Consider the following 72089-nt stretch of genomic DNA (forward strand, 5'->3'; position numbering starts at 1 on the left):
TCCAGCTTTACAATCATTTGCTCAAGATGGCTCCCACCAACCAACAGAGGCTCATGTCAGCATATGACATTGCAGAAGGGAAGATGACTATGAGCCATTTCATGCCTGCCTTGCTGCAGCCACAGTCAGCTGCAGATTACATCAGAACCAACCTAGAAGTGTTTGCAAAGGACATCCACCCAATGGACCAAATAGAGCTACATAAGCAAACGAGTGAGATGCTCTACTCTACTCTTGTAGATAAAACACTTCTAGCACACAAACTGCAAAATTCTCTCCATAATACTACTGCCCAACTAGAATTGGAGAAAGCTTCTTCTCAAGCCAAAGACAACAGGATTAGGTCTTTGGAAGATATCATTATAGAGCTTGGGCATGACCCAAGTGATCCCAAAGCTGTGCAGGCACTAATGAAGAAAAAAAATGAAGATATATTAGCTTTGAGGAAGATGGTGAAACTTCCATCAACCCTTCACCCCCAAACAGAAGATGTTTCCCAACAAAGAAAGGATCAAGATGTAGCAGCCATGCTGCTGACATTACACAAGCAATTAGTAGAAACAGAAGGACGATTGGTAGCAACAGAGGGTGCATTAGAGGCAGCCCTGAAACAGAAACAAGGAGAGCAGGTACCTCAGCCCTCTCAACCAGTAATAAATCTTGAGGAGCCTCCCCAAATTATAAGTCCTCCCCTGGTACAAACAACAGGAGCAAGTACCTCAACTGCTGGCCCTCAACCCACAGAAAAAGAAGCAGCAGCAGAGCAAGCCCCAGGCCTCGGTATGAGAGATATGATGAAGGAGCTGCAAGCTCTTGAAACCCAAATGAATGAGCTGAAGGATGCCAAAGAAAAGCTGGCCCAGCTAGATGAGAAATATGATAAATCTAAGTAGCAAGTGGCAGAAAAGACCAGGGAAGTTAGGACACTAGAAAGAAGGATAAAAGAGCTTGAAAAGGAGCTCACCATGAGCAAGGTCTTAAATGAGGTCAAGAAGATCCTGTGGGCTAAGATTGGCCAGTCAATCACAGATCAGTGGCAATACATAGAGACAATTCATGAGCAAATGGATCTGCTGAACAAGGCTCATGCTGAAAGCCAAAGGGCCAGAGCCTCTCTGGGAAGTATGCCTGATATTGCTACTAGGATGATCAATGTCTTGAATAATAAAACTGGCCTTCAATTGGCATCAACGGGTATCAGGGATAGGATTGATACAATTTTGTTAATCAAAAGGGTGCACACCCTTAGAAGCTATGTGCAAACATTAGAAAGAAAGTGCCAAGATATTCAAGCAGAAATCAATGCTTTTGCCACCAAAATCACAACATTGCATGGCAGAGGGCTTCCCAGCCTAGTGACTAGTGCAGGAAGAATGTTGTCCCATGAACAATATGCTAAAAGGGTCAACAATTATGCAACTAATCTGTTGACAGCTACAGCAAGCAGTCCAGAAGCAGTTGGCCCACCTTCAGGGCAAGAGACTTATGATAAATTAGAGAATTTATTCTTCATTGAAAATGAAATTAAACATCTTTTTGAAGTGCCCCCTAATTATTATAATTATAGAGAGGCAGACGAGACCCTAATCAAGATGCAGAGACATCAAATGCCCACTGATGAATGGTGGACGAATATGATAAAGACTCTGCTTTAAATCAAGTCTAAATTTTGTTCTAAAAAGTTTTCACAGCAACAAGAAAGCAATTGAATGAGGTGGACAGTGACCATGCACAGCTAGAGCATCACAGATGACCTGTCCGAATACAACATTGCCCTAAAACGGCAGCATAAAGGCAAAAGCAATCGAAATCACCGCGAGGAGCTCAGATGGCCCATAGAGCCAAAAGTCAAGAATCTCTGACAAATAGCAAACAACTGTTGTATGTGTATTTAAGTGGCTTTTAATTTTGTAAAAAATATCTTAGAAAGTTGGTAAGAGCAGTTATTGTGCAATAACTCAGTGCTGAGATATTTTTGTGATATTTTGTAGATATGTACCCCCGCATAGCTTATTGGGGGTTTTTGTTACTCATTTGTTCAAGAGAACTCGGCTGTATATCCTCTGAAAGATATAATACAAAGGAGCTGTTGGTTTCCAAAGGAATGAGTTTGCCTTGGACCTGATGTGATGAAATTATTGACTACTGCAGGATTCTCATGTTATGGCGTGATACAATAAGTGTTCTCTAACCGTATTTGTATTTCATTTCTTACTTAATCTGTCTGTGATGTATGGTGATTAATCTTGGTAGAAAGGTAAAAGACTAGTTTAGGATTTGTCCATTAAAGACACCCTAAACTCAATCCTTACTACTAAATATGTTTTCTTTAGGGTTAGCTGCAACTACGGAATTCTTAAATGCTCCTATTTGCTCTAATCACATGATAAGTCTTTATTCAGTAATTGTCTTTTGCTACTGAGTAGGATTTGTTCTTCATTTCGTGTTGCACTGTGAAAGAACTCTTAGCTGCCTTTTACTGGTGTAATTTATACTGTTTATTGTCTAAAATCAAAGTTTGTATCATGAATACCCATCTGGCCCTACAGTGAAACTCTCTTTATCACATATATCAAACACTTTCATTTCTGGACTCCACATGCCCAATGGATTGAACTCTCTTTGATATTTGCATGCCCTTCCTTGAACAATAACCTGCAACCAAAATTCAAACAAAACTCCCATCTCATAACTAGCCTAAAATCTTCAAAAAACAAAGTTAAAACTAAAAGAGAGAGCCCTCTCTGATTATAGGTAGGCTAAACCTGTAATCCAAAGCTTGGTTAGTGGTTACCCCGGCCGTATTCCCTCAGGAGTCAACGGGAAAAACCTGGGTGTTAACATAAATGGTGACTCCGCTGGGGAACTGAATGAAGTTCTAAAACCCCTGTCTGATTCTTAATACTGTAGATAAAGTCTGAGTGACAGCCAGACATCCTTAGAAACTGCCTCTGCTTTGCATTTGCAGGAGTATATAAAAGCTGCCTCAGTCAATCTTTATTCAGTCTTAAGTTCCATACAGTTGTGCTATACTTGATCAGTCCTTGTCAAACATCAATACTTCTTAGAAAATTCTCCTAAAGAAAATCACAGAAACTGGCTCCTAAGAAGAAAACTCGCTATACAAGATCTAACCCGGATCCAGATCCATCACCTGAGTTCCAAAACCCAAACTTGATTCCAAGAATCCTTAAGAAACACAAATCAGAAGGGACTTTATCAGATTCAAGTTCTGAAGCAGGATTCCAAACTAATATTCCAACCCCTGCTAAGGTTTCTCTACATCCTCATACCACCGTTCCACAATCTCCTAGTTCTTCATCCACTTCACAAGGTGTCCTTTCAACCCCTCCATCAACTACACATACCCTTCTCATCCCCTTTCCTCCACTTATCCCATTCGTTCCTGTTATCCCTATTGTCCCACCAAACATGGCTAATAGATATGCTCCACTGCAGTTACCTGCCAATCCAGGGCCTATGCCCCAAGATTATCAAACCAAAATATCATATTTTGATGGTACTGGCTCTCATTCAGCCCTTCAACATACTAAGAAAATGCAGGATTATTTTGAAAATTATGAGATAGATGATGATGGGGTTAGAATGAAAATTTTTGTGCAAAGCCTAACAGGAGATGTAAGATCATGGTTTAGGTCACTCCCAGCAAACTCCATAGCTGACCCCGAAGCCCTGTATCAAACCTTTATCAACAGATGGGAGAAGAAAAAGGATCCACTCCATATTTTATCTGAATACAATGCTATCAAAAGAGGTCCCCAAGAAACTGTCTTGGACTATTGTGCTCGATTAAACAATGTCTACAATGCTATTCCCCAAAATCTCAGACCCCCACCTGATTTGGCTCTATACACCTTTCCTGATGGGTTCGATTCAGATATGGCATACCAATTGAGAGAAAAAGCTCCCCGAACTTTAGCTGAGATGCAATATATAGCAGTTAGTGTAGAAGCCAACCTGATAGCTAAGAGAAATAGGACCAGAACTGAAAGAAAGACTACCTTCAAAGAAGAGCCTTCAGGCTGGGATTAGAAATTAGATGCAATAATCACTGGTATGCACAGATTAGGTGACAGAGTAGAATCAGTTGAGAGGAAATCATCATGGGAGGCACCACAGAATAATCCTATCAGGAATCCCAATTTTAGAAGAAATCAAAATCCTAATGTTGGCAAGGCCAGCCCTGAACCAGAGATTAGACCTTCGTTCCAAGAAAACTATGCTAAAGCATCCACTTCTAGTGAGCAGATAGATGATACCCACATCAATTTGATGGGCCTGAACGATGATCAACAAGTTTTTCTGAGTCAAGAGGATCACAAAGATGATGACATTAATCAGTTCCAAACCAAATCAGGTGAATCATTTGATTTCAAACAAGGCTATGACACAGCTGTTTTTGAAGTTCATAAGCAATACAAATTGAGAAGCAGAACTATAAATGTGACACAGCCTGAGAAAACAAAGGATACCCCACTGCCTAAGAAGGTTATTATCACAGAGCCAATTAACAAAACTGATTCAATTACAAATGAAGTAACAGTTGAAGAGGTAACTGAAGCATTTCCCTCAAATCAACAACCATTGGCTACACCGCCTTTACAGCACAATCCAAGCAACACTTTTCAAAAGATGAGCAAAAAGGACAAACCTCAAGATCAGATTGAAAGTCAAGGAGAAACCTCTAAAAACTCAATTGACAAAGAAAAAGTTGTTAACCAGAACACCAAGATCCAATCTGAAAAACCTTTTGACTTAGAAGCTGAAATTGGTAAATTAAAGATAGCCATTCCTCTTTCAGAGCTAGCTAAACATAACATCTACAAACAACAAATCAAGAAATCCCTTCAACTGACCCACAACAAAGATGATGTCAATGTGTTGGATGACACCCCAGAATTGCTTTTCGGTCCAGAGGTTGATGGAAAGACAGGAGGTACTGGAATCTTACCTTTTTATGTCAGCTTGCATATTCATGATAAGATATTACACAATGCAATGTTTGATTCAGGCGCCTCTCATAACCTGATGCCTAAGTCAGTAATGGAAAGATTGAATCTAGACATCACAAGACCATATAAGGACCTATTTTCATTTGACTCCAGCCAAGTTAAGTGTTTAGGCTTGATAAAATATCTATGTGTTTCCCTTGTCCAGTACCCAAATAAAACAATTTTAATGGATGTTGTAGTTGCTGATATCCCACCCAAATATGGAATGTTGTTATCAAGATCATGGGGAGCTAAAATCCAAGGTTCCCTACAATTGGACATGTCATATGCCACCATCTCTATCTTTGGGCAGCCAAAGAGGCTATACAGAGAATCACTCATGAAATACATGGTGAGCAGTGAAGAAAAACCTCAAAATTTCCCTATTTATGCAGTCCATTCTGACATGGATTCCTTCATTCTGTTCAATAATGATATAAGTCCAATATCTAATGAAAAATCTGTCTTACTAGAACAAGATTTGCATATGAATGAGCAATCAAGTTCCCAAGAAATCAAGGTTGGGCAATCAATTGATGAGACCATTCTAGAGGACAAACCAGATGAAAAACAAGATCTCCAGCTTATAATCCCAAGTCATAGAGAGGCTGTTAAACCTCCCCTAAATCAAGAAATCATTTGGTTTCTTGAGTTTGATGGATCAGTCAACAAATTAGGGGCAGGAGCTGAAGTGTGGATTCATAACAAACAAAGAAATCATGCAGAAGGCCGAGCCTATAGGCTTAATTTCAGATGTACTAATAATATGGCAGAGTATGAGGCGCTCTTGCTAGGCCTCAAACTGGTAAAATCCTTACAGGCCACAAAAGTTTCAATCCTGGGAGACTCAGACCTCATTATTCAACAAGTGAAAGGCAATTTTGTCACCAATGACAAAAGACTAAGATCATACAGGTTTGCTGCTATTGAAATACTTAAGGCTTTCACTGAATTTCAGATGACCAAAATATCTAGAACCCACAACCTTCATGCACATAGTTTAGCCACATTTGCCAGTACATGAAAATTTCCTTTTGAACCCAACCATTGTTTTACAGCTGAGATAAAGCACAGACCTTCTATCCCAAACAATGTTAAAGATTGGCAAGTATTTGAGGATGACACACAGATAAATAGTTTCTTGACCTTGTAGCATGAATTTTCAGGTTTTAACATTGATGTTGATTCTGTAAAAGACACACAACCACTAAGTGAACAGGACCAAACAACTATATCGCCCAAAACAACAAATCAAATACTTTTTCCAACAAACTTTGACAAGGAAAATATATAAGAACTTAAACAATTGCATTTTGATGAAATAGCTGGTGCAGAGGTTGAAATCATACAGCTAAAAGACAATCTTCTACCAACAGGCCTGACTCCGTTGGAGGACATTTTTTGAATCAAATGATTTTCCTAGAAAACCAAAAATGCAACCTCTTAATGCTGCCATTGAAGAATGCAACATTGGAACTGTTAGACTCGGTCTTATGTCAGTGTCCAAAACGCAGATCATAATTTTTATCCTGCTCATGTGGAACCAACTTTGGCATTTATCCTACAAAGTGCTGGTGTTGTGGTATTGAATAATGAATTGGGCTTCACTGCTGAAAACATCAGAGCTCTTTGTGATGTTGGGAATTCAACAAAAAAAGGATTCCAGTGCTGGCTATATTGGACACATCAGTATTTCGGGTAACTGATTCACCAGAAATTCATTCAAATGGCTTTCATATGAAGTTTGATATCAATGAGGGGGAACTTGGCTTCATTTTGCCAACCCCTGTACCTCCTCTATGCAATCTTGAATTCTTTAGTAGAGAACTAGCAACTGGAAACGAGAATTTAGAGGGTCCTGTTTGGAATACATGCATAGTTCTTCCTTTTAAAGGCTCAACCATGGAAGGAACAGGGATGAGGTCATGGGCATCAAAATTTGCAGATCTTCATCCATCATTATTATTATTTCTTTATCGTCTTCTCTGTATCAAAGTTAAGGATACTCTGACAAACTCTTTAATGATAATGCGAAGGGATGACATTGGTAATGGACCCGTGGAGGTTTCACATGGTAAAGAAAGCACTACTTGGCTCGTGGCAAGTCGAAAGTTGAATGTTGATACTATGCGGTCTGGAGTACAAAGCACATAAATTGCTATGGCCTTCACACTATGTCAGGACTCTACTGGAGAGTTTGTACCTTGTCTTGAACAGCAGCCAGTATTTGCATTCCTTCCATTGCGAGCATATGGTTTGAAATTTATTCTTCAAGGAGATTTCATACTGCCATCATCCAGGGAGGAGGTTGATGGTGACAGTGCTTGGAACCAATGGTTACTTTCAGAGTATCGAGAGTTGTTTGTCAACGCCGCAGAATCTTTTAGGTCTCTTCACTGCTATCAGGACAACCCAGGGAAAGCTGTCTCACTTTATATGAGTTTTGTCCCACTGGTGGGTGAAGTATTAGGTCTTTTCTCTCCACTTCCACGAATGATTTTTTCCAAGTTACAGGTTTCTCCTTGCTTGCCTTTAGAGGGTGAGGATAAACGATGGGCTCTCCCATGCATGGTTCTCCGAGGCTGGAATGATCGGATACGCATTCTTTTACCTGATGACTTAATAAATAGGCATCTTGGTATTGGTTATCTACAAAGAGATGTCTTTTTGTCGTATCCATTAGCAACAGCTTTAGGTGTGCACACATTTGGACCAAGAATCTTGATTGATTTGATGAAGTCAGTATGCAATAGAGGGGATGATTTAAGAAATTTGGGCTTGAACTGGATAGGGTCCTGGCTTGTTGCTCTTTATGAATGTTTGAGCCACCAACCCACTGAACATGAGTCCTTTTTCCAGACGGAGATGCTGTGATCAGAGGTGATTCAGATGTGATTGTACACATGCTTCGTCATGTTGGTGTTGGTCAGCTGTCAGCGCATGAAGTTGTGATGAAACACATTTTACAGGCAATGACAAATTTTGAATTCCTGATAAAAGATAAGTTAAATTTGGCTGAATATATGGCCTTTGTCATGATGCATTTGCAGTCGGACTGCTCATTATGCCACTTGGAAAGGCCAAAATTAATAATATAGCTACAAAAGAAGGCCTTAATTATAACAAACAACGGATATATACGTGCTGGTTCTGAACCACTTCACTTTAGCAGGGAATTTGGTAATTCAGCTGATATGAGCAAAGTTCTTGCTGGCACAAATGTTATCTGGAATGAAAATAATAGTGTCTACCTGCAATTTTATTCTAATGAAGAAAGCTCATTGAATGTGTTACAGTGGCGTAACTTTTTCAAAGAACTTGGTGTCACTAATCTTATGCAGGTAGTTAATATTGAGAAGAAACTGCAAGATCAATCTTGTAGCATATGGAAACACTTGGCATGGGAAGGGAATGAAAATTCAGAGTGTTGGACGGTAAAGGATTGGGAATCTCCTGAGTTAATATATATACTGATGGTCTTGTCAAGTTCAAGCACATATGTAGACCATTGCTCACATTTCCTTGAAGTTCTTGATAGTGTGTGGGATGACTTATATGGTGCCAAAGAAGCTACTTACTTCTGTGGTAATCCTGGTGGGAAGGAAGGAAAGTATACAGAGTCTTCATGTGTTTTAAGGATTCGTGAGTATTGCTGGGTAAAATCAAGACTTGATGGGAATCTTTATTTTCTATCTGATCTATTCTTTGATTGTGATGAGGTTAGGTCTATCCTGGGTTTTGATGCTCCTTATGCAACTCCTCAGGTTCATAGTAGAAAGTTTGTGGTGGACATTGGATTCAGGACGAAGGTTTCTGTTAAGGATGCCTTTAGTCTCCTTTCCAAGTGGAGCAAATCTGAGTGCATATTTAAAGCATGCACTTCCAAAATGGGAAAAGTACAGTCTTTTCAGGGCATGTCGAGGTCCAAGGAGTGCCATGTCATAATTGGCAGTGCTATTCAAACGGAGCCAAGTAGAAAGTCAAAGTTTAAATTGGAACGTAGATATTCATCACAGCAGAGAACAAGATTCGATTTCCTATATTTATCTTCAGTAAATGGGAGTGACACCTGTAATGCCACCTATTTACCCGATTCAACAGATTCGAGTGGAAGGAGCGCTATTCTCTCTTCAGAAGCGCTGATTGTTTTTTTTTTAGTTTCATTTATTAATAATGAACAAACAAATCCCTGGTCTTGGGGGTTGATTTTTTTTTTCCCTTAGTAGCATGTATTTATTATATTAAAAAATTCATTTGTAAAGGAGAGTTAGTGGGGGAGAGAATTCTGAGTGCTGAGAGGTGTGTGTAATAGAGCTTCATTGTACAGTTTTTGACAGAGATTTTTAATGAAATTACACAGCTCTGACTTCTGAGATTCCTGTGGTATGAAAGTTAGCATAAGTTTTTCTTCTGTTTCATATGTAAATTGTTATGTTTCATTTCACTTCATGATCATTTCTAATTGAACAAATGAAGTGTTAAGGTAGAATTCATCATTTGTATGCTCTGCCTTTAAGTTTGTTCAATTATCAATGTTTTCTTCTGTTTGACAAGGATTCATCTTCTATGCCCTTGTCAGCTCCTCAGCAGTCTTGCCATCTCATTTAATCTAAATTTGGTGTTAAATTTCTTTCCTACCTTGCCTCATGAGATAATCTGTGTTTTGATTACATTTCTCCGTTCAAGTTGTTTCTTTACCCCATGCAGCCCAGAAAAACCCCATCATTTATTAAAAATCCTTTTTTATCAGTTTACTAGCCTAAAATCAGTGTTACCCTATTGGTTATCTCGCCCATTGAAGATTTTGACCGAGATAGACCGGAGAGAGCCCTCTCCTGCCCCGTAGGGCTAGCTACGAGGCTAAGTGGTTTGATGTTGCCTTGAGGTTTACCTTTCTCAGCCTGAGGTGAAATTTCAAGCGCTAACAGGAACTACTGAAAAACCCAAGATAATAAAATTGTCTGCATCTTTACCTCCTGACCAGAAGCCCAAATACATTGACCTCTTTAAAGAGTTCCAAGATGTGTTTTCATGGAGTTATGAGGATTTGAAATCCTATGACACCTCTGTTGTTCAGCACACTATCCCTCTCAAGCCTAATCAAAAGCCATTCAAGCAAAAATTAAGAAGAATCAATCCCATGCTTCTCCCTTCAATTGAGAAAGAGGTACAAAAAATGTTTAAAGTCGGTATCATAGCACCAATCAGGTTTTCAGACTGGATTTCAAATTTGGTCCCCACAAGAAAGAAAACCGGTGAGATTAGGCTTTGTGTTGATCTAAGGAATTTGAATCAAGTGTCCCTCAAAGACAATTATCCCTTACCTAAAATGGATCACATTCTCCAAAGAGTGGTGGGGGCTTCAAGAATCTCATTGCTTGATGGATTTTCAGGCTTTAATCAGATCCTATTCCACCCTGATGATCAGGATAAAACAACATTCACAACCCCATGGGGAACTTTCAAGTATGTCAAAATGCCTTTTGGATTGAAAAATGCAAGATCTACATTTCAGAGAGCAATGGATATTGCTTTTGTAAAGAGATTTGTGATTTCCTTGTTATTTACTTAGATGACCTCACACCTTTTTCAAAGTCTGACCAAGAACATCTGAAACACTTGAGACAAATATTCATAACATGTAGGAAATATGGGATTTCCTTAAATCCTAAGAAGTCTCTATTTGGTTTGGAAGAAGGTAAGCTATTGGGTCATATTATTTCGAAGGATGGCATTAGAATTGATCCAGACAGAATACAGGCCATCTTGCAAATGCCACATCCAAGAAATATTAAAGAATTACAAGCCTTTTTGGGAAAGATCAACTTTTTAAGGAGATTCATCCCAAACTTAGCAGAATTGATCAGATTGCTAAACAACATGCTAAAAAAGGATTCTAAGGTGAAGTGGACAGTATAAGCAAATCAAGCTTTTGAAGGTATTAAATTGGCCCTTACCCAAACCCCAGTCTTAACAAATCCTCAATTTGACAGAGAATTTATCATTTTCTCTTTTGCCTCCCAGCATACCATTGCTGCTGTCTTATTGCAGAAAGATGATCAAGGGAATGAAAAACCGATTGCTTTCTTCAGTAGAGCCCTTAGAGATGCACCTCTGAAATATCAGATCATGGAAAAGCAAGCTTATGCTTTGGTTAAAGCTATCAAAGATTTTAGAATTTACATCCTACACTCCCATGTTATTGCTTATGTACCGAATGCCATTGTGAAAGACATATTGACTCAAGAAAGCTTAGAGGGTAGAAGAGGAAAATGGATTGCTAACATTTTAGAATTTGACATTGAAATAAGACCTACAAAACTGATAAAGGGGCAAGGTTTGGCTAAATTGATGTCAAAAGCAAACTTCCAAGCCTTGGATATTAACCAACTGGACAATGAACCGGAGCTGGCGACTCCAAAGATCAATGTAGCCTTTGAACAATCCCTGTGGTATTCTGATATCTGTTATATATTGCAAAACCTGTGTGCTCCCCTAGGATTTTCCAGAACCAAATCTAGATTTCTAAAAATGAAAGCTTCAAGATTTTGTGTTATAGATGGTAATTTACTATGGAAAAATCATGAAGGTATATTGCTGAATTGTTTGAATATGGATGAGACAAACAATGTTATGAAAGAATTTCATGCAGGTGATTGTGGTGGACATTTGTACTGGAAGTCCACTGTGGATAAGATATTAAGGGCAGGTTACTATTGGCCCACTCTGTTCTCTGATGTTAAAAATTTTACCACTTCATGTCACAAGTGTCAAGTGTTTGAAGGAAAAAGAAAGTTACTACCACTTCCATTAAAGCCTATTGCAACAGAAAGGTCCTTTCAGCAATGGGGCTTGGACTTCATTGGGGAAATTCATCCTTCATCTTCAGGCCAACATAAATGGATCCTAATAGCCACAGATTATTTTACTAAATGGATTGAGGCTATTCCATGCAGACAAGCAAATGATTCTACTATCATTCAGTTCCTGGAAACTAATATTCTTTCCAGATTTGGTTGTCCTGATAAGATTATAACAGACAATGCTGCTACTTTCAGATCCAAGAAGATGGTGAAATTTTGCCATAAATTCCATATTACTTTGGGCCATTCTACTGCATACTACCCTCAATGAAGTGGTTTAGCTAAATCATCTAATAAAAGTCTTATCAACATCATTAAGGAGATATTGGAAAAGAATAAGAAAAATTGGCATAAGAAGCTTGTAAATGCCTTATGGGCAGACAGGTTAACAACTAAAAGATCTATTGGGGTCAGCCCATATGAGTTGGTTTATGGAATGGAAGCAAAATTCCCTTCAAAATTGGGGGTCCCTGTCATGAAGCTACTTCAAGAAAGTCAGGCTGAACCAAATGACATGCAAAGAAGAATCAACCAGATAATTTGTTTACAGCAAACCAGAGATCAAGTGTACAGCAGAGTTCAAGTACTACAAGAGAAACTGAAGAAAGCCTCTGATAGAAGAACCAAGGCTGAATATTTCTTCATTGGTGATAAAGTGCTTAAATGGTACTCAAGAAGAGAATACAAGGGAAAGCATGGAAAATTTGACTCCCTTTGGAGGGGACCCTTTGTAATTCAAGCAGTACAAGGAAATAACACTTATTTCTTGAAGAATTTGGATGGCACTGAAGCTGAAGAGGGCCCTGTAAATGGCCGGATGTTAAAGAATTATTTTGACTACTTTCCATGTATATAGCATGGCCTTGCCCTGTACATTATCAGTTGAATATAGTATTTTATTTCAGCATATAGATAGTTCAGCTTCAGAAGTTTTGTAAATAAGCAGGAAAAGGCTTTTATTTCAGAAGTTCCACAATGGTGGAAGATTCCAGTTTTGAAATTCAAGGAGAAAACCTTCAAGTTTTGATGAGAAGTCAAGAGCCAAGGCATTCTGACCTGTTGTTCTTGGTCTTTCAAAGTAGAAAAACCATCCCCAAGTGGAGCCACTGTTAGCTACCTATACCAATAGGTTTCATTTTTCATGATTGACAGGGGAAGTGCCAAATATGCTCTACTTTGGTGATGCAAAGATCTCATATTTTGTGGAAAACACCTATCTACAGTTGTTTGATGCATGTCCTACTTCTGAATGGGTGATCCAACAGTCTAAACTGGGTCATGCCATATTTCAATTTTTGTTGTAGATTAGAGAAAGAAATCTGTCCAAACTGTTCAATCTTGGCAGATCAGTAGTTAGGTAGAGAATGAAGGTTCCCAACTGCTTAATCTGGGGCCTTGGAAGTAATAAGGCTAGCCTTAGATAGAAAATCAAAAGAAAATGGAAAAAGAAAAGAAAAAGAGCAATTGAGGGTTTGCTAGTCTAAGTGCACCCTCCTTGAAGTAACAAAAAATGCTAGGAAACAGAATGGGTAGCTAGATGGGGTTGCAGAAGTATGATTTCTTTCATATCACTGGCCTAAGCAAAGGAAACATATGGTGGCTAGTGCAGATCTTCCTATTCAGCAATTTTGTAGCAATAAAGTGAAGCATGTCTAACTTCCCAATCATTCCCTGTCAAACTTCTTTCTAACATCCCACTGTCACCTTTGTTCATAATATAAGTCAAACTCTTTTGTTGATTCTTGTTACATAAGGAGCCACATTTCCTGTGTAAAAATCTTTTCATTTTGATCTACTCTCATAACTAAGTTTCTTCCCTAAAAAGCTTAGTGGTTGCTTCCTCTCTTCCATATCTCCCATCTAATACTAACTACTAACTCCATTATTACTTAACTCCCTATGTTCCCCTTTTCCCTATTATTATATCACTATTGTACATAAAAAACCCCAAAAAGTGTATATATCCCTTCCCCTAGGCAATATAGCCTTATAGTTCCAAAAGGTCAGAGCGCAAAGAAATTAAAGCGCTAAAGGAAAAATAGCGCTAACATGATGTCTTGGGATTAAACCAAGATCCGCTTGGTTTAACAGCCCTAACCCCTTGTTGTGAATAAACAACAATAAACTCATTTTGTCCACAAAACACTGAAAAAACCCAAAAACCCGCCGAAGGCTAAAGTCCCGCCCTGGCGCGCATCCCCAGAGAAAAATATTATTTATTACCCGCTACCCTCCGTATGGTCCGATCCCCTCCGCTCCCCATCAATCGTCGGATCTGGGCCCTCCCATCCGACGGTCCTCATCAATATCAGGCTGCCTCCGATGGCGGTACGTTAGCACTCGAAAATGTCAGAATGATGACGTAGGGCGCTGGACACGCGTTGCAATTCAATTGTATCGGGTGGCCTCCTGCCAATACCGCGCCCGTACCTTAAGCGGTTCGATATTACCGCTTACCACCCGCCAAGTCGACCCTACGTCACCTCCACGCCATGGCCGAGTTAGCACCACATCAGCACCCGACCAGCCACCGCCCCGAGCTATCTGCCACGTCCCCCGTCCACATGGACCACTCACAGAACGCCACGTCATCATTCCGTACCATGACCCCACCTATGACGTCATGCTGACGTCATCCGAGAAAAGCGCGCCAAAGGCCAAATTTCCTATATTTTCGCCCAAAATCATGTTTTTTCGCGTTTTTGTGAAAAAGACTGTTATGCCTCCTGCATGAATTTTTACGTCCTTCTCGCCGCCAACTTGCAAAAAATTGATTCAAAGCCGTGGTCGCCCAGAACTCAGCTTGGATAAGCTTCCACCCATTGCGCCGTGACCAGGTATTTATCGTTTCTTCCTACACCTGGTTCAGTTCGTTCTTTGCTGTAAAAAACGCCTAGAACTGCCATTTTCCCCTGAAACTCAAGCTTCCTTGTCCTGCTAGTGATTCAATTCCTCCCAAGACTGACCAATTGTGCCCCTTTTACACCAGAACTGCCCTGTTTTCAGTAAAAATCATTTTTACCTCAATTCCCTACACAAAGCCACGTTTGCCTACATTCCCAAGTGAAATTCTGCTTGAAGAGCACCAAACCCATGGAGACACCAGTAGCTCTAAACATTCCACCTCTAAATGCCCCACAAAGAGAGCTAGAATGGCTGCCCCTGGCTGATAGAGACTACCAGATGGCAGAAGTAATCCCAGAGTACAGCAGATACCATATTCATGTACTCAATGAGCTAAAAGCCAAACATCCCAGTGGAAATGATATTCTAGGATTTGGGACTCCAATTTTCCCATTTTTAATCTTCCTCAAGTCAATATCCTACCAGATTTAATCCATCGATGCAGTGCCAACTATGACCCATGTCAGAGAGCTGTCCTCAGTCCCTCAGGCTCAGTCTTGTTCCATGTCACCCCTGAGGCTATAAATCAAATGTTGCACTTTCATACTACAAAGCCATTGACTCCTCTATCTATGATGGACTTGATAAAGCAAGGAGGCAAGCTGTCCAGTGCCCAAATCATAGAGATTAATCAACTATTCATTCAATCAGGCTCTCAAACTGTGAGGACTCCTCTTATTGGAAATGTATATCTCAATGAGTTGGGCAAAATGCTTGTGGATATGATCAGTTATGTCCTGGGATACAGATCAACTGAGGATGTTGATGAAACCATTATGGCCATGATGTCTGGTTTCTCCCCTGGAAAGCCTCCTTCTGTTCACTATGATTATGCTATATACATCACCAATAAAATTCATGAGCAATTGATGAATTTAGAGAGGGAAAGGATATTTAGATACACTTCTTACATCTATCACTTGTTCCTATTTTATCAGCCTGATAGCTTCCCTATTACTCTCAAGAAGTTTGATGCTCAGGGAAACCAAAGGTCTGTGGTATTTTGGTCTTCAATCTTTCATCACATATCTTTTTCACCATATAGCTACTGTGAATTCATAGACCTTTTTATCCATCCAGCCATGTCCTTGCTGTTGAGTTCCCCTCCTCCAAGATTGACAGATGAGATGCAAAGAATCCTCCAGCTCTCAAAGGCCTACAACATTGGGGATTGGTACTTTTACCAACACCATACAGTGATCAGAATATATGGTTGTGAGTTAGCCCCATATAGGCTACCAAGATATGTCCCTATGAGACTTTTTTCTTTAGAATATTTCAGACAATTTGGAAATGCAGACATGATCCATTTCCACAGCAAAAATAAGAAGGCACAACTCAAAGTCAAAAACCAGCTAGGCCCATTTATTTATAATAAAAGAGAAGAGGCATGGCAAGAAGCAGATAAGATCCTAAAGTGCCTCGGGTTGCAAACCAGTTTCCTCTGGATACCCTATGATCCCAATCATTTCATTAGTCTTAGAAGGGTCAAATATAAGTTGGCTAGCTATGATCATGTCAGGTTGCCTCATATTGAAAAATATGCAAATCTATTAAGATGGAAAGAGGGCACCCTAGAAGAGGCAAGTTCTAAAGAGGAAATAGCACAAAAAGAAGCAAAGAAACTTGAGAAGGAAGCTGACTTGGAATATTGTGGATAGGTTTCTTCTTCTTATCATACTCAACTTGGAGCAGCTGCCTCATCTTCTACAGCTCCCCAGCAAGCAGCTCAAACTACTCCTCAAGCAGCTAGCACAGATAAGGGAAAAGAAATGGAGCAGGAGCAGACACTCCCAACAACAGAACAACAGAAAGAACAGGCAAAACAACAAGAGGAAATGGCTGAGGCCCCTGTATCCATAGAGCAGCAGGCTCAAGAAAGTGTGCCTCCAAGGCAAGAAACAACAGTGGATACCTCGGTACTCCAAACCCCAATAAATGAAGAGAGAACTAGGAAGAGGGACAGACAGCAAGAAACTCCCCTCACTACATCAGCAAGTCAACAAGGGGAGAAAAGGCAAAGATTAAACCCTTTTTCTGAAGAAGAGATGCCTATCGGACCATCCATGGGTATGGGCCCCCCTACCATGGAAGCATCAGCCAGTTCCTTCTAACGGGAACAAGAAAGACCACTTGGAGGAGAGGTCAGCTCCTCAAGCCAGCAAAGAAGGGCAGAGTCTGGAATCAAGAAACAATTTATGGATATAAAAGCTAGGAATGAGCCAGTCAGACTCCAGCTTTACAATCATTTGCTCAAGATGGCTCCCACCAACCAACAGAGGCTCATGTCAGCATATGACATTGCAGAAGGGAAGATGACTATGAGCCATTTCATGCCTACCTTGCTGCAGCCACAATCAGCTGCAGATTACATCAGAACCAACCTAGAAGTGTTTGCAAAGGACATCCACCCAATGGACCAAATAGAGCTACATAAGCAAACGGGTGAGATGGTCTACTCTACTCTTGCAGATAAAACACTTCTAGCACACAAACTGCAAAATTCTCTCCATAATACTACTGCCCAACTAGAATTGGAGAAAGCTTCTTCTCAAGCCAAAGACAGCATGATTAGGTCTTTGGAAGATATCATTATAGAGCTTGGGCATAACCCAAGTGATCCCAAAGCTGTGCAGGCACTAATGAAGAAAAAAGATGAAGATATATTAGCTTTGAGGAAGATGGTCAAAATTCCATCAACCCTTCACCCCCAAACAGAAGATGTTGCCCAGCAGAGAAAGGATCAAGATGTAGCAGCCATGCTGCTGACATTACACAAGAAATTAGTAGAAACAAAAGGACGATTGGTAGCAACAGAGGGTGCATTAGAGACAGCCCTGAAACAGAAACAAGGAGAGCAGGTACCTCAGCCCTCTCAACCAGTAATAAATCTTGAGGAGCCTCCCCAAATTATAAGTCCTCCCCTGGTACAAACAACAGGAGCAAGTACCTCAACTACTGGCCCTCAACCCACAGAAAAGGAAGCAACAACAGAGCAAGCCCCAGGCCTCGGTATGAGAGATATGATGAAGGAGATGCAAGCTCTTGAAACCCAAATGAATGAGCTGAAGGATTCCAAAGAAAAGCTGGCCCAGCTAGATGAGAAATATGATAAATCTAAGCAGCAAGTGGCAGAAAAGACCAGGGAAGTTAGGACACTAGAAAGAAGGATAAAAGAGCTTGAAAAGGAGCTCACCATGAGCAAGGTATTAACTGAGGTCAAGAAGATCCTGTGGGCTAAGATTGGCCAGTCAATCACAGATCAGTGGCAATACATAGAGACAATTCATGAGCAAATGGATCTGCTGAACAGGGCTCATGCTGAAAGCCAAAGGGCCAGAGCCTCTCTGGGAAGTATGCCTGATATTGCTACCAGGATGATCAATGTCCTGAATAATAAAACTGGCCTTCAATTGGCATCAATGGGTATCAGGGATAGGACTGATACAATTTTGTTAATCAAAAGGGTGCACACCCTTAGAAGCTATGTGCAAACATTAGAAAGAAAGTGCCAAGATATTCAAGCAGAAATCAATGCTTTTGCCACCAAAATCACAGCATTGCATGGCAGAGGGCTTCCCAGCCTAGTGACCAGTGCAGGAAGACTGTTGTCCCATGAACAATATGCTAAAAGGGTCAACAATTATGCAGCTAATCATTTGACATCTACAGCAAGCAGTCCAGAAGCAGTTGGCCCACCTTCAGGGCAAGAGATTTATGATAAATTAGAGAATTTATTCTTCATTGAACATGAAATTAAACATCTTTTTGAAGTGCCCCCTAATTATTATAATTATAGAGAGGCAGACGAGACCCTAATCAAGATGCAGAGACATCAAATGCCCACTGATGAATGGTGTACGAATATGATAAAAACTCTGCTTTAAATCAAGTCTGAATTTTGTTCTAAAAAGTTTTCACAGCAACAGGAAAGCAATTGAATGAGGTGGATAGTGACCATGCACAGCTAGAGCATCACAGATGACCTGTCCGAATACAGCACTACCCTAAAACGGCAGCATAAAGGCAAAAGCAATCGAAATCACCGCGAGGAGCTCAGATGGCCCATAGAGCCAAAAGTCAAGAATCTCTGACAAACAACAAACAGTTGTTTTATGTTTATTTAAGTGGCTCTTAATTTTGTAAAAATATCTTAGAAAGTTGGTAAGAGCAGTTATTGTGCAATAACTCAGTGCTGAGATATTTTTGTGATATTTTGTATATATTTACCCCCGCATAGCTTATTGGGGGTTGTTGTTACTCATTTGTTCAAGAGAACTCGGCTGTATATCCTCTGAAAGATATAATACAAAGGAGCTGTTGGTTTCCAAAGGAATGAGTTTGCCTTGGACCTGATGTGATGAAATTATTGACTGCTGCAGGATTCTCGTGTTATGGCGTGATACAATAAGTGTTCTCTAACCGTATTTGTATTTCATTTCTTACTTAATCTGTCTGTGATGTATGGTGATTAATCTTGGTAGAAAGGTAAAAGACTAGTTCAGGATTTGTCCATTAAAGACACCCTAAACTCAATCCTTACTACTAAATATGTTTTCTTCAGGGTTAGCTGCAACTATGGAATTCTTAAATGCTCCTATTTGCTCTAATCACATGATAGGTCTTTATTCAGTAATTCTCTTTTGCTACTGAGTAGGATTTGTTCTTCATTTCGTGTTGCACTGTGAAAGAACTCTTAACTGCCTTTTACTGGTGTAATTTATACTGTTTATTGTCTAAAAATCAAAGTTTGTATCATGAATACCCATCTGGCCCTACAGTGAAACTCTCTTTATCACATATATCAAACACTTTCATTTCTGGACTCCACATGCCCAATGGATTGAACTCTCTTTGATATTTGCATGCTCTTCCTTGAACAATAGCCTGCAACAAAAATTCAAACAAAACTCCCATCTCATAACTAGCCTAAAATCTTCAAAAAACAAAGTTAAAACTAAAAGAGAGAGCCCTCTCTGATTACAGGTAGGCTAGAACCTGTAATCCAAAGCTTGGTTAGTGGTTACCCCGGCCGTATTCCCTCAGGAGTCAACGGGAACAACCTGGGTGTTAACACACACAAGTGTCATTCAATTTTTTGAGATCCACGCATATCCTTATCTCATCCTTCTGCTTCTTCTCTTGCACCACCATTGGGCTTACCCAATCAAATTCTTCCATAGGATCAATGATGCCTACTACGAGCATTTTGTCTAGTTCTACGCGAACCTTCTCCTTTTATTTTGGATTTAAGCGGTACTGCCTCTGCTCAAATGGTTCGGTTTAGGTTTTAACATGATCTTCATTACCCCTAAATCTCTGATTATTCCTTTAAAATCCATAAACATGGTCGGGAATAAGTCCTGATATTCGTAGAGAAATTCAGCGACCTTATCCATTGTCATGTCATCCCAATAGTCTCCAATCTTTGCAAACTTGGGTTCTGCTCCCGTACCAATATTCACCTGCTTAGTTTTCACCAGCACTGTTATATCAAGATTCTCAATCTATGGTCCCTTAACCTCGAGATGGCCTTCTGTTTCTGGAATGTTAATATTTTGTGGATCCTAATCCTCCTTTTTAGCAGTTACATTATAACATTCCAGCGCACAACTCAGTTGAGTAGCCCATTCAGGCTATGTCAGGTCTAAAGGATCTTGTGGGATCTTAAAGATGGCTGCTTTCACCTCTTGTAGCACTTCCTCAATACCTTCAAACCCATCCTCAAAATGAAATGTCATCATGAACCCTTCGCGTAGGGTATCCCATTCACTTGTCCCATGGTGAAGCTCTATTTCTACATACCAATTCATTGGAATAACATCTAGGGTATGACAGAATAGGTGAACCCACTTAAGTTGTGGATTTTCTCCATAGGCTTGTGTCCACTTGGCTAGATGCGTGCATGGATCATCCTGCCCATCATACTTGTCTGTTAGTCGCATCTTAGGCTTCCCAAATCGTGTTTGCATCATTTGCCTACATTTGCGCCAATCATTAAAGCTTCATTTGTGCGTACCCCACCATCTTGCGGGTGTAGCACATAGTACCCAGTCCAAGGCCTAGAAGTGTTTCTTTTCTGGCACCTCCCTTTAAAATGCATCCAAGAAGGTATATACCACATTTATACCATCATAAGTAGGTAGATCTCTTACTTCTATTGAAACGCAGTGCAACGACCTGGTCATCATATTGCAATTCAGCGTAGTTACCTCATGTAACCAATTCTTCCAGCATTCTATTTCCTCATTAGAATCCGAAGTATAGGATCTCTCGTGCTCCCATGTAATCCACCCATACGCAGTGGGATTCACCCAGTCTTGGTCTCATGTTGTTATCTTATAGATACAGTCCAGATCATCATCGCTCTCATAGTCGCGGACCGGCTCCATATAGTGTGATCCTTCAGCATGGTCCAAGGGTATAATTACATGCAGTGACTTCTTTTCAAAGATCATTTTTTGCTTCTTCAGATTAATTACCCTGTTCATATCAGTGGCCCAGTCAATTCCCAAGAGTGTGAGGTAGGGATTGCTGTCATCAACAATATCTATCACTTCAAAATCTTCTAGCGTGCTCGCTCCCTCAATATCCATAGTTATTCCCTGCAATCACTCCATGGGTATTATTTTCTGTTGGTTTGCCATCCTTAGTTGAATTGGAGACCATTGCAGCATAGGTCTCCCTATTCACTCCCATGTTTATTTTGGCAGAACATTCACATCCGATCCCAAATCTAGGATGACTTGATCCATTTCGTATTCTCTGATCTGCGTGTTAAGTCTCATTTCACGTTCTGTCCTTATCTTATGCTTCCCGATCTTGTGAACTACGCGTGGTTCACCGGTGCGGTCCCAACACACCGATTGATAATTTCCTGTAACCCTTTCATAGCCTTGCTATCGTGCAGTAACTTCATATAGGTTTCTAGGAAGGTTGTGAGCATAGATGGGTCCATTTCTAGCTCTGGTTTATCTTTTCTTCCTGAAGTGGAGGCATTAGCAAAGCCCTTCTTAGCTTTCATGAAGGTTTCCTGAGCGTGCTCCAAATCAAACTCAGCTTCTTTCGCCAGGGCTTTGTGAACCCATGTACTTTCTTCTGAATATTTTCCTTTGTCATCTCCTGTCATGATTCCACTTCGGAACACAATGTTTACATTCAGATCTTCCTCGCATGGCTCATACCTCATCATCTGCAGGTTCTGAGTCGGGGGAGGTGGTAGCGCTCCTTTGTCGCATATCCTAGCTATCATCATAAGACAATCCTCTGTCTCATGATCAAACAAAGTGCAATATTTGCATGACATGCACGTTGGATTCGTGCAATCACGAGCATAGTGACCTGCCCCTCCACAATTATAGAAAATCAACAGTCCACGACCTCTACCAGGTCCTCCTCTGCCTCGGCCTTGTCTGCGCCCCTGAAATCCTGTTCGCACCATCCCTGCATTCTGGTCAAGGGGCCGCGTTTTAGCTTGAACTCTGTAGGTGGGCATTGTATCCATCATCAACTCATGGCTTCTGCAAGTATGCTCATCATGTCACACCGACCTACAAAATTTACAGAACAGCTGTTGCAAAGTTTGCGTATACTTCTATAACAAGTGACAATTGTTCGTGGCATGTTTTCCGGCTATTTGACAGGTCGTGCACCATAAATAAGGCACCGCTCTGGTTCCTTCTTGAGCTTTCAGCCTTAAAGGCATCAATCCTCCTCCTACAAGTTAATTCTTAAGAATCGGGCAGTGGCCTTTGTCATGACCCTGACTCTTGCATTTTATGCACCACACTTCTTCACGCACCTCTAGTCGAACCGTCCTGTCCTGTTTCAGACTCTACATCTCAAGGCATAGATTCTTCAGCTACACATGGATCTGCTGAACTCCTAGGTTAGGATCTTGCATCAGGATCTCATGTAGCCTCATAGAAATCTCCAAGGCCTTTGCCTGAGTTGTTATCTTCTACTGCGATAACGCACTCCTTAAATGTTGTAGTAGCGAAGCTACAAACCACTCGTGATGCTGACCATCTGTCAGATTCATATTGGCTTCGCGAATCGTACATTTCAGCCTCTGACCCAGCTCCCAAGGAGTCTTTCCTAGTAGCATCGTGATCTCTTTGAATCCCACAATTGACTGCGCTTTAGACTTAGGCCTGCTAAATTCTCTATTTAGTGTTGTTTGGATATCCGCGACTCTCACATTCGGGTTATCATTGGAGTACTTAATATACCAGGTCAACGCGTGATCCTGCAGGGCGCTAATCAACGTCACTTTCTTTATATGGTTATCTGTAACACCTTGTGCTTCCCATACAACTCTTACAACCAACCAAAATTGGTCCATATCCTTATTTCCCAAACCTTTGAACACAGGAAACTTCACTGTGTTTGCCATACTGAATCATGATGGTGGTGGAGTTGGTATGGATGAAGATGAAGGTGATGGAGGTGACACCGGTGGTGGTGTGGGTAGAGGTGGTATTTGTGGAATTTTTTGTCTTATCATATGAATAACACTTCGTAGAGAGACCTTCGCAAGCTATTCCTCGTCCCCTCGTGGAGGTGAAATCAAGGGGCTATTTTTGTTATAGATCTGACCTGAAAATATAGGAAAATACAAATATACCCAAGAAATAACAAGATAGAAATAGATATAAATGCTTCTTTATTGATCAAACCCTTAAGGTAGGGAAACACCATACAATCACTCCTTAAGGAAGGAGAACACTCCACAAGCCATATGCTTGTCAATACAATAATCCTTGACCTCTCTCAATGGGGCGTCTCTAGCCTCTATATAGGCCTCATACATACAATACCATGGGTCATTACCATGGTTCATCTAATACAATGGGCTTATTACATTATTGCTAACTACTTATGGCCCCTTACATGATACAGGTTAACCACTTTATTTATTACTATGGCCCATCCCATTATTATATTATTCGCTTGGGTACCTCCCTCTGTACCCCATACTAACCCCCCTAAGCATACTCCAATTTTCTAGACCGTTATTTCCTTCATTCCTGTAAACCTTTCCACTTCGCGTAGCTTCGAACATCAAGGTAACTACATAACCCGCTTTTTGCACAACAACATTTTAATCCAAGTATTCAGAGATTTTACGTACTTACCTCACGGTCCTTTGAGAAAGCGTCACTTTGCCTCGCTATAACTGACTGAGGTGTCAACTGCAAACTCAGTAATGAATCCTCCTATAATACAATCAAGCCAATGATCAACGACATGCGTGATTTTATCCTCCAATGCTTCCAACCTTCACACTAGCTCTAGGGTCCACACAATAGGACCGTCAAGCTTCCACCTTCCTTGGATTTCTACTAACTTCGTGATCCACTCGTATAGCTCAGTAGGGAAGGATGCGAAAAAGATTTCATGGATCTCCATATACAGGTAGTTATCTAGCCACTCTTCTTTTTACAGTCGCGGGTTTCTGTTCTCTTGCGCTGCGAACTCGTGAATTCTTCTATCCAGCCATCCTTCAATTTCTTTCTTAGTTGGATTCCAATGATACTACCTCATACATCTCTCATGAAGATTGTGGTCCCGACAACGAAACCATTTGTTGGCTTATGGGGGCCTGACCCAAGTTCAGAGTTATTGAGCCAAAGAAATCCATACACTACTAGCCCTTTCGACATCAGTTCGCGGAGCACAGATTGAAGTCTCACCCGAAGCAGTATGGGGGGATGTTGGAACCAAGTTTCTACACGCTTGAGATGCTTGTGATGTTGGTTTAGTCCAACTAGACATTCCTTCATGCAAGTCGCTTCACGCCCTGTTCTATCCTTTTGTACCTTCTCGATTTGTTACAATCGGCCTTCGCACAACCCTAACCAGGGGCTAAAGTCCTTTTGTGCTTCTAAGGCAACGAACTGCACTAATCCCCAAATTATACTAAGTACCTTACTTATCTTATCGACAGGTCTTAATTATCTTCACGTAAACAAATATTCTTACTTGCATTCACTTAACCAATACAATTATACACATTCACGCATCATATAAGCCTTAGAAGTGAAATTCATACCCAATATAACAGATGCATAAAACAAGAAATAAAGACACAGAAATTATAGAAACTTCTGTTTATTAATACTTCAGACGGTTACAGACTTGAATCACCCTGCGCACTCAGCTGCAAGGGTCTGCGCACTTAGCTGCAGACTACTAGGCCTTTGCGCACTCAGCTGTAGGAATTTACAGGGTAAGTTCCACAGAAAGAATACCAAAAGGACACCGCTCACAACCAGATCTCAATTCAATACACCAGTATTTTTGACGTGGTTAAAACCATCAGAGTGCAAGGAGGGAAACAGTCCACGGCCTGTCCCAACGTGGGTACTACAGGCAATTTATTAATCAAAGAATGAAAATTTACATAAGCTTCTCTCATGCACGGATTGCCCGAACAATGACCCTCCATGCGCTTTAAATAGAACTCATGGACCAATCGGGTGTCAAGCCACGGATCAAGTGTCGGTAATACCGAGGTGAGAGTGAACCGTCAGATCACTACATATCGTGACCGTTGGATTGTAAGTTACAAAATGTACAACGTTAAAGAAACACACTTTACCTAACTCTAACCTAACTCTATACTAGACCAAGTTGAACTTAACTATATCCTATGTGTTGGAATATCCTAACATCCCCCCTTAAGAACAACTTGGGATAGGATTGAAGGATTTACAAATATGACACAATAGGAGAAGGAAGGAGGCACTAGAGCCTATCCCCCCTTAGTGACAACTTCCTGAACTCCAAGCATATATCGAAGTTTAGTGAACTTCGCCTTTGTGAGAGCCTTTGTGAAGATGTCTGCAACCTTATCATCTGTTGGACAATATTGCACTTCAAGAACATGGTCATGAATGAGATTTCTGATGAAGTGCATGTGTAGTTCAATGTGTTTGCTGCGCTGATGTTGGACTGGATCTTTGCATAGCTGAATGGCACTTTGATTATCACACCAAAGTGTGGTTGGATGCTGCTGCTCAAAGCCAAACTCTGATAGGATCTGACGAAGCCACAAGGCTTCCTTACTAGCTTCCACGGTACCACGATACTCTGCTTTTGCTGACAAAAGAGAAATGGCAGCCTGTTTCTTACAAGCCCATGTAATAGGTCCTGAACCAAGAGTGAAGACATAACCGACAGTAGACTTTCGATCATCAGGGTCACCAGCCCAATCAGAATCAGTGAAACCAACTAACAGAGGAGCTGCTTTGGCACTGTAATGAATCCCAAACTGTATTGTACCTCGAACATAACGAAGTATTCTTTTAGCTGCTTTCCAATGACTTTCACGGGGGTTTTGCATAAAACGAGCAACAAGGCCAACAGCAAAGGAAAGATCAGGATGAGTATGGGTTAAATACAAGAGTTTTCCGACAAGTTGACGGTATAAGGTAGCATCAACTTCAGGAGAAGTACAAGAGACTGAAAGTTTGACTCCAGAATGAAAGGGAGAAGGGGCTGGCTTACAGTCTTCCATGTGAAAATGACGAAGAATATCACAAGCATACTTGGACTGGGAAAGGAAAATACCCCCTTGGGATTGCAAGACTTGAAGACCGAGAAAATAGTGTAAATGTCCTAAGTCTGTCATTTCAAATTTCTTTTTAAGGCTGGACTTCACATGGTTTATAAGGTTGGGATCACTACCAGTAAGAATAAGATCATCAACATAAAGAACAAGGATGATAAGAGAGTTTCCCACTTTCTTGGTGTAGACAGTATTGTCAGAATGACACCTAGAGAAGCTAGATTCTAAAAGAAAGTTATCCATTTTGGCATACCAAGCCCGAGAAGCTTGCTTGAGGCCATAAAGGGATTTCTTAAGTCGACAAACAAGGCTGGAGTCTATTTGTATGAAGCCAATGGGTTGTTCCATATAGATTTCTTCCTGCAAATCCCCATGCAAGAAGGCAGATTTAACATCCATCTGATGGACTTCCCATTCTAAAGAGGCAGCAAGGGAAAGAACAAGGCGGATAGAGTTCATTTTGGCAACAGGGGAGAAGGTTTCAGTGTAGTCAATGCCTTCAACCTGTGAAAAGCCCTTAGCAACGAGACGAGCTTTATGTTTATCAACTTTCCCATCTGGTCCATACTTGGTTCTGTAAACCCATTTACATCTAACAAGTTTGCGTCCCTTTGGTAGAGGAACAGGATCCCATGTATCATTTGTCATTAATGAATGATATTCTTCATTCATAGCTGCTTCCCAATGTGGATGGCCTGAAGCTTCTGAAAAAGTGTCAGGATCATGATTTACTGGAGCTTGAGCCAGTAAAGAAGAGGCTCTTTCAAACTGAGAACGTGTACGTCGCTGATCTGTAGGATCACCGGCAAGATCACCTGCTGCATCCCGAGTAGCACGGATCCATCTTGGAAGTTGAGGATCCTGAGAAGGTGGGGGAGGATTATCATCCTCGCTTTCATCATCTGAAGAAGAAATATTTTCAAAAGTAGAAGAGATAGGAAGAGGTGGCACATCCGTCGGACTAGGCTCGCAGGCCGATTTATTTTCATCAAATTTTACATCTCTTCTAATGATAACATTTTTGGACTTAAATGGAATAAGTCTATAACCTTTTACATCTTCAGAATATCCAACAAAAGTACATTTCTCACTCTTAGGTTCTAAAGCTTTATGCTTTTCATCTGGAATATGGGCCCATGCTTCACTTCCAAACACACGAAAGTGACTTACATCTGGTTTAATGGAACTCCAAGCTTCTTCTGGAGTGATATTCTCTAGAACCTTAGTAGGAGTGTGATTGATTATATAATTTGCACAATTAATTGCTTCGGCCCAAAAACTAAGACTGAGTCCTTTAGATTGCAGCATACAATTAGCCATTTCCTTTAAGGTGCGATTTTTCCTTTCAGCTACACCATTTTGTTGTGGAGTGTATGGAACAGTATGTTGCATTTGAATTCCATTTTCGGTGCAAAAGTTGATGAATGTGTTTTTAACATATTCTCCACCATTATCAGTTCTTAGCTTAAGAATTTGATGTCCAGATTGTTTTTCAACAAAGGCTTTGAAGGCCAAAAAAGTGTTAAATACTTCGCTCTTGAGTTTTAAGAAGTATACCCAAGTGCGTCTAGAGAAATCATCAATGAAAGTTAAGAAGTGCTTGCAGCCAAAGAATGAAGCAACAGGAAGAGGACAGCATAAATCATTGTGCACAAGCTGTAAAGGGGCTGAGGCGTGCCAAGAGGCACGTTTGTCAAAACTGTCCCAATGATGTTTTCCGAGGACACATCCGGAAAAAACACCATCTCTGCAAGATACCATAGGAAGACCTGTCACCATATTTTCTTTACATAGATGCTGAAGGGAGCGATAGTTTAAGTGACCAAATCGCTCATGCCAAAGTTTGCTCACTTCATCATTATGAGCAACAAATACTGAGGGAAGATTGGATGACCCAAAGTTGTGAAACTTATACAACCTTTTGGAATCATCAGCAAGACCAGTAGCTAGAATCGGTTTAGGATCTTTTAGATCCTTGATTACAACATCATGAGGTGAAAATTCAACAATTTTACCTTCACCTGAGTGAGTTATCTGATAGACAGATAGAAGGTTGCAGGATAAGGTTGGAACACATAATACATCATTAAACTGACCATTGTCTAGATGAACAGTTCCAGTCCCTACAACATTAAGAGATCTATCATCACCAATATATATATTTTTGGTGTTACAATCATTTAAAGAAGAAAACATGGCTTGGTTTTTGGCCATGTGACAAGAGGCTCCAGAATCAATGAGCGACTCATGAGAATGAGAAGAAGAAGAAGATACATTTAATGCATAACCAGACTGAGATGATTGACAATGACATGCAGAAAGTGCCATTCCGGAAGTTGAAGTTGAAGTAGGTTCCACATGGATGTTATGTTTCTTCATTGCGGCTTCCAAGGCTTCCATCTTCTTAAATCATTTAGATTCTAAGTGGCCATCTCGATTACAAAAGTTACAATGTCTGTCAGTCTTCTTCCATTTGTTTTTATTGGTCTTATCATTTTGCTGAAATGATCTTTCATTTTGAGGCTGAGATGGTTTAGGACCATTCTTTTGAGGATATGACTTCTTAGGATTCTTTGAATTTGGTTGCTGCTGGGCGGCTAACACTTTCATGGAAGAGTTTCAAAGATTAAGAAGACCAAGGTGTAAGAGTTTTTCTTGTTCTCTTATTAAGGAATCACAAAAGGAGTCACAGGAAGGGGCCTTGTAGTCTTGTCCTTGACAAATGAAAGCTTCCCTTGTAGAATGGAAAGTGGAAACAAATACAGAGTAGGTTGGTCCCAACTTAGTAAGGATAGAATAAATAAGGTTACCATCTTCTTTCTTAACTTTAACACCTTCCAAGAGATATCTAAGGGTCTTGAATTTGGACAAGAAATCTTCAATGCAAGAAAAATTATTAGGATCCAAAGTAAGCAGCTCATTTTCAAGTTGATGGGCTCTAATTTCATTTTTAATCCCAAAAACTTTAGCAAGTTTTTCTAATGCTTCATGAGGAGTCTCAAGTCCTGCAATGTGGAATCTAAGATCAGGAGAAATAGACATCCCTATCAAACCACGTGCTTGATCTTGTCTGTTTTCCCATTTTGCCACCTTGTCTTCATCTTTTGGTTTCTTCTCTTGGTTTGTGGCTATTCTGAAGAGACCTTTACTTCTAAGTAAATCTTCCATGTATTCTACCCATTGGAAGTAGTTAGTGTTGTCAAGAATGAATTGGCATGGACTTTCCATTTAAAAAAAAACTGAAGCTGAAGATGCTGAAAGTAAGTGTTCCAACGGATAGATCTCGAAAAAATAGGCGGTTTTAAAAAAAACGGCTCTGAAAAAGGCTTCCGGATGAAGAAGTTATGGCTTTTTGAAACAAATTGTTGACGTTGCTGGCAAAGTGCGCGAATGTGCGGAAATGAAAAAATCCACCCCCACAAAATGGAGACTTGAACCCAAGACCTCTACTCTCTTAAAATAGCTTTGAACCAATTGATCTATACAAAAAATGAGAGAGAGAGAGAGAGAGAGAGAGAGAGAGAGAGAGAGAGAGGCCTTGGTTTGCGTGCTTGCCTTGAGAAAGCTCTTTTTCCCTAGAATAAGATCATGTCAGGGAATAGACTCCAAGTGTGTAGAATGGTCCTGGATTTGTTGAGTCATCCTGGATTTGTTGAGTCATGCACTTAAGAAATAGCGACCCTACCTAATGGGAATACACTTCAAGGTAAAAACAAATCATGATAGCCTTAAATAATTTTTAGAACAAAGATTATCCTCTGAAGAGCAACAAAAGTGGGTCACAAAGATGTTGGGTTATGACTTTGAAATCATCTACAAAAAAGGGAAGAAAAATGTGGTGGCAGATGCACTCTCAAGAAAGGATGAGGAGGTGGAAGCATTGTTGTTCACCATTTCTATTATCCAACTAGATTGGATAAACGAAGAAAGGGAGGAATGGAATAATGACGAAGAAGTATGGGCACTTATTTGAAAGTTACAACAAGATTCCAGTACGTCTGATACATTTAGCTGGCAAAATGATTCTTTATGGTACAAAGATCGCTTATACTTCTGTAAGAATTCCCAACTAAAACAAAAGATTCTTATGGAATTTCACACTTATCCCTTAGGAAGGCACTCAGGATTTTTAAAAACTTACCACAGGGTTAAGAAGGAATTTTTTGGGATGGCCTTAAATCGGATATTCAAAAGTTTGTGGCGGAATGTTTGGTTTTCCAACAAAATAAAGTTGAAACAATTAAGACCCCGGGTCTATTACAACCTTTATCCATTCCAAGCCAATGTTGGGAGGAGGTTTTAATGGATTTTATCATAGGTTTACCCAAGTCCGAGGGAAAGAGTGTCATCATGGTGGTAGTTGACAGGCTTACCAAGTATGCACACTTTTGTGCATTATCACATCCATTTAAAGTACAGTATATACTGCATTTATGGAAACAATTCAAAAGCTACATGGAAACCCAAAGATTATTGTAAATGATAGAGATCCCATTTTCACTGGAAAGTTTTGGACAGAATTATTTTATTGTCTTGGTACTCAGTTAGCTCATAGCTCATCTTATCATCCTCAATACAATGGGAAAACTGAGATAGTAAACAAATGTTTGGAAGGATATCTTCGTTTCTTTGTATCTGATAAACAGACACAATGGGTCAAATGGTTGCCTCTAGCTGAATGGTGGCATAACACTTCCTTCCATACAACAACAAAAATGACCCCATTTATGGAACTTTATGGATATCAGCCACCATCCATCACATCATATTTAAGAGAAAATTCTAAGGTTCAAGCAATGGAACATCACATCGAACATCAACAACAAGTCCTCCAACTCTTAAAGGATAACCTTGTGTTGGCACATAATAGAATGAAACAACAGGCAGATCAACATCGCAGCGAAAGAAGTTTTGATGTAGGTGATTGGTATTCCTATGGCTACAACCATATAAGAAAATTTCCCTCAAGCAAGCTAAGAAGGATAATAAATTATCACCAAAGTATTATGGTCCGTACAAGGTGTTGCAAAAGAGTGGTACTATGGCATACAAATTGGAGCTGCCTGCAGCTTCTCGATTGCACCTAGTTTTCCATGTTTCATGTTTAAAGAAGTTTATAGGCGACAAGCTCCCAGTTCAAACAATATTGCCAGAAATTGACAAGGAAGGAAAAATTATATTGGAACCGGAAGCAGTCACAAAAACAAGAACTTAACAGCTACAAAATCGATCAATTTCGGAGTATCTTATCAAGTGGAAGAACTTATCCACTGAAGATTCCACATGGGAGGATGAGAATTTTATACAGAAGCATCCATAACTACTCAAGCATTGAGGACAACACTTTTTTGAAGGAGAGGGGCATGTTGGGTCCCTATAATACTAGTGATTACCTCATTAATATTTTAGTTGCATCCTTTATTAATATTGTTATGCCCCTGTTATCCCCATATTGTTATTACTGTGCCCCATAGAATCCCTCTATTGTTATTTTTGTGGCTTTATATTATTATTATTAGGTCGGCTGGGTTATATTGTGACTCCTTAGACTCCTATATATAGAAAGGAGGTTTTGTTATTTGAATAATCCAAGAATTGTTCATTTATGTAATGTAAAGGAGGTTGCCCCCTTGAAGAGGCTGAATTCTAAGGCGTTGATCTATCTTTTCTATATTTTCTTGATCTGGTTTCATAACAGTACATCTCAAACAATCTGCTTCGACCAACACCTCGACAGGTAGATAACATAGCAGATATGATTTACCTCTTAGCATGATAGGCTTACTCTTAAGCTTTTCATATCCTAACATCATTTCTCCAAAATGCACCATAGTGTCCATCATCTTGATCATGTTTATCAACATCTCACCTCACATATGATAAACATCCATGCTAGTCGATAAACCCTCCCACTCTTTTCTTGCTTCATGTTTGTAGGACCCCGTTCACTATCAGGAGCCATGACCACCTACTGAGGCTCGAGAATCACTCCACTTACATGCCTTGAATATTAACCTCATTCTACTACACTCATCACCCATATGCCCCATTTTCCGAGCCATCCTTAGTACTTTACAACAGATCAAGACAGATGGACCATTACGCCCTACATTTGGCCTATCATCCACCCATATTTCATAGTCCATCTGTGTCACTTCATCCACCTCACCAACCCAACACGAATACCAACTAATGGGGCCCCCGCTCTCAGCAAAAACAACACACCTCCTTGCAAGTCACCATTATTATGGGGCATTCGTCTCCATGTCTGTACATCCAAATCACCTTCATATTCTTTTGGAAAGTGTACAATTTTTTTTTAGGAAAAATACTCCCACCCACATTTTTTCATGTCTTTTACTCGACGACAGTTTCTAGTCACCCTTGGTCAGAGCTCGCATATCACCCATAGTCATTTACCATTTTCATGCTAGTCAGAACATACTCACACCCACCCTGGAAATCCTACTGACTATAGGGCCATCCCTATCAACAAACATGTTTTGATTGCTGCTATTTGCACAAAAGCTCTAACCTCAGGCCGATTTTCCATATCTAATCATATCATTAGCTCTCATTATGATGCCTTATCTGACCCACACTATTATAATCTATTTACATCTTATATTTATTCCCCAACACAACATGTCAGGCAGTTGATGTTTCTTTCCTGTCAACTTCAACACTCATATTCCAGGATAGAGGTCGTACCTTGGGTACTCCCCCTTGAAGGGATATCCTCATGTGGAACAATGGGAATCACTATTTCCCACCAATGTCATAAATCCCCTTAACATTTGACACCAACACAAGTTTTCATGTCAAGGTGGTACTGTACTTAATGATCGTTGTAGTTCTTTCATTTAGTCAAAGACCCCCGCATCACTGAGCACCTCATTCAACAATGCTCACATCATGATATAGGGGAGGTACCCAAATTCGAAGAACCATGCATACCTCAACACCTTATTCAGTAATGTTTCACTTTGATATGCATGGGGCAACCAAATTTAGTCTATTTATCCAATAAGCACCCTTGAGGGCGTTAACAGTTATCATCATTAGCTATCAACACATCAACCACCATAATGTTGACTAGACAAGACCATTTATTTTCTGATTGTAATAATTTGTCACTAGTCATCATAACGAGCATGGCACATGCCCACCTTGTATATACATTTTTAACCCTTAGGTTTTCTTCAGAGCATGGTTATCCTTTATACTCAGTCAAGGGGTTTCTCTACTCATCTCTATAAAAAACTATCATCTCTCTCAACAAGTTGACCAGATTATCTGCCAAAATAGAAAAAGTGATGTATTTCAACAATACATTTTTTCCTAACCTCATACATCACGGGGCAATTGTTAACACTAGAAAATTGTACACATGATTGCACAATCTAGAAGACGTTAAAAGACGTCTAGTAGAATGTACAAGTGAATATTTTCTAGTTGAATGCAACATGAAGTTTAAATAAATGAATTTCTCCTAAGGTCCAAAGTTTGTAAGGATAAAAATTTAAGGACTCTAGGGCTATTTCTTTGATAGTCACGTGTGCACGGAATATCCTTCGAAAGTCGCACGGTCAAAGAAATGGATGACTCAACAAATCCAGGACCATTCTACACACTTGGAGTCTATTCCCTGACATGATCTTATTCTAGGACAACATAATTCAAGTTGCCATGAAGATATGCAGCCCTCAATGGAATCATCTTTTCCTACTCGTGTCATTATCATGCATTAACCAAGAGAGGGAATAAGGATTAAAAAAATTCTATATAAACAAGCCATGGGAGAACCAAAATATGAGACATTGTTATGCTAGCCAAATTGCTATCAGAGCAAACCACCATTCCATTGTTGAAACCAAAGAAATTAAGATAACTAACATGTTTGCCTTATTGCTTCTAAGAAATTCATCATCTTAGTGTGATCCAAAATGGATCCTAAAAACCCTCTAAGTCTTCAAAATCAAAAAACTATCGCAAAAGGATGAACTTATAAAAATGGTGGATTACGCTATTGGGCCTAAAGAACATTAAGAAAGAGTGAAAACAGAGTTTATCGGAGGATTGAATGACGATGCACACGAGCCATCAGATCTAGCTGATCAATGGTCCAGATTCAACCACGCTATCACATCATACATACATACATACATACGTACATACGTACATACATACATACATACATACATACATACATACATACATACATACATACATACATACATATATATGGACTTAACCGCGGCCCGAAGGATCAGCGATATGCGATTGTGATATTGCAATATTGCATCATAGCATTACAAGGGGCCGATAACAAATGTGAATGTGATAGCCAGACCCAATAGGATTATGGATGAAATTTTATAATATTTCAAGTCCAGTAAAAGGGTTTGTTTCAATGTATTTCAAATTTTTGTTAAATAAATGAAAAACAAAGGAAACACTCTTGGTGCAATGAAAATGGACCCGAAAGGGATATATATGCAGTTTTATCTCATTTGAGTTCCGTAATGAGCGAGATTTCAGGTGGGCCTTAGGCGGTAAGTGGTATTGGACGAGCTCCACCCGATCCCATCCACTGGCCGACACATGGCTTGAGAAAACCACCTTTTCAGGCAGGTAATATATGTACGCCTTAGCAGCCCGAAATGAATCTCAACCAATGGATCAAGATCACTCAGATCAATGGTGGATATGTGATAACAATATAAAGAAGGACCCAATGGAGTTCTAGGGCAGAATTGATAATATTTTAGGCCTGATAAACGACAGTTTGGCGGATTTTCTCGTGTTTTTGTGTGTTTCTCTGTGTAAACAGAGAACAACTATTCTGGGGATTTCAGAGGCGCTGATGGTCCATTCCGTTACAAAACAGGTGGCCAGCATACCCAAAGATGTTTAGTAGTGATTGTTTAACACTCAGAGGGAATTTTAGCAAACAGAGGTCAGGAGCCAGAGAGCCCAGAAGAGGAAACAAATAGACATCGCCGATTGGCTTAAAAGCCACAGGAGACAAAAGACAGAGACAAGCAGTGCTGAGACAGAGAGAAGGAAGAGACAGAGAGTGAGAGAAAGAGTCTGTGTACTCAGAGAGGCTTGAGGGATTCAAGAAAAACTACTGCTGTTTTGTATCTGTTGTGTTGAGACTCAATTTGAGCTCACACTTTGTAAAACTATGCTCTTGAAGACATAATAGAGAGGTCACCGCTGAAGGTTGGACCAGGAGATGTAGCCCAAGAGTTTTGGGTGAACTCCATATTAAACTTGCTCTGTTTATGTGTGTTTGCCTATTATGTTGCTCTAACTTCTCAATTGTCTATATTATTCGCAATCTTATCGATTCGTTGCAGTAAGTAATATAGGAAAATCCATGCACATGAGTCTGTAATACCTTAAAAGTAATCTAAGATCTCATTTTTAGATCAAGTGGTATCAGAGCTTTAGGTTTGCTAAGGTTAGACAAGCTTGTGCTGGATTGTTGAATGCTAACTAGGTCAAAGCTCAAACTAGGAGAATGAGAGCTTGTTGAGACTAATCTAGAGATTGGAAGAGTCTACTCTCAGAGGAGAATGGCCAGAGAAGTCCCATTGGAATTAGAATCTCAGTTCATGGACAGTTTCATGACCATGAGAGCCATGGTGGAAGAGATGTATCAAGAATTCAAGAAGGGTCGAGGTGAAAGCACCTCAATACCCAAACAAGGCAAAGGATTAGAGGAACCTTCTCTAGATGCCCATCCAGAGGGTAAAGGGGAAGGGGAAGAGCCTCCTCCATCACCTCCTCCACTAACACCTCCTTCTAGCCCTAAAAACAAAAAGAAGAAAACATCTTTGATTAAATTAGATGTAAAGTTTGATTTTCCAATTTATGATGAGGAATTAAATGCAAAAAAGCTAGATAACTGGATTAGACAGATTGATGTATATTGCAGGGTGCAGAACATTAATTCAGAAAGGAGAAAGATTCAGCTGGCTAGTATTCGCCTTGGAGGAATGGCACTAGTGTGGTGGTAAGGCAGGACATAAGCTGATTTGAAGAAGCATGGTAAAATTCTTTCTACCTGGAATGAATTCATTTTTGCCATTAAAAGACAGTTCTATCCTCTAGCTTATATGCAATAAGCAATGATGAGTTGGAAAAATATTCGCCAATTAAAGGGCCAAAGTGTACAAAGCTATATTACCCATGAATTTAGAAAAGGAGCTTTAACTCTTGGCATATCTCTAGACTCACCTGAAACTTTGTTGAAGTATATAGGTGGTCTACATAGCTATTTGAAGCACACCATTCTCATGTTTAATCCCACTAGCCTAGATGATGTATCAGTTCAGGCTACACATCTAGAGGCTAGAGGCAAGAATGTGAACCCAAAGATTGGGGGATCATCAAAACCCTCTGCAAGCAAGAACAAGGAAAAGAAGAAGCTGAAATGGAAGGAGAGGAAGACAAACGCTATACAGAAAGACAAAACTTCATGCACTCACTACAAGAAATATGGGCATGATGATGAACACTACTGGTCTTTGCATCCGGATCTGAAACCCAAAAGGTTTGGTGTTAAGAAGAAGAAGGTTGTTGATACTATTCCAAAAGACTTGGGGTTAGACTCAGGTGATGAAACAATAGTCACAACCACAGGTATAAAAGGTAAAAATTCTGAAGCATCTACAGGTAATTCTGCATAATCTATTGATAATGAAGATAATGAGAGGAAAAGACATGATATTTTCATATTAGAGTTATTTCCAAGCATCAAAAGATTGATACTTTATTTGATAGTGGATCACAAGTAAACTTGATTTTTGAAAAAATTGTAAAGAAGTTGGGCTTACTAACAACACCTCACAAGAAGCCATATCCATTAGGTTGGGTATGTGATAAAGCAAAGCTACAAGTGACTATACAATGTAAACTTAGGTTTTCTATTGGGTCAACATTTGTAGGTGAGGTTGAGTTAGATATAGTTCCCTTGGATATATGTGGTATTGTTTTAGGAAGTACTTACTTGTATGATAGAAAATCCATATTCAATAGAGCTGAAAATAATTGTCAACTCACTAAAGATGGAATAGAATATATTGTAAGAGCTCATAAACTCAAAAATAACTATTCTCTCATAAACTCAGGGCAGATGAAAAGAATTGTAAATTCATGCAAACAATTTTTACTAATGGTTGTAAAGGAAAAGAACCCTAATAAAACCAATGTATTTGGGAGTTGTGATGCTAAATAGAAAGATGATTTAGATAAAGTTGTTTCAGAATATGATATCCTATTTCAAGAACCTAAAGGTCTGGCACCCAAAAGAGAAATAGTACATGATATTCATTTGCAGCAAGATGCTCCATTGCCTAACATTGGAATGTACAGGTTATCCGCTTTAGAGAATTTAGAGATCAAGAAGCGGGTACAGGAGCTGCTCGAGAAAGGGTTCATAAGACCAATCACATCACCATATGGATCTCCAATCATGTTGGTGAGGAAGAAATATGGTTCATGGAGGATGTGCATTAATTATAGAGCACTGAATAAAATAACAATCAAGAATCGTTATCCTCTTCCTCGCATTGATGATCTATTAGATCAAATGAAAGAAGTAGGTTACTTTTCCAAGTTGGACTTGCGTAGTGGCTATCATCAGGTCAGAGTAGTAGAACAAGATGCATGGAAGACTACTTTCAAAACAAAGCAAGGGATGTATGAATGGCTGGTTATGCCTTTTGGCTTAACTAATGCTCCTGCCACTTTCATGAGAGTTATGAATGATGTACTCCTACCTTTTATTGATGATTTTGTAATTGTATATTTAGATGACATTCTTGTTTCAGTAAAACATGGGAAGAACATTTGAAGCATGTAAAGCAGACTTTAGATGTTTTGAAAAGAGAAAATCTCTATGTGAAGTTGTCAAAATGTGAATTCGGCAAAACATCTTTAAATTATTTGGGTCATATTGTAGGGGGTGGTGAATTGAAGATAGATCCCTCTAAGGTCGAAGTCATTGTGAACTGGCCTAAACCCAAATCTACTATAGAAGTTAGGAGTTTCCTAGGAGTAGCACAATATTGGAGAAAGTTTATTTCTAACTTTTCCTTAAGCAGCTCCCTTACATGCTTTAACAGGATTGAAAAAGGTGTTTCAGTGGGGAGGCAAATAGCAGAAAGCCTTCAACACCTTAAAAGAAAAAATTAATATAGAACTAGTACTAGCATTGTCAGATCTTCAACGACCATTTGAGATTGAAACAAATGCCAATGACTATGCCATGGGAGCTTTGTTGATACAACACGGTAAACCCATATGTTATCATTCTGAGACATTTACTTCTGAGGTAGTTAATTATCCCACATATGATAAAGAATTTTATGCATTAGTACAGAGTGTGAAAAAGTGGAAACATTACCTAATGGGCAAAGAAACAATCATACATACAGATCATCAAACACTTCAATATTTGCACTCACAAACTAAATTGTAGCAATCAAGACACTATAGGTGGATGGGTTTTCTACAGCAATTTCATCTTGTCATCAGATATAAGAAGGGCATACACAATAAGGTTGCAGATATGTTATGAAGACAAATCATAAATGCATCTACTATACTTAAGAATAACTTAGTATTGCATGAAAGCTACATTAAACAATATGCTCAAGATGTAGATTTTAAAGATATATATGCAACTTTAACTCATGACAAACAAGTGGAAGAATTGGATTATCATATTAAGAACCAACTCTTATATCATTTGGGAAACTTATGCATTCCTCAAACTGAAAGAGTTAACATAATCTGAGAAGCACATACTTCTCTAATATCAGGTCATTTTGGTGTAAGTAAAACAGTCGCACAGTTGCAAAGGTTTTGTTATTGGCCAAGAATGTATGAAACTGTTTCTAGATATATTAAATGGTGTACCATGTGTGCTACAAGCAAGCCCAGTAATAGAAAATTAGGCTTGTACACTCCACTTCTAGTTCCTTCTCGTCCTTGGGAAAGTGTTTCCATGGACTTTGTTGGGGGATTGCCAAAATCTAGAAAAGGTCATGATTATTTATATGTTATTGTGGATAGGTTCAGCAAAATGTGTATTTTAACACCTTTTAACAAGTAGATTACAGTTGAACAAACAACAAAGTTGTTCTTTCAGCATGTATGGGTTCATTTTGGGTTACCCACTTCCATTGTATCTGATTGAGATTCCCAATTTGTTGGGAAGTTTTGGTCAAGTCTGTGGTAATTGATGGACACCAGACTGAAGAAGAGCATTGCCTTTCATCCACAAATAGATGGCCAAACAGAGGTGGTCAACAGGACAGTGATCTAGTTGCTTAGGGCCTATTGCAGCAAGCATCCCAAGCTTTGGGATGAACATTTGTGTTATGTGTAACATGCTTACAACCGTGCCAAGAACTCTTCTACACAGAGATCTCCTTTTGAAACTTGTTTTTTTTTCACACCAAGGTCTCCCTTGGATTTTGTTTTTAGTAAAGACATAGCAGTTGATGGAAACAATGACGTGGACAAAGCAACCAAGTTCATTGAACAGATCCAAGAAATTCACCAGGCAATGCAGGGACAACTAGAAAGAAACCAGGCGAAGTACAAGGCAATGCATGACAAGCATCGAATTGAGCATAGCTTCCAAGTTGGTGATCAAGTCTGGCTGTACATCGCAAAGACAGAATGCAAGGTGAAGGTAAGAAGCTAAAGCCAATAAGGTATGGGCATTTCAAGATACTTGAGAAAATTGGTGAAAATGCTTTTCACCTTGTTTTTCCAGCTTATATGCATATCTATTTAGTCATCAATGCAGATAACTTGAGACTATATGAACATTCATTGATTGAAGATCCCGAAGAGAAAAGTCAGTTGCCTTCTATTGATGATCTATTTCCTAAATATCTCAATGAGTTGCGGGAAGACACATTTCTGGATAGGAAGGTGAGAACTGTGCGTAGAGGGGGTGTTGAGTACCTGAGAATTTGACTCAAAGGTTCAAAACCAAGTAGTGCAAGATGGATAGAGATTGGAAAAGTGAGGAAGCTATATCCTCACTTGATTGATGCTTAAAAACCAACTTTTGGTGGTCCAAAAGCTTTTTAAGTGGGAAGGTGTGATCCAAAATGGATCCTAAAAACTCCCAAAGTCTTCAAAATCAAAAAAATATCGCAAAAGGATGAACTTATAAAATGGCAGATTACACTATCGGGCCTGAAAAACATGAAGAAATAGTGAAAAATAGAGTTTATCCGAGGCTTGAACAACGATGCACAAGAGTCATCGGATCTGGCCGATCAATGGTCCAGATCTGATCGGCATATTACAATCAGCGATGACAAGTGGAGTCTAACAGATGAGGCTTTATGGGAAGTGCGATAGCGATCAGTGCAATTAAACGAGAGCCGTTGATCTATGTGCGCAAATCAACAGTCTAGATTTAACCGCGCTATTGCATCGCATATATATATATATATATATATATATATATATATATATATATATATATATATATATATATATATATATATATATATATATATATATATATATATATATGGACTTAACCGCAGCTCGAAGGATCAACGATATGCGATTACGATAGCTAGACCCGATAGGATTATGGATGAAATTTGATAATATTTCAAGTCTGGTAAAAGGGTTTTTTCAATGTATTTCTCGTTTTCGTTAAATAAACAAAAAACAAAGGAAATACACCCGATGTGATGAAAACGGACCTGAAAGGGATATATATGTAGTTTTTATCTCATTTGAGTTCCGTAATGAGCAGGATTTTGGGAGGGCCTTAGGTGGTAAGTGGTATTGGATGGGCTCCACCCGATCCCATCCACTGGCCAACACGTCGCTTGAGAAAACAACGTTTTCGGGTGGGTAATCTCCGTACACCTTAGCTACCTAAAATGAATCTCAACTGTTTGATCAAGATCACTTAGATCAATGGTGGATATGCAATAGCGATATAAAGGTGGACCCGATGGAGTTCTAGGGAAGAATTGATAATATTTTAGGTCCGATAAATGGCAGTTTGGTGGATTTTCCCATGTTTTTGTGTGTTTCTCTATGTAAATATAGAACGCCTATTCTGGGGATTTCAAAGCCACCGATGGTCCATTCCATTACAAAACAGGTGGCCACCATACCCAAAGACATTTAACAATGATTTTTTTAATGCTAAGAGGAAATTTGAGCGGACAGAGGTCAAGAGCCAGAGAACCAAAAAGAGGAAACGAACAGACATCGCTGAGTGGCTTAAAAGCCATAGAAGATAGAAGAAAAAGACAAGCAATGCTGAGATAGAGAGAAGACAGAGACAGAGGGTGAGAGAAAGAATTTGTGTACTCAGAGAGGCTTGAGGGATTCAAGAAAAACTCCTGTTGTTTTGTATCTATTGTGTTTAGACTCAATTTGAGCTCACATTTTGTAAAACTCTGCTCTTGAAGACATAATAGAGAGGTCACCACTGAAGGTTGGACCAAGAGACATAGCCCAAGAGTTTTGGGTGAACTCTGTTAGCCTCCTGTTGCAACAGGGTATCATCTTTCATGATTGACATTTTTACATGCCAAATATGTCATACTTTGCAAGATGCAATGTTCCATATTTCCAGAAGAGACCAAAGAAGAAGCCATGAAGTGTGCTGATCCAAATGACACTGCTGCATTCCATTTGATGAGTTGTTCCAATTTTGAAGAATTTCTTAAAGGGAGGTCCAAACAGTCTAATCCTGGTCTCCCTAGGTTTCAATTTCCTGTTGTAGAATATAGAGAATTATATCTGTCCAAACAGTCTAAGCTTGGCAGATTTGTAGATAGGTAGAGAAACTAAGGGACCCAATTGCTTAATCTGGGCCCTGGCAGAAATAAGGGTAGATTTAGATAGATAAAAAAATAAAATAATAATAATAATAATAAATAATAATAATAATTTTTGTGCACATGGGTCTGCAAGTCTAAGTGCACCCAACACAAAAAGAAGAAAAAATGTTAGGACAGTAGGCTGGGTAGGTAGCTGTTTGGTGGCAGAATGATAATTGATGATCAATTTTGTATCTCACAATGTCTTATCCTTTCAGATCATAGTTATCAGGCAGTTTTTCATTCAAAGGAGGTACTCAAGCCAGAACTCACTAACCTCCCCTACTTCTCATTTTCCCCAAGTCACTTACTAACATCCCCCAAGGGGTCAAGGTCTGCTTGAGCCCCTCAGTTTCATCATTTCCATGACATTCGCCTTGGTGAGGATCTGCTTCACTCAAGGACTGCTCACTCATCATCTGTGAGCCTTCTTTTCCCAACATAGCCTAAGGTCTCATACCTTAGCGCCCTCTTTTCATTTCCATATTAACTATTAACTTTATTATATAACTCCCTAACAATTTTCCCCTTCCCCTATTAAAATCATGTATATAAAACTCCCCTATGTAAATACCCCTCCCTGGCAATATAGCCATATTTCCTATAAGTCCGGGAAATCACAGTCCATCTGGGGCTGTCTTTAGCCCATCCGAGTCACTAAGGAGCTAGTCTGACATCAGGTCAGCTAGTAACCGCTTCCCTAGCTCTAAAACCCTCAAAAACCTTCAAAAAAACCCATTTTTGCACTTTTTGCCCAAGTCCTGTGCATAAAACACTAACCCCGCTTGGCAAAAACCCATATTTCGCCCCTATCCCTAAAACCCAAGTGTAAATATGCCAACCCGCGCTCATAATATTCATACAACACGCCAATCCCGCCATTCCCTATGTTTAAACCCACCGCCGCGATATATTAAAAAGGGAATATTCCCGCGAATATCCCACCCACTAACCCGCCGTCGCTACCCATCTACCGCCAGCCGTTAGATCTGGCCTGCCACAGATCTACGGTGGGCGGGCTTTTCTATATGCAACACGCCCGGGCTTTAGCGTCCGGGAGTTCGGTGGTTTTGCCGCCGTACTCCCGCCACGTGTCAAGCTCTGGGGTGTGGCGGAGGTCCCCCTCACGAAACCACCATCCCCGAAAAGCGGTGCGCCACAAAACCGCTTACCACCCATGACGTCACACCCCACGTCACCCCTGCACAGTCCCTGCTTACGTCACCCCTTTGTCCAGTCACCCGATGAGTCACCTGCCAACGTGGCCTCCTGCCACGTGTCCCTACCACTGTACCTGCCACATCATCGTCCGTACATGATGACGTCATGCTGACGTCATCCCGCCACGTCGCCCTATTGACGTCACCCATCGTACAATGTCACATCATGCTGACATCATCAGCACTTTTTGGGCGCAGAGGCGCGAAAGTCGCACTTCGGAGCCCCGGAATCCAATTCTGAGGCAGTTTTTGATGAGCGATTTGCACCAAATCGCTCATCGCAGGATTTTTTAGGCCAAAATGGAGAATCTTCAGGGAATGTTTATGGAATCTTCTCATCATGCGGCCCCAAGAAGCCCGAAAAGGCGCAAAAATGACTCGTTTTCTTCACAGAGCATACCAAAAGGAGCATAAGACAATTTCAGATGATACAGAGGCCGAACAGCGGCCATTTACTGGTGATTATACCCACAACACATCAAATGAGCAGTCCAGATTTTGCCAAAGAGTATCAGTGGATGAAAAGATGCCAAAGAGTATCAACAAAGATTTGTTTAGGGGCTCGAAGCACCTGAACATTGATGAAGCCCCCAGAAAGTCAAATCAATAAGCATCAGCCCATCCTTGCCTTCAAATCACCATTAAGGCATTCAAAGCACCAGGACAGCAAGGAAGCAGAAACCCATGCATATTTATTTTAGAAGACATTTCCCCAAGGCACCCATGACTACTTCATTTATTCATTTCTTTTTACGGCCGCCCCCATCGCAACCTGAGAATCTCCATGCATTTATTTCAGATAGGAGTAGGTCAATAAATTATTTTTTATGACCTGATTAGGTCAAGATGTAATAAAAGCAGTAGATAGAAAGTTTTGCCCTATATATACCACCCTCTGTATAGTTTTAAGGGTTGGTAAATTGAGAATTCTTCACTAGAGACTCGCTGTGTATACCTGAATTTTTTCTGTAATCAAAGATTGTCGAAAGCTTGGAGAGCGAACTGTCTGTTGTTGATAAATTCTTTGGAGACTAAAGATGGAATTCTTGTGCTGCGGCCTGAAGCAATAAGTGCCTCTTATCTCTGTTTATGTGTTTGCCATTATCTAGATAGCAGGAAAAAAGAATAGCCTAGAATTAGTTTAAATACTCTCTATGCTCAATTTCTGTTGTTTCTTGATGTTTTCCTCTAAATGAATTGGTTATGAATATTGAATTCCTTCTGGCTCATGTTTACCCCAATTCACCTGTGTTGGCAAATTATCTAGGGATTCTTAACTGCCCTTAGGTAGCGCCCTGTTACTTTCTCTGCTAATCTGTTGGAGAGATTCTTAACTGCCTCTCTTTCTTTAGCATTCATTTCATCCTTTAAACCTGAAAATTGCTTCGAGCTCAGCTATCTTGCTCCATGTTCCCTCACTGTTATTAAGGAAACGCACCAGCAGTTCCCCTCCTCGACTCCACACCCAATGGTTTGAAACATTCAGACTATACGTTGCCTCTCTACCTGAAAGTGTCAATTTTCCCACCAAAACAAAACAAAAAACCCTCTCGACCCGAGACCTAGCCTAAACCTTTCAAACAAAGCTAAATCTAAAAGAGAGAGCCCTCTCTGATTGCAGGTTGGCTAGAACCTGCAGTCCAAAGTTGGTTTGTGGTTACCTCGGCCGTATCCCTTTCTTAACCTTCAGGGACAACCTGAGTGATAACATAATGGCGACTCCACTAGCGATTTTCCTCAGTTAATTTTACAAAGTTTCACGAAGAAGGTTAAAAATCCCCTGTAGAAATCGATTTTCTAATTGCTTTATATTTCCTAAAACTACAGTTGAAGCCTAAATGTCAGCCAGGAAGCCTTTGAAACTGTTTTTGTTTTACATTAACAGGTTTAGATAAAAGCTGCTTCAGTCAATCTTCATGCTAGTTTTAAGGTATACACAGCCATTCCAAAATCTTATCTGGCCCTTGTGAATACAAAAAATATTCCAAAAAAATAAATAAAATAAAAAGAAAAAATCAAGTGCGGAAGCTGGCTCCCAAGAAAAGTTCACGATATACAAGGTCAAACCCAGACCCAGATCCTCCAGCTGTTTTTAAAAACCCTAACATAATCCCTAAAATCCTTAGGAAGCAACAAAGACAGGAAAATTTTGCTGATAAAACCCCTGAAACAACTTACCCTAGCTCTATTCCAACCCCTGTCAAGGTTTTATTTCGGTCTACCCCTGCTTCCCCTTGTTCGTCATCCACATCTCATAGCACTCCTTCCACACCTTCATTCACTGCACATATTCCCATTACCACTACTGTTATCCCTGTTATCCCCGTTGTCCCACTTATACCAGCCAATATGGCTAATAGATATGCTCCCCTGCAGTTACCTGCTAACGTTGCGGCTTTACCCCAATATTACCAATCGAAAATTACATATTTTGATTCCACTGGTCCTTTCACAGCCATTCAGCATGCCAAAAAGATGCAAGACTATTTTGAGAACTACGAAATAGATGATGACAGTGTGAGAATGAGAATTTTTGTTCAAAGTCTAACAGGTGATGTGAGAATGTTGTGGGGAAAAATGCCTATGCAGGACGATCCTATCCACCTAAGGTGTGACAGTGCCTTAGCAACAAACAGAGACAGCTATACTAGTATTCTTCCTTTATGAATTAAGAATGAAGAGAGATAGATGGACTAACCGGTGTCTTCCGTTTGTCCCTCGATCCGGTTTCTCTTCTCTTTGAGCGTTCCCAGCTACTTGCCTTCTCGCTCGCCTAGCTTCAAGAGGTTTCTGCAAGATCACAAGAAGAGAACACTACACAAGACATGGATTCATATTCATAACTAGTTCAGGATTAGAAATAAACTAAACATACTAATGCAATCATACATCAAAGATACATCAGTATATAGGAGAAACCAAGATAGCTTTATTGATGAATAACAAGGTTCAGGAAGAGATACAACCCAGAGGGCTCCAATCCAGCATCTCCTTCCCAGCAAATGGAATTCCTATCTTCACCCCCTTCAAATAATTAAGCACCCAATGATTCCAATCTCAAACCAACAGCAATTCTTTGCAATAACAAAATTCCAGCCTCTAGATCTCATGGAGGAGAGATCCATATATAGATGTTTGGAGAGAGGATGAGTCAGCTTGAGATCTGACTAGTGTCCTCTCCCTCTGTTAGTTCTTGATTCCACTTGGAGGTTCTTGCTTCCACTTGGAGATTGGGAACCTCTTACTCATCACTAGTCGAATTCACTGAGGCAAGTGTCATTAAGGAAGATTCTGGAAGCTTCCTGGGTCTTGACACCTCTTGGAATGAACTTGCCATTTGTCAACTCTCGCTCAGCGCACCCTGGTAGTGCTTCTACCTGCGTTGCATTGCAGGTTGCCAGTGTTGACTTTGACATTCAGCGCAGACAGCTAGTGGAGCCATTGAATTGATCCTAAATTGACTTGTTTTTGAGCAGTTTCTGGTGGAGAACTTCTGTGAATTGTTGTGGTTTGTTAGCCTTGTTCCTCTAGGGGTAGTAACAACATGTTTAGGGACTTTGGATCCCTTAGATTATGGAAATTTCATGCTCAATGCTGTAAGGCACAAAAATGTCTATAACAGTTGCCCCCTAAAATATGAGGCTGTTTATCGGGTGAAATGCTTTATTAGGAGGATCCGAAGTTCATCCAATGCTGGGAGGAGACCTGTAATAAGATACAATACAATACATTATTTTTCATACTTCTTTCATGATCTAGCTGAGGCGGGCATTCCCATGCTCAGCTTTATAAATTCATTTTTCTGTACATAGAACAGACAATCGTCTGATGGTAGACTGATAATTTTGATGAAATTATCATCCTTTGGGTAGGATGATTATCTGCTGCAATGATGTACATGTCAATGTCTTTATCTTTTCTAAATATATATCGTATCCCGGATGGATGAAACTAGATCCCGGGTCTTCAAACTCGTTCGATCTTCACTCTAAGTACAAGTCGATCCATGTGAGGAATGTTCTGAAGTCGAACATGGAAATACATCGCTTGATTACCGGTCAATGAGGTAAACCGTTAACAAGCGCGAGAGGAATCACCGATAATGATAATGACCCTCAAGGTACTGCAGTACAATTCACGTGGTGTGAATAAAGGACTTGGCGTCGAACACCACGCAAAATCTTTCGATCGAAGGTCCTTGATGTATACCTGTCGCCGGAAGTGAGAAACTTGCCATTGAGGCATGCAAGCTTCAAAGTACTGAAGGGGTTGTTCCTAGATCAACTTCTTGGATAATGAGATGATGTCGACAAGAAGCGATCCATCAAAGGAGGGCCTTAATGAATCCCACATCAATGACACGGAACGGAGCTAATGATTTTGATGGAGGTGAAAACGATCTGTGACATATGATTCAGGGTGGCGGTCATGAAAGGATGAAGGATAATGTACGGTAGTGGATGGGACACGGTTGACTTTTTTGAACGACGTCTCTTGAACATATGGCGACACTGATGCGATGGATCGGTAGCATTACCCCAAATATGGACGGTATGGAGAGACCATGGTGATGTGACCGGTGAATGAAACAACCCAACCGGATTGTGGTACGGAGGAAAAGTGTCATGTTCAAGAGCGACTTGCTACCATCAAAGTTTTCTTGAGTTTCTCCCAATTTTTCCCCAGTCATCGCTGACCAGTACCTCTTTATTTTTGTCAAGCTTGAGGAGGATAACATATGCTTGTTCTATAACCTGCCCTTCGGGCAAGCCCATCGCTATGTTTTAACGAGCCTAGCAATAGTGAAACTCGTTCTCGTCTAAAGACAAGTTTGTCGCTATTAATGATTTTAACGAGTCTAACGACAAAGATAACTCGGTCATTTTCTTTTTTAGAGAGTTTGAAAAGGTACATAAAGTTAACTCCAAAAGTCCTTTTTCATCATCTAATCCCTTAAGTCTGAAAAAGTATAAAACAATACAGAAGGGATGAGTTTTCGATAGTTTTAACGAGCCGAATAAAACAAGCGCTCGATCGTTTTGTGCAATAATCCCTCATGTCCAAAAAGATTAAAATCTAGAGGAGGGATAGCACTTCCTATCCCTTTAACGACTTGGAAGGCCAAGGACTCAGCAATCTTTTCATATTTTACGAGTCAGATGAAAAGAGCTTAAAGAAGACTCGTCTTTTGAGGAACGAGTGATAAAACAGGTTAGCAGCTGATTCCAGGTACAGGTTGGAATTTTCCAATCACGGCAGTGTCACAAGGATGGCTAGTGAAATCACTCTTCGCAGCTGTTCCTCAAAATGGGTAAATAAACATATGGAGGTGAGCGATCAGCCAATGGAAAAGTGGAGGTGATGGTGCAAACACGACCAAGGCTTTAATGGCTAATAATATTACATTCATTGTGGTTATTTACCGGGTAGTTCATTTTTTAACGAGCTTAAACGCGGATTGAAACACTTGCTTGATCTTATGTTTATTTTTTAACGAGCATGAACTATGCGCTAAAACTGCTCGAATCTTGCGTTTATTTTTTAACGAGCATGAACTGTGTGCTAAAACTGCTCGATATTATATGGTCAATTTTTTTGCTTTTTTACCATAACTAGCTTTGCCCTTTTCAAAGATAGTACTGTATCCTCAATTGCTGCATCAAACTAGTTAGAAATGAATAACATTTGTTTGAAAATGAGATCAAAACCCTAATATTTCGCTTTGAACTACGTAAAAAGCGATTAAAAAGTGTTTTTACCTCTCATTTTACCATTTCATTTTGAACTTGGTTTGTTGGAGCTTTGGAGGTGCCTCTTCCCCCTTGATTTTCATCAGCTGATTCCGAGAGATTCTGTGGACGATTTTTGGCACCGTATGGACCAGGTAGGAGCTAAACCCTAGCTCTTTCTTTTCATGGTTTCCTTTTTCCATTCTATGCCTGTTTTCCTGTTTCTCTGAGCCCCTGGGGTTTTGTTAGGGCGCTTTGCCATCAGCGCAACTGGTTCACTCGAAAACTGCGTTGAATGTCAAGCTGCATGAAGGCAGTTTGACCTTCAACACAGGTGGAACACTGGCTAGTTGCGTTGAGCACAGAAAAATAGTTTTGTTGCACAGTTTTTGATGAAAATTTTGCCAGTTTCTCATCAAATCTAGGATCTAACTCCTCTCATGTTTTTTTTTTCAGAGATTGTTGGAGCAAAATGACCCTTACATGGTGAGAACGAGAACATGAAGAAGAGGACATGATTGCCCTCCATGATCCTGTCACGGTGAACGCGCTGCGGAACTGTGGTCTGATAAGTTCTTCCGTATCTCTAGTATGAGAGCACAGATCTCCCTACTGCAGTATATGCTTGATACTTGGGATCCTATTAACCAAGTATTTCAGATTAGGGGCAAATCTATCCCCTTGACCATGGTAGACATTTACTTCTTGACTGGCTTGTCGAGGCGGGGTGCCCCCATTTCTTTGTCAGGTTCGGCCCGAGGGAATGACTCTGTGAGAGATTATGTCCACCAGTATTGTAGGGAAGGATCTCAGCCGAGTAGAGAAGGCAAGGTCGTCATCCATGAGATTACTGACAGGTCTCTCAGGTCCATTCTGTATACTATTGGTAGGATGGCCAGTAGTGCATCTCTTCATGTTGCCAACAGATCCTATGTGCAGCACGCCTTGGAGTGCCTCCAACCGAAAATATTCAACTGGTGTGATGTAGTACTTCTTCAGATGAAAATTCAGCTGTCCAAGGTAAAGGACGGGAAGCTGAAGAACTTTGGATTTGGTTCTATTTTGACTGCCTTTGCCTTGGAGAAGATACCACTGATGCAGCCTCAGTATATCGCACTCGACTTGCCTTCTCCTACCGAGCCACGCATGCAGAGATGGGTTGATCACATGTCTAGGCATGCTGGTCAATCTCAGATTTCTTTCACTGATACCTTCTTCAGGTGGTTCGAGCGTCAGGAGATGGTCTATTCCGAGTATCCATATGTTGGCATGGATTTCCGAGGTGATCCGGACTTGGTACTGCCGGATGGCGAACAGTGGGGCACTATTGGTAAAATCTTCGACCATATCACTGTTTACTGTTTTTATTTATAATGTCCTTATGCTTTATTCTATCAAGACTTTAATAAAACTCATGTGTGCATGCAGATGTTGGTCCTGTTCGTCCAGCAGTTCGCCCGAGAGCGCCAGTTGCTGCCCCAACAGGGGAGACTGCTGGGAGGGTTATTCTTCGTGACCTTGATGTGGCCGAGACCCTTACAGCTGTGCAAGAGCAGGTTGAGAAACCTTACTCTTGGCATTCCCGATGTGAGGATCGACGAGTTACCTTTACAGTTGCAGCGGCATACTACTGGTGTGCCTAGACGATGGACTCGTCTCTTGCGCATGATTGCACAGGCCGTGATGTGCTATCATGAGCATCACTAGGCTAGGGTGCCCCCTAGCATTTTGAGTTTTTGGGTCATGCGACCGATTTTTGTCTTGGTTACAGAAAATTATGTATAAACGATAAACAACTTATATATATATATATATATATATATATATATATATATATATATATATATATATTTTGATTTTCGGGGTTTATTCTGGTTGAGTTATATGATCCATATGTACAACATTGATGATGTGTATCTTTTTATAAATGTCGAAAATGTCTATCTAACACATAGTTTTCTAATGAGTCAGTTAATGTGTTTAAGTTTCTGGAAATATGTTGGTATTGAATTAAATCAAATTGTCTTTCCAAAATCTTAACCCTTAGGAACATGCGATAAATAGCTGGGTTGCGGACGGAATATATACCATTGAGTTGTAGTATTACGAGTTGTGAGTCTAGCCTGACGATTAGTCAGCGTATACCATGGGTGATGGCATCAGAGAGTAGTTCTATCAACGCGCTATACTCAGCGATGTTATTCGTTGATTGCCCGATACATACACCCCTGAAACTCACTAACTCGCCGCTTGGATAAAAAATGGCCCAGGCTGCGGAGGACAGGTTCCGTGAACTACGACTCGCTCCATCGGCATATCCAACACATGTCTCCAGAAGGTTTGACATCTGCAATAAATGTAAAAAGGTGGATTACTCGACCAAAACAAACACTTTAGCGAAAACAAAATACAACAAAAGCATACAGGTTACTATTTAAGCATAGTAACGTTTGAGGTACAACCCATTACGGGGTTGTGCCAGTGGAATTCTGTCATAATCCATTAACTCGTAGGCTCCTTTTGCTAACACTCGTTTAACAATATAGGGGCCCATCCATAAAGAATTAAATTTACCTGCTCCCAATTTATCGGATTCTTGGTCATAAAGCAAGACCAAGTCACCTTCTGAGAAGACACGGGGTTTGACATTTTTGTCGAACTACGCCTTGACTCGTTTCTTATTGGCTTCGTTAGCCAAAGCGACATCACGACGGGTTTCATCCAATTGGATTAATTCCAAGAAACGGGCCTCTTCTTCCGAAGTTCTGGGGAGGAGATCAATTGCGAGTTTAAGAGACGATATTTCACACTGGATTGGCAAGACTGCTTCCAGGCCATTCACCAGTTGGAAAGGTGTGAACCTGATCGCATTCCTTACCGATGTTTGGTAAGCCCACAAGGCTAAGTATAGGATTAGGTGCCACCTTCTTTTGTGAACTCTGATCATCCTTTGCAACATACGCTTCAGGACCTTGTTGATCGCTTCAACTTGTCCGTTGGCTTGTGGATAATACGGGGTAGAGCTGTCGTGAGATAGCCCTAGCTTGGCAGCTAATTCAACCATCATGTGATTGCAAAAATGTGATCCATGATCTGTAACTATAGCCTGTGGTACGCCGAACTTGGCGACTACATGATTGAAAAAGAAAAGGGCAGTTGTTTCACCAGTGTTGTCTAATGTAGGCATCGCCTCGGCCCATTTGGTAAAATAGTCAACGGCGACTATAATATACCCATGCCCCCCGGTCGAGGTGGGGTTACATGTCATGAAATCGATGCCCCATTTGGCGAAAGGCCCAACAGCAACTATTGGTTGTAAAGGTGCGGGTGGTCTTCTGGTTTTGCTATCAAAAATTTGACAAGCATGGCAACTTCTGATTGCGGTTATGCAATCTTTGAACATGGTTGGCCAGAAGTATCCTGCTCGTAAGATTTTTTGTGCTGTAGCATATCCAGATTGATGCCCCCCACACGCGGCTGAATGACACTCATTCAGGGCTTTTTCGGCCTCCTCATGGGTGAGGTACCTCCTTAGAATTGTATCGATACCACGACGGTAAAGCGTATCACTGACGATCATGTAGTCTTTTGCTTGGTATCGTATACGTTTCTGTTCTGAGTGAGAGGTGTTAGGCCTGAATTTTTGGGTTTGGAGATAAATTATTATATCTCCATACCACTCATTGCTTGTAGATATCAGAAACAAACTTTCGTCCACGATTGATTCTTCGGATGTTTCATCGTTGGACGATGATGGGAGATCGCACAATAATTCTGCGAAAACTAAAGATTTCTTTGATTTGGATTTTACAAATTCCAGATCAAACTCTTGAAGGATCGCTATCCATTTTGAATATTTTCCCCCCAGCAACTGTCGCGACAATATATAAGTCATGGGGTTGCAATCTGATAGAATGGTAGTTTTTCGAAAGAGGACATAATGTCGAAATCTTTGTATCGCTTGAACAGCAGCGAGTGATAGCTTTTCAACGTAAGAATATTTGCTTTCTGTATCATTCAAGTTTTTACTTAAATAATATATTGGATGTTCAATTCCATCGACTTCTTGAACTAAAACCATCGCAATGGTCGTATCCGCTGCAGCCAGATACAGGTTAAAATTTCTTTGATAGTCCGGGGCATACATTAATTATGCTTTTACTAGAGAATCTTTCAGAGCATCAAAGGAACCTTGCGCTACCTGATCCCAGACAAAAGGTACATCCTTTTTCAAAAGACGAGTATAACCTTTAGCAAGTTCTGCGTAATTTGGAATGAACCTCCTCAGAAAGTTTGCTTTCCCTTGGAGTTTCTGAATCTGAAGCAAATTTGAAGGTGGAGGCAAATTAATGATTGCCTGAACCTTGCAAGGGTCGAGACGAATCCCATCCTTAGAGACTACAACGCCAAGTAAACGACCAGAACCGATGCAAAATACACATTTGTGCGGATTGAGTCTTATCTTGTAGTGTTGGCAACGTAGAAATATCGCTCTTAAATGCTGCGGATGATCAGTCCGCTTTCGCGAATGAGCCGGAAGGTCATCGAGGTACGGTTGAATGATGTTCTTGATGTCATGGAAGGCATAATTCATTGCCCTCTGAAACGTCGCCCCTGTGTTCTTTAAACCAAAGGGTAACTTTCGATAAGCGAATGTGCCCCACGGACAAATGAATGCAGTCTTTGACTGGTCCTGTGGGCGGATATTTATTTGATTATACCCAGAAAATCCATCCATGAATGAAAAGATTTCACATCCGGCGCATTCATCAATTATCTGGTCGATGAAGGGTGTAGGGTAGTTGTCTTTCGGAAAAGCTTGGTTTACATCCCTATAATCAACACACACTCTAATTGTCCCTTGTTTCTTCATAACATGGACAATATTCGATACCCAATCGATTAGAGGAACTGGGTAGATGAAACCAACATGGAGAAGCTTTTTAACTTCTGCTTTAATGGCAGCGGCTTTCTTGGGGTGCACCTGCCGAAGCCGTTGTCTTACTGGTTTGACATCAGGATACATCTTAATTTCATGTTCAACGATACTCGAGTCAATGCCTGGCATTTCATCATATGACCAAGCAAAGACATCTCTGAATTCGCGAAAAAGAGCATTATATATTTCCAGTTCCGAAGGAGAACATCCTTTGCCGACATAAATATTCTCTACAACATTTGTTTTAGTCGAGATATTTATGGCTATAGTCTCTTCAATATTGGATAATTTTCGCTCGGAATCCACCGTATTTACAGTGTTTGATAGGAATTCAAAAACTGAAGGGTGGTAAAGGTCATGTTGAGTATCTTCTTCATAATCCAGAAGAAGGGAATGATGGTGGCAATCACTCCATGGTGCTCCCTCAATCAAAATTGATTGGAGGATTCCTTCGTCGGTTCCATGCACTCTCGACCAAGGATCTAATGGGGTACCATATTCTCTAGACCTATCTACCCAAACGCTTGATGAGCATTGATTTGGGTTCGCCTCCCATGCCTGAAACATTGATTGCTACAATATTTCTATAGGGCTTGGGGGAAAAACCATTTCATGATCCATGTTGATATCGTCTTCTGAGATCTTCGTGGAAGATATCATGTTGCAGGCTCCTACCAGCGCCACTTCTCCTATATAGATTGGAGGTGGAAGTGCGAAAGTTCCCATTAATGTGGGGTCTTTCAGTAGGCCTACTCCAATATCTTGAAGTGAATGGTTACTCCCATGGATCATGGGAATGCTTCCCTTAACTTGTGAACCATTAGGGAGGAAGTCTTGTTGGTCGACGATCGTAATCCCTCCTTGACAAGGGAATGCGATCTTCCTAAAATAAGTCGACACTACAGCTGCCATGGCATATATCCATGGTCTTCCCAGTAGGATGTTGTAGTCAAGATTCCCATCGATGACTTCAATGTCTATTTCTACTGTTTTCCCCCCTAGTTCAACCTTCAAGTTATTTAGGATACCATACGGGGTATATGCCCCCTCATCAATAATTGTTCGGTGAACAGTTTTGTTGAGGGATTTCACTTGGATAAGGAAAGCTAGTTGAGCTGGTAACTGAGGATCGTATCATTTGTGGTCAAAGGATACAAGATTGGAATCCTTAGGATCAACCCCACCAATGGCTGATAACAAAGCCTGCCTTTGGGATGGGCAATTTTGTAGTACTTCAAGAGTCGACATAGCGGATGGCGATTGGGCCAAATCTTCCACTATGTTATAATGCTGCACCGCTCTGGCGCGAGGATTAAATGTCGACTTGTGTACTACTCCCTTTGGCGGTTTTATTGTTAATTTAGGAATGATGGGCGGTACAACTTCTGTCGAAGTTGTTGTCGAACTACTTGGTTGATCTTTACCTTTGTCGTTCGACAGCTGCGGATTCCCGTAATCTTTGTTCCTTGTCGAAATCAAAGCATCATTTTTTTTCTTGGAGATCGACAATGTTAGCACTTGCGACGGGGAAGCATTTCCACTATCAACTAGATTTTGACCTGGATTTGGGAACGGATCAGTTAACATAGCTGAGGTCTGCGAACTCTTAAAGAATCTCTTAAGCTCAGCTCTGTATGGACAATTGGCTGTCCAATGATCCTCATCACATATAAAACATGGATTTTTTAGTTTCCCTTTCCCAGGAGGGTTTGAAGAAGTTTTTTCCGGGGATGACTCACCCTGTTTCTTCTTCTTCCCTTTGTTTTGCTTCTTCTTGCTTCCCGGTTGATTGGTTTCTTTGCCTTTATCTGCTGATACGGCATTTACTTCTGAAGCAAGAATTTCTTCTTTTGCATTTTGATCTGAAATCTTACGGGCCTTCTTGGAGTTGGCCTTTGTCGATTTCGCGTTTGTAGTGCCAATCACGCCATCGCCGGCATGAGAGTCATTGTTTGATTTAGGAGGAGGAGGAATTGAGAATTCCGGTCTAGGGGCGTCAGGTATTTTGTCGTAGAGCGTGCCAGACTGAGTGTAGACCAAATCTAGATATTGCGCACGAGCAATAACTTGCTCCTCCGTTACGACTCCCCCCTTGGCCACATATTCTATTATGGCAGGAAGTAACGACTTGATAAACCATTCAGCTAATAGCTGATCGGGAACGTACGTTTTCACCATCCTACGATGACGACGCCACTCATGTATATGATCGGATATATGAGTGGCCATTGTCTGCTTGAAGTTGGTTAAGATTTCCGTTCCCGTTTCATACCTTATCGGTAATTGAAAATGGGTTGAGAAAGTCGTGGCTAGGGAGTTGAAATTGTCGAACGAGGCTCTAGGTAATTCAATATACCATTTTGTCGCTGGACCCGTTAACGTCCTTTGAAAGAGGCGAAGCCTTATCGAATCATCGTTTAAGGTGTTTGATGAACACCATAGATGAAAGGTCATCACGTGATTCGATGGATCTTCACCCGGATTTCCATTAAATTTAGGAATGTCCGATGGAAGTTTGTGAGGAATCGCTGGCCACCAAGGGGCATAAGCAATTGGATCGTTTGTTAACCGGTGTAAATCGGGTAAATCTAAAGTTGCCACGAATGGTAACTGTTGATTCAGGTTAGGTGAAGCATACCCAGGGTACGATGGGATTGCCTGAGCAGTTGGCCTTTGCATACCAGCATAATGTAATTGACGTTGGTATGACTGATACGGTTGGTGGACTTGACCACTGTAAAGCGGTTGATTTTGACCGTTTTGAATGTATGGTTGTCCACTGTTCGCAAAGATCTGCTGCTCAGAACCTTGGTATACTTGTTGGAATTGTGGTTGTTGATATTGCACCAGCCACAGTTGCGAAGCCATGTTCTGTCGTGCTATACTAATCGTTGGACCAAGGTGTGGGGTAATTGTACCCGTTTGGACCTGTGTCGCCCCACCAGTAGGTGATTGTGGTTGAGTCACAGAGTCAAGGGGTTGTTGCATTACAACCTGAGAAATCTGAGGTTGACATACAACAGGCAACGTTTGAACTTGCGACACTGTCACAATAGCCGGTGTGGTCGGGATGTTCGACATAGGTACACATTGTTGCATAGAATACACAACCCTTGGTTGTTGAGGTAGCATAGGTACCCAACCACTTGATGTAACTCCAGTATAACCTAAATACTGTTGTGAACTCTCGTATGGATACCCTCCCGGAGGGGGTAATGAAAGGGCATACTGCCCCCCATACGGTAGCAATCCGGAACTCAAGGGGATTGTTTGTCCTTGGGGACTGGATTGCCCAAATTGACCTCCAAATGGATCAATATGGCGAGTCTCAACATAAGAGTTGCCGGATATTATTACGGAGGAACAAACTGGAATGGACCACACTGTCAAAATGGTCCCTGGGTGGACCCCTTCTAGCGGTTGTGAGCTAGTTGGGATAGATGGTACGCCGGAAAACATTGTCGGAGTGACGACAGGGAGTTCTGTTGTTGCTGTGTCATTCAACACAGTCCTAGATGTTGACGGTTGTTCAGACATTTTGAGTCTATCCAAGAGATTACCTAGCGATTCTACAGGAACTTCCACTGGTGGTAGACTAACTTCTGATGTCGAAGGAAATAGAGTGACCCCGACTCCAAAATGCGTTGGAGTACTTGTTTGCGGATCTTCTACAATTTCTTCTATCGCGATCAAACCAGGTGGAAGGGGAAGACTGTCAGGTCCGTAAAATATTTCTGGTGCCGAAGAAGGGGTTGAATCGACAGCAACAGTTGTTTGAGGAACAAGACTCTCTGAACCGGTCACAGATGGAACTGGTTCAGTAACGCAAGTATTTTCTCTCAGACTAGGATCAGTGTTACTGTCCCTATGTGGCTGTTGAACTTCTTCTATAGAGGCAGGGTTTCCAGAAATTTTTGGAGTAACCGAAATCTCAGATGTCGTTGGAACACTTGTTCTAACTTTAAGAGGAGATTTGGAACCGGTTAAACGAGTTCGCTTTGTCCGTACTGTTTTCGATTCCGGAGACAAAGACGGTTGACTCGTAAGCCTCCACGAACGACGGGGTTTCAATTGACTTTCTTCCACGATTGCGGATTACTCGATCAACCAAAATACAAAAGGGGAAAGTGTGTTTCCGAATTAGACACAACTTGCTTTTTCACTTTTAAAGAGTCGAGAAAAAGCTAAAGATGACTCTAGTCTCCTTCGATGTTTTAACGAGCCCGAAGTGACAAATGCTCGAATGGAATTTTTCTGTTATAGAGTCTGAAAAAGGCCAAAAGGAACTGCTCTGGAGTTCTAGGCAGAGGGTGTGCCAAACTTTTCGCAAAACCGTAGAATACTTTTTAGGGTACGGGCGGTCGATCTTCCTAATGCTGTGTTCAGTGCATTGCGATCAGTAGGGCGGCCGACACAGCTTCCTAAGGATAAAGGTTTTATGCCTATAGGGGTCTCCCAATATATACGCGACGGTACATGGGAGCACAATCCGTACTGGCGCTATCATCCCTCAGGAGGAATCACCCACCATCAACGAGATCGACAGTCACCAGGCTTTACGACGCCGGAACACGTCTCTAGCCTAGACCTCTATGTTGTGCGTTATGTTGCAAAGCGTTGTTAAGTGCATTCAATTTATTTTAGGTTGATCTTTTTAGAAGTTTGCCTTTTGAGGTTCACCACGAGATGTATGATACAATTCCTAAATGCAGTCTAAATATGATAAGCAAGCTTTATATCTTTTCAACTTATGAAAATCCTAGCTACTAAGGGAAAAGAAAGACACCATCTTTTCTCAAAGAGCAATCAGCACACTCTAATGCACTTTTCCTAAATCAAACATGCAAACTGTCAAGATGCAAATGCACAATGCAGGTGTTTGTTTTCCGCTTTCTTAGTATTGATGCCTACAAAGAAAGCTTTTTGTACAACTTTGAATTTGCTTTTAAATGACAAATACAAACAAGTTTACTTTTTCGAAATCAGAGAGGGTAGAAGAGATTACAACACTTAATGATTTCCGAAATGAATACTTGTTTCGACACTTAAAAGAGACAAACTCAAACCAAAAGCAAAAGTAAATGTATAATCAACTGCAAACAGCCAATGAAATCTCTCCTAAGATCACAATCAGCAAATCTGAATCAAGGGCTACAGGATGACTATTTCACTCTTGCAAAGGAAAACTGTAAATGACGCCACAAACACATAAAAACACTCAGTCTTTTTGTACAAAAGGAGGCAGAATTTAAGCAGAGAAAAGGAGTTATCAGACTGGTACCTATGCTGGTTACAGGCTGCAAAAATCAGAGATCAAAACAAGGCAAAACAGAGCAGAGAACCCCAGCTGCACAAGGCCTAACTGGATCAGTGCAACCTCAACACAGGGGTTTTGACATTCAGCGCAGGTAGCCTTCACGGGACCTGCGTTGAAATGCAGAACCTCTTCACAGGGTTTGCGCTGAAGGAGAAACGAGAGTTTCTCACTGGGTTCTGGGTCACAGATTGCTGATTAATCTACTGTTTTAGGCCAAATAAAAGCAACAAGCAAGGTCCAATCAAAGGGATGCTTTGAGGGAGTACTAAGATCTATCACAAAGGATCATCAAATCATTTGTGAGTCCATTGTTCAGATCATAGACAAATTCAATGATTGGATCAAAGTAGCAGCTGTCTACTTTGCATCTGAGAATAGTAGATGCAGTTCGATTGTTGTTGTTGAGTCTATGAAACAAACAATGATAGAGACACAAATAAAATGACTAAATAGATCTCCCGAGCGGAGTCACCAATTTGTTGTGGGGAAAAATGCCTATGCAGGACGATCCTATCCACCTAAGGTTTGACAGTGCCTTAGCAACAAACAGAGACAGCTATACTAGTATTCTTCCTTTATGAATTAAGAATGAAGAGAGATAGATGGACTAACCGGTGTCTTCCGTTTGTCCCTCGATCCGGTTTCTCTTCTCTTTGAGCGTTCCCAGCTACTTGCCTTCTCGCTCGCCTAGCTTCAAGAGGTTTCTGCAAGATCACAAGAAGAGAACACTACACAAGACATGGATTCATATTCATAACTAGTTCAGGATTAGAAATAAACTAAACATACTAATGCGATCATACATCAAAGATACATCAGTATATAGGAGAAACCAAGATAGCTTTATTGATGAATAACAAGGTTCAGGAAGAGATACAACCCAGAGGGCTCCAATCCAGCATCTCCTTCCCAGAAAATGGAATTCCTATCTTCACCCCCTTCAAAGCATTAAGCACCCAATGATTCCAATCTCAAATCAACAACAATTCTTTGCAATAACAAAATTCCAGCCTCTAGATATCATGGAGGAGAGATCCATATATAGATGTTTGGAGAGAGGATGAGTCAACTTGAGATCTGACTAGTGTCCTCTCCCTCTGTCAGTTCTTGATTCCACTTGGAGATTCTTGCTTCCACTTGGAGATTGGGAACCTCTTACTCATCACTAGTCGAATTCACTGAGGCAAGTGTCATTGAGGAAGATTCTGGAAGCTTCTTGGGTCTTGACACCTCTTGGAATGAACTTGCCATTTGTCAACTCTCGCTCAGCGCACCCTGGTAGTGCTTCTACCTGCATTGCAGGGCAGGTAGCCAGTGTTTACTTTGACATTCAACGCAGACAGCTAGTGGAGCCACTGAATTGATCCTGAATTGACTTGTTTTTGAGCAGTTTCTGGTGGAGAACTTCTGTGAATTGCTGTGGTTTGTTAGCCTTGTTCCTCTAGGGGTAGGAACAACATGTTTAGGGACTTTGGATCCCTTAGATTATGGACATTTCATGCTCAATGCTGTAAGGAACAAAAATGTCTATAACAGAGAACTTGGTTCAGATCACTCGCTGCAAATTCCATAACCACTCTTGATGAGCTTTACCTATCCTTTACCAACAGATGGGAGAAAAAGAAAGATCCCTTGCACATACTAGCTGAATATGATACAATTAAATGAGGTCCTCAAGAGACCGTTTTAGAATACTGTGCAAGATTCAACAATGTATATAATGAGATACCACAGAACTTAAGGCCTCCACCCGACCTTGCCTTGTAAAAATTTCCTGATGCTTTTGACCCTGATATGGCATATCAGCTGAAAGAAAGAGCTCCTGAAACCCTTGAAGATGCGCAAAAGGTTGCTGTCACGGTAGAAGCCAACTTAATTGCCAAAAGAAATAGAGCCCGAATGGAAAAGAGAACCATCTTTAAGGAAGAACCCTCAGCCTTCGACCAGAAGCTTGATGCTATCATCAATGGCCTGGAAAGACTAGGAGAGAGGGTAGAAAATGTGGAGAGAAAGGTATCATGGGAAGGACAACAGTCTAATCCCATAAGAAACCCAAATTTCAGAAAAATGCAGAACACAAATGCTGGTAGGTCTAACCAAGACCATGACATAAGACCCCCTTTTCAAGATAACTATGTAGAAGGATCTACTTCTAGTCAACCCATAGAAGACGATCATATGAATTTAATGGATCTAAAGGGTGAACATCAAACTTTCCTGACACAAGAAGACCAAAATGAGCATGACTGCAATCAATTTCAGACTAAATCTGGTGAGTCTTTTGATTTTAAACAAGGTTATGATACTGTTGTGTATGAAGTACACAAACAGTATAAGCTCAGAACTAGGACCATTGACATCTCTGAGCCTAGCAAGACAAAGGAAAGTAAACAACCCAACAAGATTAAAAACAAAGTTGTTGTAATAGAACCAGCTGATTTGACTGTCCCAAACCCACATCAAGTAACTGTAGAAGATATAACAGAAATACAGCCTCCCAAAGATCGGCCTTTGCCACCTCCTTTCTCAAAAGAAAATTCAAATAGCGTCCCAAAAAGTACTCCTGAAGTTGCAAATCCACAAGCAAATACTCCCCATAGCACTGATAAACAAGAGCAGGTCGCTGAAAATTCAAGTGAAAAGGAAAAAACTGCCAATGCCAATACTAAGACTCCATTGGAGAAGCCTTTTAGTTTAGAAACAGAGATTGGAAAACTCAAGATAGCCATTCCTCTTTCAGAATTGGCTAGACACGATGTATATAGGCAACAGATTCAAAGGTCACTGTAACTCCCAGAAAACAAAGATGATGTAAATGTTTTGGATGATTCCCCTGAACTATTGTTTGGGCCAGAAGTTAATGGAAAGTCAACACAAGGACCTGTCCCACCCTTTTATGTTAGTTTGCATATACATGACAAAGTTTTACACAACGCTATGTTTGACTCAGGGGCATCGCACAATCTTATGCCCAAAGCAATTATGGAAAAACTGAATCTCGACATCACAAGACCTTACAAAGATTTATACTCATTTGACTCCAGTCAAGTGAAATGTTTAGGCCTCATTAAAGATCTATGTTTCTCCTTAGTTCAATATCCCAACAAGACCATCCTCATGGATGTAGTAGTGGCTGACATCCCACCAAAGTATGGTATACTCCTCTCGAGATCATGGGGAGCAAAGCTCCAAGGATCCCTTCAATTATACCTTTCCTACGCTACCATTTCAGTCTTTGGGCAACCAAAGAGACTGTACAAAGAAACGCTGATGAAATATGTGGTAAGTAGTGAAAGCAAGCCAGAAAATTTTCCCATTTATTCAATTCATTCTGATATGGATTCTTTCATTTTATTCAATGATGATTCAAATCTGCCCACTAATAAGGAACCTTTGGCTCTATAACAACAAGTGCACATCAATGAAGAAACGGTTGCCCATAATAGAGAAATTGTCAAAACAGTAAATGCAACCAGCATGTTACAAGAACCTCCCCAAACAGAAATTTTAAATCTGCCCAACCCTGATTCGAATGACACTCCTAGCATTGTCAACAAGCAAGAAATCACATGGTTCTTAGAGTTTGACGGTTCTGTCAACAAGTTAGGATCAGGGGCAGGTGTCTGGATTCAAAATACACATGATAACCATGCAGAAGGACATGCCTATAGACTGAATTTCAAATGCACAAATAACATGGCAGAGTATGAGGCTCTGCTGTTAGGCCTTAAACTGCTGAAAACTCTAGGTGCTATAAAAGTGTCCATCTTAGGTGACTCTGATCTAGTTATTCAACAGATGAAAGGTAATTTTGTTACCAATGACAACAGAATGAGAGCCTATAGAGCTGCTGCTACTAACGTACTCCAGGCATTCAATGAATTCAAGCTTGACAAGATTTCTAGAAATCACAACATTCATGCACACAGCCTAGCCACCTTCGTGAGTACATGCAAGCTCCCTTTTGACCCGAATCATCACTTCACAGCCGAAATAAAACATAGGCCCACCGTCCCAAATAATGTCAGAGATTGGCAAGTATTCGAGAATGATGCCTAGATTAATAATTTCCTTACCCTCGAGTATGAATTTTCAAATATTTACATTGACATGGATGCCATGACAGATTTTGAATAGCAGAGAAATGAAAGTTAGCAAGTTCTAACCGCTGCAACTGCCAAACAGATTCTGAAGCCAACCATTTTTGACAATGAAAACATTGAACAACTGAAGCAAACACAGGCAGAAGAAGTAGACAGAACAGAGGCAGAGGTCATTGACTTGAAAGATAATTTTTTTCCTGCAGGATTAACTCCACTAGAAGACATGTTTGACTCTAATGACATTCCCAGAAAACCAAAATTGCAACCAATAAACACAGAAATTGAAGAACACAACATTGGAACACTAGAGAACCCAAAAATGATCAAACTGTCCAAAAATTTGCCGCCTGATCAAAAGCCCAAGTACATTGACTTATTCAAAGAATTTCAAGATGTATTTTCTTGGAGCTATGAGGATTTGAAATCCTATGATACATCAGTGATTCAGCACACGATCCCATTGAAACCCAATCAGAAGCCCTTCAAACAAGAATTGAGAAGAATCAACCCTGTGCTGCTTCCCCCGATTGAAAAAGAAGTAAAAAGGATGTGGGAAGAAGGCATTATAGCCCCTATCAGATTCTCTGAGTGGGTGTCCAACCTAGTGCCTACAAGAAAAAAGACAGGCGAAATCAGACTTTGTGTAGATCTCAAAAATTTAAATCAAGTCTCCTTAAAAGACCACTATCCCCTGCCCAAAATGGACCACATATTGCAGAGAGTAGTGGGAGAATCTAGAATTTCCCTGCTAGATGGTTTTTCAGGTTTTAACCAGATACTTGTTCACCCAGACGACCAAGACAAAACTGCCTTTACCACACCCTGGGGAACATTTAAATATGTAAAGATGCCATTTGGACTTAAAAACGCTGGTGCTACCTTTCAACGAGCAATGGACATTGCGTTCGCCAAAGAAATACATGACTTCCTAGTTGTGTACCTTGATGATTTAACCCCATTTTCCAAATCTGATAAAGAACATCTCAAGCATCTCAGACAAATTTTCATGACATGCAGGAAATATGGCATTTCCTTGAATCCAAAGAAGTCCTTATTTGGCCTGGAAGAAGGAAAATTACTTGGCCACATTATATCAAAGGATGGGATTAGAATTGATCCTGAAAGAATACAGGCCATCCTCCAAATTCCACATCCGAGAAACATAAAAGAGCTACAAGCGTTCCTTGGGAAAATTAACTTTTTGAGAAGATTTATTCCAAATTTAGCTGAAGTAATAAGACTGTTAAGCAACATGCTAAAGAAGGATGCCAAGGTAAGATGGTCCCTTGAGGCCAAGCAGGCATTCAAGAGTATCAAAACTGCATTAACCCAAACTCCTGTTCTAACCAGTCCACAGTTTGACAAGGATTTTATCATATTTTCATTCGCATAAGACCACACAATTGCTGTTGTCCTGTTGCAAAAGGATGAGCAGGGAGCTGAAAAGCCAATTGCTTTTTTTAGCCGAGCCTTAAGAGACACCCCTATGAAGTACCCAATAATGGAAAAGCAGGCCTACGCACTTGTTAAGGCCATCAAGGATTTCAAAATGTACATTTTATATTCACACGTGACTGCCTATGTCCCACACGCTGCTGTTAAAGATATATTGACTCAAGACGGATTAGAAGGCAAAAGAGGTAAGTGGATCGCAAGTATCCTCGAATATGACATTGAAATAAAACCAACCAAGCTAATAAAGGGACAAGGTTTAGCCAAGCTGATGTCCGAAACAAAATTTCAGGCCTTAGACATTAACCAGCTGGACAATGAACCGGAGCTGGCGACTCCACAGATCAGTGAAATATTTCTGCAATGCCCCTGGTACATTGATATTTTCTTTGTACTATTAAACCTGTGTGCTCCCCCAGGATTGTCCAGAACAAAGAAAAGATTTTTAAAAATGAAGGCTTTGAGATTTTGTGTTATAGATGGTGCATTATTTTGGAGAAATCATGAAGGTATATTGTTAAATTGTTTAACCATGAATGAAATTAACAATGTCATGAAAGAATTCCATGCAGGTGATTGTGGAGGACATCTCTACTGGAAGTCCACAGCAGACAAAATCTTGAGGGCTGGTTTCTACTGGCCCACTCTTTTTGCAGATATAAAAAAGTTTTCCACGACATGTCACAAGTGCCAAATTTTTGAAGGCAAGAGAAAATTGTTGCCCCTGCCCCTTAAACCCATCTCCACCGAAAAACCTTTTCAACAATGGGGTCTTGACTTCATTGGAGAAATTCATCCCTCTTCCTCAGGCCAGCACAAATGGATCCTAACAGCCACCGATTATTTCACCAAGTGGGTTGAATCCATTCCCTGTAGACAGGCCAATGATACCATCATTATCCAATTCCTTGAATGCAACATCCTTTCCAGATTTGGCTGCCTTGAGAAAATCATCACTGACAATGCCGCTGCCTTTAAGTCCAAAAAGATGATCAGTTTCTGTCATAAGTTTCATGTCACCCTGGGCCATTCTACAGCATATTACCCTCAAGGTAATGGATTGGCCGAATCATCTAACAAGAGCCTCATCAACATCATAAAGAAAATGCTAGAAGAAAACAAGAAAAACTGGCACAAAAAACTGGTGAACGCCCTATGGGCAGACAGACTTTCAAGCAAAAGATCAATTGGAATGAGCCCTTATGAGTTGGTATATGGCATGGAGGCTAGATTTCCTTCATCCCTGGGCATTCCTACTATCAAGCTGTTACAGGAAATTCAGGCTGAACCAAATGACATTCAAAGAAGAATTAATCAGACAATTCACCTTCAGCAAACCAGAGAACAAGTCTATGACAGAGCACAAATCTTACAAGAAAATCTCAAAAGGATGTTTGATGAGAGAGCTAAAGCTAAAGATTTTAGTATTGGTGACAAAGTTTTGAAGTGGGATTCAAGAAGAGAAGACAAGGGCAAACATGCCAAGTTTGACTTTCTGTGGAAAGGTCCATTTGTAATTTCTGTTGTTCAAGGAAACAACACCTATTTCCTCAGATCTATGGAGGATAGCACTGTTGAAGAAGGCCCTGTGAATGGAAGGATGTTGAAACATTATCACGATCCTTGTTGTTGAAACAATGCAATTTCTGTAAATATCTTTGTACAATATTATTTGTATATATCAGCACTCAGTTTAAATTTTTGTAAACAAACCGATTGTTAAGGAATAGCAGTAAATTTGGAAAGGACGCAACCGATGCAAATTCTTCAATCTCAAAAGCATCGAAACAGAGGAAGAACTTTCAGTTTATATCAGCATAGTTGCTCAAGCATTGTACATAAAGATCAAGCGTGCAGAAGAAAGCAGGCGTTGTTGTACAACTCACAGAAAGCTCTATTGAGGAGAAGTTGTTCATAGTTCAAAGTTTCATATCTAAAAACAGCCAGAACAAAGAAGAAATTCACAGTTAACAACAACAAACAGAAGATCAAGGCAGTCTGACCTGCTGTTCTTGACTTTTCGCAAGGAAAAGCCATCCCCAAGTGGAGCCACTGTTAGCCTCCTGTTGCAACAGGGTATCATCTTTCATGATTGACATTTTTACATGCCAAATATGTCATACTTTGCAAGCTGCAGTGTTCCATATTTCCAGAAGAGACCAAAGAAGAAGCCATGAAGTGTGCTGATCCAAATGACACTGCTGCATTCCATTTGATGAGTTGTTCCAATTTTGAAGAATTTCTTAAAGGGAGGTCCAAACAGTCTAATTCCTGGTCTCCCTAGGTTTCAATTTCCTGTTGTAGAATATAGAGAATGATATCTGTCCAAACAGTCTAAGCTTGGAAGATTTGTAGATAGGTAGAGAAACTAAGGGACCCAACTGTTTAATCTGGGCCCTGGCAGAAATAAGGGTAGATTTAGATAGATAAAAAAATAAAAAAATAAAATAAATAAATAATAATAATAATAATAATAATAATAATAATAATAATAATTTTTGCAAACATGGGTCTGCAAGTCTAAGTGCACCCAACACAAAAAGAAGAAAAAATGTTAGGACAGTAGGCTGGGTAGGTTGCTGTTTGGTGGCAAAATGATAATTGATGATCAATTTTGTATCTCACAATGTCTTATCCTTTCAGATCATAGTTATCAGGCAGTTTTGCATTCAAAGGAGGTACTCAAGCCAGAACTCACTAACCTCCCCTTCTTCTCATTTCCCCCAAGTCACTTACTAACATCCCCCAAGGGGTCAAGGTCTGCTTGAGCCCCTCAATTTCATCATTTCCATGACATTCGCCTTGGTGAGGATCTGCTTCACTCAAGGACTGCTCACTCATCATCTGTGAGCCTTCTTTTCCCAACATAGCCTAAGGTCTCATACCTTAGCGCCCTCTTTTCATTTCCATATTAACTATTAACTTTATTATATAACTCCCTTACAATTTTCCCCGTCCCCTATTAAAATCATGTATATAAAACTCCCCTATGTAAATACCCCTCCTTGGCAATATAGCCATATTTCCTATAAGTCCGGGAAATCAAAGTCCATCTGGGGCTGTCTTTAGCCCATCTGTTACACTAGAAAATGTCACCATGGCTATTTACAGTTGGTATGGCTCTATCAACAGTCATACTACCCTCTTGAGCAAGTCTTATGCCTCTGCTATTCATGTCAAACTCCAAGAAAGAGAGAAAGTCTTTATAAATATGTTTATCTCTGGGTACGCAGGTTCTCTCAAACCTTGCCTGCGGGTACGCACCTATTGTTCATAAGGTCTGCGTCCAAGGACGCTCTGTATCTAAAGGGGCAGGTGCGTCCCTCTGAAAAGGTTAAAATGCGCAAGTTTTATCTTCAAAAACTTACTTATGGTCATTTCTAGAGAATTCTAGAAGGTTGTTTGATGTGTATTGAGCGCCTCCAGATGGTTCATGCACTCCTACCAAAGAGGAACTTATCCCATCAATAAGGGAGTGATCCCATCCAAAGAGGGGACTATCCCATTGATGGTGGACCTGATTAACTTCCTCTTGAGCACTATAAATACAGGCATTGGGCCAGAAGGAGAGGAGGTTAAAAGCTATAGATTTCTAAGGGTAAATGCTGCAGGAATTAGGACTCCCATTTAGAAGCTTGTGAGGAGAGATTGCCATCTTTACTTGTTCTATTTGGAAGTGGGTGAGCTTTGTCAAAGTAGAAGAAGACTCTTGTGGACCCTGGAAGGAGCTTGCACAACACCAAGGCTCAGGTTGTAATGGTTCCTTTTGATTACCTTTAATGCAAATTGGTCCATTCTTCTCAATAACTTGTTGTTTATGGGTTATTTCATGTACTCCTTGGTCTATGTGTTGAACATGCTTTGTTTTATGTTATAATCAGGTGCTATTTAATTGTTTGACTGTTGGTGATTGCAAGTTTTGGAGAAAAGGAGGAGCTCATCCAGATCAACAAAGCTTGGACTTCTACAACAGCGTTTGGACAAAGGTAAGAACGAAACACTTGATTTCTCATATCATAATGTATGTTTAGAGAAGGATAGCTCCAGTTTGTTTTGTTTGTCATTAGAATGTCTTAGACTTCTAGGAAGGTCAGTTGTGTCCGCACCCTTGACTGATTCCGTGTGACAAATTGGCGACTCTGCTGGGGATAGATTCCATTGATGAGAAGAGTTTTTCTTTTGTGTGAACTTTGCTTTGAGAAAATTGGTTTATTTTTCCGGTTTTGGCTCTGTGACCTTGTCTCTGGGTGGATTAGCTTAGGATTAGTTTTATTTTGGGTTTTCTTGAGTTTTTCAGTAGGACGCACCCTCTGAGTGCTGCACAGTGCGTCCCTGGACGCACTTTTGCTGTGTGCACAGAGCGGGTCCGCACCTGTGCTAACGGATTGCCTGCGTCCCCTGCCAAATTTTGAGAAAATTCCATTTTTTGCCCTTTTTTCTCTTAGATTTTGTTTTTTCTTAGTTTTTTCTGCCCAGATTCATTAGTCCCTTGCCCAGAATCTTCACCTGAACTGGTTTCAATAGCATTGAGTGTTTTAGTGGATTTCATCGAAGTGTAAGCCCTAGGGTTTGATTTTTGAGTAGGTCTTGTAGTGACTTTAGCGGTAGGAGTTGTCAAGCCTTAGATTTCTCTGGTTTTGTCAACATTCTAAGAAGTCAGACCTGTCATAAAGTCTACCTATCGGAGCAACTTACCATCAAGTTGTCTTTTGGGCCAATTTCGAAGTGCTTGTTGTTTAAGTCTTGAATTCCATTTTACGAAAATAACAAAAAGATTTGAATTTTGTTTTGACTAGTCTTTTGATTCTGCATTAGCTGGTCCTTGATTTGATTTTGATCAAGTAAAACAACCTAGAATCATCTTTGTGAGCTTTTGCCTTTTTAGGTTTGCTTAGAGTAATCTCTCTTTTGATTTGCTTGTGAGTTAAGTTTTCATAGTTTTGTAGCTTTTGAGATTGTTTTTTGTTAAAGGTAGGTTTACATGCTTTATTAAAAAGAGAAAATACAAAAACATCTCCTTTGAAAAGTTTTGTTTCAAGTAGCTTTGAAAGTTTTGAAAGAAAAAGAGTTTTTCGTGTAAGAAAAGAATGGTTATGTTTGTGTGCTTGAAAAGAAAAAGAGAATTGTTTCTTTGATTGTCTTTTCTAAGGAAGTTGTTTTCTCTAAAAATTGCATTCTCTCAACTCTCTTAGTTAAAGAATTTCATTGAAAAAGCAAAGTAGCATAAATCATCTTAGGTGCATCTTTTTAGTGGTTGGAGTCGAGTCTACACACCATTGGTTTCACTTCCATTACCTTGTGACTTTAAATAACAACCGTAAAAGTAACGCTTAAAGTAAAATTGAAATAGTAACTTTTATTTACTAGGGCTCTGAAGCATCAATTTAGATCAGGCTAGTGTCTTGGAGTAGGTGAGTAATTAACTCTCCAAGACAGTAAAACCAAACAAGTAGTCGATCTTGTGATAGAATCAAATCCAATTGTTACATTTACACTCTGGGAAAGCTCCTCTTAAAGGAGAAGCACGAGCTTGTGTCCGAACCAATGAGGGGATCATTCCCCCCTCGTTGGGAACGACGCCAGACAGTACGTATTACAAACGGTAAACCTCGGATTAACCATTGTCGAGGAGCCAGGGGTCACTTATCGGTAAACCTTGGATTACTGTCAAGGAGCCGGTAAGGAGATTGAGCTTGCTACTCTGCCCTTGCGTGCTGTCAGAGTTTAGACTGTTCCCCCAGGTGTACTTGTGGCCGTTGGTAACCTTAGTGACCATAATCTTTAGGATTCTACCCAAGGTGACGGTGGAGGGAAGGTCCCACTGTACCTGGAGCAGACGTCGGCTATACTCACTTGGATTTTCTGGGGGGTTCACTTCACTCGAGACGGTTAAAGTGGAGGAACTTGGTCCAGTCTATTCATTAAGCATGTTGTCGGCGTAACTGTTCCACCCGCCATTTCTGTACTGAATCCAGCGAGGTTGGGCTTCATCACCAACTAGCGCTTTTGGTCCGGAAGAATACTGTTTGTGTTTGGTTTGACGCCCTAGATTCTTTAGGCGTGTGATTCAAATTTGTTTGGTTCTTTAGAGACTTTAGGTGGTTTGATTTGAAATTTTATTTTGTTTTCGTGTGTAGTAGTTAAAAGTTTTAGCTGTGGCGGAATTACCGAGACAGTCCCGTAGACTTCGGGGCCAGTCTCCTGAAGTTGTTTCTATGGCCGAATTGTTGAGAAGATCCCGTAGACTTAGGGGTGAACCTCCTCAAGACGAGTCCAGTCATTTAGAAGGTTTAAAGGTCCTTGTAACTCCTCCTAGTGGCAGTAGAGTAGGTTCACCTGAAGAAGGAGAATCTTCCTTGGTAGTCCATCCAGATTACCAAAGTTTAGAGACAGGATATAATCCCGAAGCTGTTACAGTTTCTGAGCTTGTTGGTAGTTTTTCGTCTGCTAGTGATACAGGCGAAGAACCAGAAATATCCGAACCTGTTACTCCGACTCCTAGTGTTCCTGATTCACCGAGAATAGAAAGAATTATCACCGAAAATCTTCCTGTTGGTTTGATTGCTATTGAGGAACTTGTTCCAGAGGAAGAAATAGGCGTCTCTGATCCTGAAGATCAAATTACCCTTGATCTAAGGGAGCGTGAATCTATCTTTTACAATCCTCCTAGAAGTACTACTTGGTACCTTTCGTTAACCAATTATTTAGACAACTTTGGGCTAGGTTTTTCCACACCTCGTACTCCTTTTCCACCTGGAGGTATTCATACTCCTGTAAATATGTCTGGTCAGTCATCTGTGTTTACACAAAGTCCTGAATCTTTTTTACATGGCGGTCCTTCTGTTCCTACTGGGTATCAATCTCTTTCTGGTACCTTTGCAGACGCATCTCCTCAACCCATTGATCATGGGTTATTAGTTGGAAATAGTGGTAATGTACCATTGGGTGTAGGAGACATTTACATGATGTCAGGTTCAGTTCCCGTTACCCAACCTCAAGGTGGCCAATTACCGCCTGGGGGGCAGCCTCCGTTAATTCCTGGGGGGCAACCTCAAGGTACTTCATTTGTGTCTGGGGGGAAACCTCAA

Source organism: Pinus tabuliformis, chromosome 8, assembly GCF_031772625.1.
Source record: "Pinus tabuliformis cultivar Carrire ecotype Pingquan chromosome 8, CPIR1, whole genome shotgun sequence".
Taxonomy (NCBI): Eukaryota; Viridiplantae; Streptophyta; class Pinopsida; order Pinales; family Pinaceae; genus Pinus; species Pinus tabuliformis.